This window comes from Abramis brama, assembly GCF_963993115.1.
Source record: "Abramis brama genome assembly, chromosome: 13".
Taxonomy (NCBI): domain Eukaryota; kingdom Metazoa; phylum Chordata; class Actinopteri; order Cypriniformes; family Leuciscidae; genus Abramis; species Abramis brama.
The window spans coordinates 30,098,275-30,170,363 of record NC_139975.1 but is presented as its reverse complement, the minus strand read 5'-3'; the positions used below and the strand labels follow the sequence as shown (position 1 = coordinate 30,170,363).

Below are 72,089 nucleotides of genomic sequence, written 5' to 3'. Positions count from 1 at the left end.
GCATCGACCAGTGCTCCTCACAAGATTTCTGATAGAGGAGTGAAAAGAATAATCAGAAGAGTTTGTGAGCTTGCGCTACTTGTTCCGTTGCGGATAATAATGTTGCATTATCGAACGTTGTGTCGTCGTGGATATTGTAGTATTGTATTATTGCTAAATCCCCCGACCACTATGTCGGTCTGAGACAGCGAGACCTAGACAACACCGAGAGGTCCGAGACCAAGACAAGACCAAGACCAAAGACCGTCAAGGCCGTGACAAGACCGAGACCACGTAAAAGACCGGTCTCGAGACATACATCACTAGTGTCTAGGGAGTCTGAACAACCACTGGACGACATATGTACTCGTCACTATACAACGTGCCCTGAAGCGCGAATCAGCCTTTTAAATTTCAACCGCCCGTTGGGCTCATTGTGTTGTCTCATTCTTCATCGAGCAAGGATATGTGAGTATTGCGTTTAATTTACCTCAGCTAAATAAGATATGTAATTATTCAAACACAACCTTCAACTTCATTTTCTAATGTGACTAATGTAGATGATCCAAATAACAGTCATGTTCAAAGGGGTAGGAAGAAGTTAATATAACTTTTCTTGTCCTACCCCCACTTCAATGATATTTTTAGCTGCTTAAATTGTTTGCATCGCTTATATATTCAAACTAAATATAAATCAACAAAGCTCTGAAAATCACTGTTCCAGTTCATATCCATCTAGGATTCTTTTTTAAAATAAAAATTTCACTTGCAATAAGTTTTTACATAACTTTAAATCATTATTGCTGTTGTTCCACAGGATAACACCCTGAGTTGTTATACAGTGGAACTTACTATTTGTTCGAATTAATGGTTTACTAAACATTGATATTCCTCTGAAATTGTACGTGCTTTCTCTCATTTGAAAAAGCTCTTGGATATTTCTAGGCAATTGGTTATTATGTGCTCTAAAAACAATTTGAATAGTTTTGTAGTCAATCAAATCTTTAAACTTTAATATTTTGAGTTTAATGAACAATGGGTTTGTTGGTTCTCTGTATGTAGTTTTTTGTGTGATTCGAATAGCTCTTATATTCCAAGGATATGTATTTGTTTTGTAAGTGTTCCCCCATACTTCCACACAATAAGTCATGTATGGGAGTATGAAGGAGCAGTACAACATACTTAGAGAAGCCTTATTCAATAGTTATTTGGCTTTATTTAATATTGCTAATGACTTGGATATTTTGGTTTTAATATACTTTATATGAGGTTTCCAGCTTAATTTATTATCAATAACTACCCCAAGAAATTTTATTTCAGATACTCGTTCTAGTTCTATACCATTTATCATAAGTTTCAGCAAAAAGAATGGTTTCCACAATTTGTGACACTTCACATATATTATTTATATAAAGGTTAAATAATAATGGCCCCAACAATGGTCCAGATACAACATGGATAAACTAAATTCTGGGGAAAAAATGACTGAAGTTAAAGTGGCACTAATTTAATTAATTCCTTGTGGAAATCCCCTGACCTTTGTCACTCGGCCTGCAACATCTGCATTGGCAGAAGACCCTGCCAAATGGTCCATATGACAGTGGACTGCAGTAAACTGGCCTTGATGGACATTCTGTCTGTGTCTGAGGAAGGTCTCAAGGCCCTGGAGACATGTGGAAGCCATCGTGTTCCTTTAACCCCACCAGGGACTAACACATCCACTCCCAGGTCCTCTACAATGGTCTTCAGCTCCCTCATTGATTTGGGACTAAAATGATAGGTCTTCCACACCAAATGTAGCATATCATACACTTGACTGATCATTGTATTGTCCTTCTGGACCGACAACATGGCCAATTCCAATCTGTAAAGATACATCTCAATTAATTTATATATAGATACCTCTTTATAAGGAAATACACAAAAGCATACAATGTGCATTGGGGTGTCAGGTACAAGTCTTAAGCCTACCTGTGTGGCATACAGTGAAAGGGTATGATGAAATCCCCTGTGTTTTTTTGTAAAAGGGCTATAACTCCCCCTTTGCTAACAAGATTAACTGCAGCACCATCAGCCCCCAGAGCAACTGTTTTTTCAAGCCAGTCTCCACACTGATCCCCAAGCGCAGCAAATGCTTTCTTTGTGGCGGCATAGAGTCCTAATAAACAAAGAACAAATATAATGCAGGTCACTAGCCTATAGCTTGCCAGGTCAATACTTTTAATGTGATCAAGGCTTACTTAAATTTTTTTTATGATTTTTTAATAATATTTTAGGCCTATACAAATTTCTTAAGATTTCAATTTCATATATCATGCTATATTGTGGGTAGGCCTTAACATAGGGTACACTTACCTTGTGCATGACCATGCTCCACTTCACTGTGTCCAATTAGTATATTGACCGGTCTCCCTCTCCTCAAGATCCGGCTGTAGACATTCACACAATCCTTCGTGGAAATGTCTGCGTCACCGTCGATCATATGTGGAATTTGTGATGGCAACAGTCGTCTTTTTTTTTTATGTGTCGGCTATTACCCCAATAAATTGGCCACATGCAACGTCATTGCTGTACGTTGGGTTCACGTCTAATCCATTTTCCTTCATCAGAATAATTTCCGATCTAAATTTAGTGAATGGCAGCTCTTCTTTTGCGATGTTATAGGCGACGTTGAATTTTATTATCATCTCTGATTGTTCAGAGGACCTGATAGCTGCTGTCTGCCACTGAAATGCAGCCCGGGAGAGGGGCCACTTTAGTCACACACTTTTGGCATTAAATGTGTTTTTTTTTAATATTGTGCTTTTTCAGTGTTTTGATTCAAAACGTTGTTGATCCGCTTACAAATGCACTGTTCCCTGCCATGCTCTGGCCACATTCTTTACAATAAATGCAGTGCATTACGTTCTCTATCTTATTAAACCTTATTAAACCTTAACCAGGGAAACTGGTCTAACCAGTCTTTACGAAATGTATGTTTTTCCCTTTTTATTTTGAGTCTCTAGCTCAGGCTCGGTAGGCTCTACCTCCGTCTCTGAGTCGGATGCCAACTCCGACGAAGGACCAGGGCTTGGCATCTTACCAGGGACTGGGGAGACTGGTGGCTTAAGTAGCTCCATGTCTGGGCTGTTGTCGGAGCATTGGCCGGGAGAGTGTTGGGGGGAACAGGCCTACTTTTCTTAAAGAAAAAACTCTCAATGGGTCTATTTCTTTTCATTGTTCATTGTTCATTGTCTGTTTTCTTGTGTTTATTTTGCTGATGCTGATTGCCGTAACTGATTCTCTGGTGCTCAGGTCGCAATTTCAATCACAGCAAGGAGCAGTGTAAGCCTACAGGAATATCTGGACCACAGCCAATCAGAGGCAAAGACCAGCCCCATCTCTGTCTCTGATTGGTTTAGACCACGATATGATCCAACCATGAGTGTGAGTTCCATCAAAGGAGAACAAACTCTTTGTTTCGTGGAGAGGCAGCGGATGCGAGGACGTTAGGTGCACCGGTGCCACCTAGGAAAAATTTTAGTCGCACCCTTACAAACTTTGGTCGTATGTGCGCACAAATTGGCCGCACTCTAGAGCCCTGGATATGATGATAGTTTTTCTCAAATCAAGCTAAAATGTTGCTGAAGTGACTCTCAGAGTGGCTGTGTAGATTAAGTTCATGCATTTATGTCCTCATATAGGCTGAAAACATCGCGAGCGTCATGCGTGCCTCAGTGTGTGTGAGTGTGTGGTAAATGAAACCATGCATCTGAAACCATGCGTTCATTCACACAGAGAACATGCATGATTCCTATTTAAATTGAATGCTGTCTTTAATGCGGTTTAATATTCACAGACACTAATCTACAGTATATCACGATTTTATTTAAGTTTACTGACCTACTTTTCATCCAAGATCTGAAAAATTCCGCGTTATACAGTAAATTCCGTTTTTATGCCTGGATTCCGTGATTCCGTCCGTGTTTTCTGCATTGCAGGAATATAAGTAATATGCAAATTATTGCAGCAAATTGCTACTAATAAGAACTGGAAATAGCACTGCAGATGTTAGGCATCCAATCAGAGAAACCAGGCAGCAGGGCTGACTCCGCCCCCTGTTTAGACATTTACCTGCATAGAGTTCCTGTTGACTGTAAATGGTTAAGGCCAAACTAACACTAACAAAGCTAATCATGGTTCATCTGGTATAACCTGGAAGAGAGACAAATGAACAAGAACAGTTAGCCTAATTTACAGAGGAATCGGTGAGTTGAATGTTTATTTTGATAAATGTGGTTAACTGTGTCTATGTACTGCATTAATGTGAGACTAAACAGTAAAGCAATGCGTTTCACTATGTGTAATGTGTGATTACAATGTTAATTGTTGTTCATAAATTTGCTGAATGATGCTAATGTAAAGAGAATTCACTAAAGACATTGCCCTGTTGTGTGCAGGCCAGTTTTTGCATGGATGTGTTTTGAAGTTGGATTTTCGTACTGTGGACTGCGTTCTTTGGCGTGGATACATCGAGTCGGGTGACGAGTGAAGGAAATATGGTGAGCCACCCATAAAAAGAACGAACTTGGATCTACTTTTCTCATTTTCCATTGGATTTGCGTCATTCCTGCAGTTCGTTCATCTGTAGGAGTTCTTCTCTTTTGAACTTAAGGATTGAGGTAGTTTTTTCCTTTTGGAACTAACACATTCCAAGAACTAAAGTCCAATTTATACTTCTGCGTTGAACTCACGCCATAGCTATGTCGAAGGCTGTGTGTAGCACGCGTACCCTTCGGCGTACCCTGATGTGCACCTCTCCAAAAATGTAACAAAGCGTCAATTCTATGCGGACCGGAAGCGCTGTGATTGGTCTACCCCTACCGCGGGTTCACATGCTCCCTCTTGCATGTGTAATTGCACGTCAACGCGAACAACGACGCAAAACCAATGCTCATATAAATGAAAATAAATGAAAACCAATGCTTAGGCTACAGTGTAGAGGCTCCAGCGTAGGTCCAATGCAGAAGTATAAATCAGCCTTAAGGGGGGAAATTCGAATTCTTTGTTGGACTGAAATCTTTAAACTGAAAATAATTCTGATTGGCCCATTGATCTGGTTTATCACAATTTCTGAGTGATCGAAATTAATTCACATTTTGAAGCCTTGAGCTGACCCTGTTAGCGTGGGTTATTCACACAAATTTTGCAAAGCAGGTGTTACACGTACTCTAAGACGATACCGGACAAGGCAACTAAGGAAACACAGGGCTTAAATACATGGAGAGGGTAATCAAACTGAACAGAAACAGGTGTGAGGGACTGTATATGGTCAATAGGCAAAAGAAACTGCCAGTGAGCTCTGTGTTCATACAATCAAATGCAGATAAATGTCCTGTCCACATCACATCTCTGCTATGGGTGCCTCATAACACCAATAACAAATAACATATGGCTGAACAGGCCCATAAAAGTGATTGAGTGCTGTGGAGATGTGGCTATCTGGCTGAAAGCATCTCTCTCAGTCGGGGATTATACATTTATTCAGTCTTGTCTAAAATTCCCCAAAGCAAAGCTGAAACACTGTGGATTGATGCTATGGTGGCTATTAGCATTTTCTGCACAGCTTGAGACTGCAGGACTTTGTGTCAGCTAGTGGTACAGCAAAGCTTCAGTCTATGTTTGAAATAACATTCTCGCATTTCTGGAGAATGTAGCATGCATGTATAATCAGGCATGAAAACAGGTCAGGGGTAAAAAAGGTGAGAAGGATGCGGCATAATTTTGTGCTTTTTAATGTTAAATTCATCAATCTGGTACAAATTAAACAAAGAAAAATCCAAAACTCTTGTAACTACATTACTACTACAATAATAGTTATAATATTAATCCCATGATAGTAATAGCCATATATTGTAAAACAAATGCACTGAAAAATAAAGGAAACTTTCATAATTAGTTTTGTACTAATTTCTATACTTGAAAGAGTATATTTCTATACTTCACATTAAAGATGTGATTGGGCTAGCCCAGTGTCAATCAAGAAAAGAACCAATGGGCCGCTGATCTACGTGTTTCATCGGGTGTCAGAAAAAAGAAAAAAAAAACTAGCGCTGACTTTTTTTGACCAATGCATTACACACTAATTAGGCACTGTCTAACCCAGCGCCACCAAATAACCAAAACAAAACGTATGGGCCGCTGATGTACGAGTTTTATGGGCTGTTAAGACAAAAAAACAAAACAAAAAAGTATGAGATGTATCGGCCCAAAAAGCAGTCGGCCCACCGGGAATCTCCCGGTAGTCCCGATGGCATTAGCCTACATGCCTGGACGTCACACAAAACAAAATCCTACCTGTAGCCTTTCACCATCCACTTATTTAGCTGCTGTCGCATCAGTTGACATTGACATGCCATCTCATTTCCCCTCTTTCTTTTTCTATTTTTAGCCCCCGACAGCTTTTTTGCGTCAGGAACTGTTACTCGTTCCTGTTCGTCAGAGCTCATGGCGCCCGCCCATTATCCCGCCCACTTCTGTGTCAAAATGTAATGACATCGGCAACATCGCTGTCTGTATCTGACAGAACAGTTAACAGCTGTAAGCTAACTTACCTCAGGCTTGCTTTCCGACGTGCGGTTCTTTGTTCGGCAGTGTGTCCAGTTGTCAGACTCGCGGTGTAAAAGACTTTGAAAACATTTCTGCCTGGCCAATACCATCCCCGCTCAATCTTTTGATCGAGATTTACTTAAAAGTATAGTTAAGTATACTTGGCTTGTAGTTGTGTTTAATCTTTATATTGAGTAGCCTATTAAATACTTTTTTACATGGTTGTACTGTCTTATAAACTTTGTTTGAAAATATTAATTTATAAAGAAAACACAATGTTCATCGCTTTGCTTCTGCGTTTGTGCAAGAAAATGATCTATATTTAAAACTTTATAAACTAAAATAACTAACTTCCGGCAGACGGGCGTACGCATCATTTTACGGCGAAAGAGTGACCCTTGACCTGACGCGTGACGAACGCGGAAGCGCAGAGGATTGAGCAAAACAAAACACTGAACACGAATTAGAAGTCTAAAACGAGAATTTTTAGAGATAAATGTCAGAGGATTTCAATATAAGAGAAGAGGAGCTTGAGTTTGTTGCCCAGCCCTATTTGTTTGAACCGTGAGAGGCGTCAAAGCTTACGCTACTCCTACATCCACGTCATCACGTCAGGGGTTACTCTTTTGGCTTAAGTCGACTGGCATAGGCTGTCTGTTACTGCCGGAAGCTAGTTATTTTAGTTGATAAAGTTTTAAATATGGATATTTTTCGTACAAAAACCCATCGCTTTGCTTCAGAAGGCCTTTATTAACCCCCTGCAGTCATATGGATTACTTTTATGATGGATGGATGCACTTTTTTGGACATCAGGAATGCCATTCACTACTGCTATGAAGCTTGAAAGAGCCAGGATATTTTTTAATATAACTCCAATTGTGTTTACCTGAAAGAAGATCATAATCATAAACCTACAGTAGGATGGTTTGAGGGTGAGTAAATCATGGGATAATTTTCATTTTTGGGGAAACTATCTCTTTTGGGTGAACTATACTTTTAAGGACTTTGTATGAACCCTCTCGAAGCCTTCTAGATCTTTACCAATAGACCAAACTGTCCCTAGGCTGCAACTGGACACAAGCTGGTATAATGTTCCTCTGCTCACTGTGGTGTTGTGCTGGCATATGGAACACATCATTTTTTAAAAGAGGATAGACATGTATGCTGGAGTGTAAATCTCTGGCAGGCCTGGGACCATCAGAGATGCTGGATTATCTCTGCAATCTTCTGGAGTGAGTGGCTACTCTCTTAAACACACACACACACACACACACACGCGTGAATGACTGTGTCCAGGCTCTAATCCACTGCTGCATATAAACACAGACTTCAAATCCAAACCATATTGATGAAATGATAGCAATCATTTAAAAATGCATCATCCAATTACATTTATTTCTGCACTTATTACTCTTGCATTTCTTTAAAGTTTCCCCCCACAGTTTGGTTAAATTATGATAATTATATAAAAGGAAAAAACAGAACATGGACAATTCAGTTTGAGAGAAGCCTGTAAAGTGATCACATATTCTGTAGGTTTTCAGAAATAAAAAATGTATTTTGGTGAATTACATTTTTCAGAAACTTATACTGGCCTGAATAATCAGCAGTTGACCATAGGCTGCTTTCACACTGTGAGCCTTAGTGCTCAATTAAGATTTATTGCTCAGATCCGATTTTTTTTGTTTTGCTGTTCAACATTGTTGTTTTAAATGTGGCTAATATCAGATTCCAGTCAAACAGATCATGGTCCTGAACTGACCCGCAAGCGCAAAAGAACGATAAAAGGACGTCACGCAGCACACTCATCACAAGTTAACACGAAGGACATTAAAGTAAGTGATTACGTGTGTATTTATTGTGTGATCTAATGCGGAAGCCAGCGACTTTATGCACAGGAAATATAAAATTAAAAAAAGAGGATGCGACAGAGTTTTTAAACATTTATGATATGAGCCCTCGTGTTTTGCTTGTATATAGAGCTGTCATTTACTTATGAGCTCTGACACATCACTGTCCTTCTCTGACTAGCTTTTGCACCTGTCTTGATAACTTTGGGTATGTAAAATCTTTGAAGTGACTCCCATGAGCGCAGAATTGAGACGAATGTTGCTCTAGACTAGGCATGTGCCGGTATCAAATTTTCATGCTGCGATTAATTGATTGAGCTTTTATCACGGTATACGGTATTATCACGATATTTTAATTGCTCAAGAGAAACGGATGTATTGGGGGAGGGATGTAGAAAAAAAAACAACTTGCATCACAATAGGTGTAATTGTGATTGTCAAAACATTTGGTAACTAAACAGAATTTTACACAATTTTCACAATTTCAATTCAGTTCTTGGGATTTGATTTCAATCTTGATTCAATATTGACTCTTTGGATAAATATTAGGTAGGCTATAGTAGATAGCCTACATGTTAATTTTTCTCAAGAAAAAATATATCTCACATAATGCTGTAAACATACAGAGAGCCCTGTCAGCTGGTATTATTAAAGGTTAAAAATTAACAAATTAAATTAAATATAATTTGGTTTTCATTATAATAACAATTATGACACAAGTAAAAATATAATACAAATGTAATATAGTGCACATATTTAGCAAAATACTCCTCTATAGCTATTTTTTCTAGTCAACTAACGACGTGTTGGTCATTAAATGGCTTTCCTGAGGTAAATGTAACGTTCTGTGACATAATTGTTCACCTGCAGTTTTATTGACCTCTTTCCGTGGTTGAAAAACACTGATTGATCAATATTATGTATGAGGCATAAATACTTTTCGGTAAGTTGTACTGTATCTTTAAATAAAAAGTAACAGATGATCGGTTTACTTGAACTGAGGCGCTACAGCGATCGGTCACGTCACATTTACAAGCGCCAAAACGGTATTTATTGTCTGAATTTCGTAATAAAATGGACACAGAACCTGAGAGCTGAGAATTGTTTTCATATCAAAAGTAACCTGCTCTGTCTAGTCTGTCGGGTGTCAGTGTCCTCTTTGCTCCGTGATTTTTGTGTAAAGTTTTGTATAAAGCATGTGAAAAGTGTAAATTGCGTGAGTCTCACACTGAATGCGTAGAGTTGGCAGCCCTGCTTTTAGAAGGGGGATAAATCGTCGGCAGTCCTCCTTCCGCCGTGCTTCTCCATGTGAGGATTCATTACATTAGACTAGAGTGCACACTGCACTGCATGCACACAGTGCTTCATGTGGGGATTGTTTACATCAGAGTGCGCACGTGTTTCGCGCAGCATATACGCAGTGTTTGTTTAAGCGGTTTGATGGAAAATACGCTAATGCGCATTCTATAAATATAAATTCTGATCTATTATTTTTCACAGTATTTTGAAGTGTCCGCGATAACAATATCGTGCATATTCATTACCGCGATTTATTGCATTACCGAATACCGGCACATGTCTACTCTAGACTAGAGTGACATGAAAGTCACATGAATTCTGATATGACTGTTCAGACTGAGGCCGCATTGCAAAACATCTGACCTGGATCGGGTTTAGGACCAGTGCTCGAAGTGGGGCGGTACTCACCGGTACGCAGTACCGGCACTTCTGCATTTTACTCCAAAGCGTACCTGCACGTTTTCTTGCGTACCGCTACTTCTCGCATGTAGCCGGTACTCTACCACTGACAAAAAAAGCGTCAGTGTCACGCCCATTTCACATATATACTCCGTTTGCAATGCGTATGCGGTGCTTATTTTTTTTCCGCACCCATATTAACAGGTTAGAGCTTTCACACTGCACGCGGATGCGGTCCGGCAATGCGTTCCAGGAGCAGTGCATATACAGCAGTCCAACGATCGTTTCCACACCGAGTCTATTTTTGCTGTGCTGCACGCGCTGAATTAAAGTGACAGCGCGTGGTTCGTGGTCAAAATTAACACAGAATATGACATTATATATAATTTGTATTATTTAAAATTACCTTTAACATTTAAAAACAGACGTTTTCAAATTCCAAAGCTTGCAGAAGGTTCCTAATGGCAATACTGACTTAGGCTACAGCTTTCCTGGTAGCCTTGAGTGAATTAACTTGTCTAAGAAAATGATTCATAAAACGTTTATCTGTTGAGCCTATGTTTACTTTCGTCATTGACACAGACGAAAATGAAAAGACTAAGTTCAGCTTTAGGAGGGGAAGAAATAGTCCAGGATAAGAAGACTGAGAGAAAAAGAAATATGAAGATGAGGAGAGAGCAGGTATTGACAAATAATCTAATGACAAGGTTTTAAAGATAGCCTATTTCTTAGTTCTTTCTGAGTTCTTTCAGACTCAGGCTTGAGTCTGGTTGTACGGGGCACAGGAAATTGTTAATCCGGCCCTGGGTGAAGGCGGTGACAGTAAGGCAAGAGAGTACCGGCACCTTTTTCCCCCCACTTCAAGCACTGTTTAGGACCACATATGGAAGTGGCCCAAATCAGAAATGAAAAGATCAGATTCCACGTGGTTTGTGCCGTTCACACCAGCCACATCTCCATTACAGATTTGCGCAAAACTTTTGCCTTATTTTCTAAAGATCGAATAGAAACTATTGCGAAATGACGCGTTTCCATTAACCGATGTTATGCGTCTAAAACGTATTTTTTTCATCTTGTGAAAAGTCATTCCAAAAATCATGGCAAAAGCCCATACAAAATTGAGAGGATTTATTGCGTGAGGAAGGGCATTCGCTGTGAAAGCTTGGGCAAATAACAGAAGAGTTTTGAAATGAATATTTTCAGGAAGTGTTTTCCTCAAACTCTGCATTCTGGTTGACTTTCTCAGGATCTGTTGGTCCAGTGCTTACAGGCACAGGAACATACACAGGCATTATTCATTATTATACCTGACTAAAGCAAATGGTATAATGTCCTTTCTAGACAAACCATTTATCCTATTTTAGGGTCTAAGGACCTCTGTACAGAGTCCACGTTAAATAGTGGCAAATAACTAACAATGAACAATGAAAACTATAAGATGAAGAACATTGGGGAACATAAAGGAAAAGAAACATGAGAAGATTGTGCTAGTATGAATATTTAGAAAACATGTTGTAAATTGTCGAATGTCAAAAAATTCTAAATGGTCTTTTCTTTTAATTTTCTTGTGAAATGTAACGTATTTTGCAGAGATTCACCAGAAATACAAAGTTGATTATTAATATACGTATTAATATTTAAAAAATAAAAACTATTGAAAGCATTTCAGTTTTTATCATGTTCAAACTCTTGATAGTTGAAGATCTTTCTATCTGGCATTATTTGAACATTATTTGTTTAGTAACAAGCTATAATTTCTAGACAAATACCTTTACCTTGTTGCTGCTCAAATATTGTTTATGCCTGACACATGAAAAAACAAGATATTGCAGCCGAGGTGGTCTAAAGAAAGTCTAGTCCACCTGGAATCAGGTTGAGTCCCGACTGCTGCTGTGGGCTGATTTTTCCTCTAGCTTTCTATGTGGGTGTGTGACACTACTGAGATTGATCATCTCAAGAACACTTTGTCCACCCACTTGCCAGGTTTATAGCTTACATTTGTTTCTTGCTAGACAGACAAATGTGTCGAGGGGGGAAAAATTACTTCAGGACAAAACTTGTGCATCAGAAAACAATTCCTGTGGCTTTTCAGACGAGTGTTTTGGCTTTGCTTTTATCTAAAGATTTATAATGAAAAGGCATTTTTAAACGCTTGTGGTGAGCCTTATGATTTGTTTGGATCATTGTTTTTCCAGACCACCTCCTTTTGTGGACTGTTCTTCCCTCTATCAATAATACAGTGGCTCTGCCTGGGAAGAAGCTAAATGTGGCTCACACCAGGGCTTTGAACAGAAGGTCAAGCTCTTGAGGGGGTACTAATTAAATCCACCCTCCTGCCCACTCACTAACACCCTCCTGCAAACGCTGCGTTCATTAGTCCTCTGAGCCCAGCAGTGCCCTCACCTCTCTAACCTCCACAAATAAACACACTTCCCTGGTGTCGCAGCATCCCTGCTTTTAACACCACAAAAATTGAGGGTGGCCACAGCTGGGCAAAACCGTAAGATATTCATTGCACAACTTTTCTTTTAAAGATTTCTTGAAAAAATAGTTGAAACTATAGTTGAAATAGTTTCAGAAAATTCTAATATAAGACCTACATATACCTTTAGGTAGCAACAATCCTCTGAAACAATTCCAATGCCTATGGTAACATCTTAACTGGAAAATTACCATAAAATTATCATTTAAACAGCTTTACTGTTCAAAAAATAATTTCAACAATAACAAGAAGCTTTATTAAATAATTAACCTCACATTTCAGCCTAATACATGATCAAGTCAGTCTATGTAAAAAAGAGGTAATCTAACTAAACATATCAACATACATATCGTTCAGAAAACTCGTATCTCCATATTTCTTTCATTTTTTCCCCATAATCATTACTATTGGTCACCCTTACGCGTCTGTCTGTGGGTTTTGCAAATATTTAACCAATGAAAAGTATTAAAAAGAGCGTGTGACTAAACCTTGTAACTCCATTGGATCCTCAAAACTGTCAGTCAAACCTCATAACTCCACCCGCCTCTACAGTGAATGAAGTGCTGAACACCGTCTTTGCTGGTTTGCAATGCAAATAAAGAACTGTTTGTTTAAATAAGTACAGCATTTTTCTTTACTCAAGAAACACTATATATATGAATGTACAACATTCTCTGTTCAAAAACCTTGTAAATCCTTTTGACACATGCAAGTGTCTGACTATACATACAGCCACAAAATCAACTGCATGGAGGAGCTCCGGGAGGATAAAAGCAGGAGCGACGACAGTGAAGGACGAAAGAGGATCAGGCCTGGACATTTATGTTGTGTTTTGTTTATATTTGTGCAGCAGTCGTCCGTGAGGGGCTGCCACCTTTGCTTTCGTTGTGTTGTTTGTTTATTTTGGGATTTAAAGTGTGTTAAACGTTTGCCGGTTCCCGCCTCCTTCTTCCCTGAACCTTTAACATTGCTACAGGGTACTTCACCACAGGCAAAATGGGATTTCTTAAACTTGGCTGCCTATACAGTAGGAAGGCGAAATTTTTTTTTGTAATCGCTGCTACCTGACTAGTGAAAACGGAGAAATAAGGCTGTTGTCTTTCCGTTTGCCAAATAGGAAGGAGAACACCCATAATACCACCTTGCTTTAGAAGGAAATACTTCTTAGCAAACTTTAAGTCAAAATACCTCCCAGATAATTTGCTATAGCTTGTCAAATTTGCCCCTTTTTGGGTGTGAGCAAAAATGTGCCCTTTTTGTGTGTTTCCCTTTAAATGCAAATGAGCTGCTTTTCCCCGCCTCTGTTCAGAAAATGGCCGATCCTTTACACAAGCTTTGAGTAGGGGGAGGCTGCAGACCTGGAGCCAGTAGATACACGGCCCAGGCAGTTTTACGCCCATGTTGTTCCTAATGCGTCCAGTAGGGGGAGGCTGTACAGTTAGCGACACAAATTGAGGTATGTTAAATAATCTGCTAAAGTTATTGTTGTTTAGCAATGATGCAACATTTATTATTTATAATTAGCTAAGGGTATATATCAATTCATTTCTATATGTCAATGGATGGGTCTATAATTTATTTCGAGAGACAAAAAAGTTCTGGACGGTCAGGACAGTTTGATGTTCTGTCTGGCTCAAACTTAGCTAACCACGTGTAGGTTTAGCTGTCCCTAGTCTTCTCTACTCACTTTCAAAATTAATTTTCTTTTTAATTTTCTTTTGTTGTTTGTCTTTAGCTTGCAAGATGGCCTCTTCTGGTAAGACCGTGTTTACTCCTTGCATTAAAACACACTCCACATGGTTTCTGGGGCAACATTACAGTAGATATTTGAAATATGTGAACTTTGTGTTGTTGTTGTTGTTTTACAGTCTATAGTGTGAACACACAAAAGACACATTTATAATAGGCATATATGTATGCATGTATGTAAATCTCTCTCTCCAAGTAAAGAGTTGAACTGCACACACACTCAAATAATTGTATTATTTCCTACGTCATACATGATAAAACCCACATTAAAAACTTTGGTCCCATATGGTTTGAATGTAGATGAGATGATCTAATTATCTATCTTAATTTACATTTTTTAGCTTACTGATCTGGACTAAAATTTATGTGCACTTAATGTGGGTTTAATCATACTCTGTCTTTACCAAGTTCTCTTTAACTTGCATCTCATAAAGGTGTGTGTTTGCTTTAGCTACTGAAGGAAATGAAAAATGTATCTCTCTCTAAACTTGTATAAACTATAAACACCCATCTCTATTTTTAAACTGCATTCCAAACCAATAGCTTGTCTAGTAAATAAACGACTTACAGAGACATATGCTGCGTTCCAAACCGCATACTTCCCTACTATTTAGTATGGGAAAAAGAGTAGGCGAGCGAAAAAGTATGTACGAATCCAAAAGAGTAGGCGAGAATTACCTGGGTGACGTACTAATTATCGCGAGATTCGGACTTAAGTGCGTTCGAATATGCCTACTTTCCTACTATATAGTAGGCGAAAACAGTACGTGAAGGAAGCAGTACATTCGAAACATCAGTATTCATAAAAGAGTAGGCGAGAAGTTCCCGGATGGTTTACTGCTTTCGGCCAGATTTTGGAGTGCTCAACCGATGGATACTCTTCTATCCCAGGAGGCCACGCGAGAGGATACGTCATTATCAAACATCGCAGAGATCGGCGACGCGGGTGCTTTCAAATGTGAGTAAACATAGTTCCTTTTGTTAAAATTGCATGTGTTGAACTACTGTAGAGTAAACTGTTGAATTGTTGAAGGTGTAAAGACGTTACACAGTAAAGTATAGTTGTGATTTTGCTGTAAAAACACGTTTTATTATGTATAACGTTAGCTAACAGGGGAGCTCCAGTAAAGACACGTAAGTTACGTCTCTAAAGTGGATTTACATAAACCATATACATCTTAAAGACGCTTATTTTAAATGTCTATTTACATCTGACAGGAAAATCTTGAAATATCACAACATGAAATAGACATCTGAGTGATGAATGTGTGCTATTATGTAGAACAAATCTATAAAGTAACTAACGTTAAACATAAGTTATCTATTTTATTTGTCCATTAGTAGTTGATAAATTGAGGAACATTTATGTTGGATAAAAAGTTAAAACAACCTCAACATGTAAATGTAGTGTTGAGTTCATAAATCACAGAGGTAACGTGGATCTTGTCTGGATGTTACAGGGTCAGATGAACAGATGTGTGTTTATCCGGTGCAGAGTGGCTCATGAAGGCTTTGAGTGAGTATACTACAGAAATGAATAACAACTATTTAAATCTTAAGTTGTAGTTTATTTTAATTATTGTAATTTCAAACAGAGCTATTACAGCACCTTTCTGATTCTTGATTTCTGTGCATTTGCTGCAGATCTTTTGTGGTGGAGTAGGACCTGCAAGGGAAGATGATGGCGGCATTTGTGGAAAAAAAGCGTTTTTGTCTTCTAAATAATACTGAAATCAAATGACATTGTGCGGTTAAAATTACTGCTTTTGTGTTATGTTTGTGCATTTTGTAGGATCTGAAATGTCAGCAGGCTGGTGTGAGCACTGAGGATGAGGAGCCCAGAGATGAATCCTGGAAACGGTGCCATGGATGAGACCCTCCATCACTCCACCTGCCCTTATGAGACCCTCCATCACTCCACCTGCTCTTATTGCCTCAGATTGTGAAGCACAGCACATCACGCAACAACCTCCGGCACGAGGGAACGGCTCACCTCGGGCGGTCAGCTGAGTCATCAGAATAAAGCCGCAGAATGGGAACCGCTGTGTTGAGATGCAGAAGGATGTGGGGTTCAGCGCCTGTAGCCTACATACATGATTGTAGTTTGAATAAAGCTTTGTTTCATGTGTTGACTTATGCATTTGTTTATTGTGTGATGGTGACTTTCATTCATTCTTTTACTAATTTATTAATATTTCTCATTGTTGTCAGTAAATAAAATATAATTATTTAATTAATGTTTTATTTAATTGTTTGAAAGAAAATGTAGATATGTTCATTATATACACATCTAGAATGTATTAAATCATGCATAGCTATGTCATATGATATACATTACATTTTGTTTGTTTTATTGAAATCATTTTCAGTAAAAAGTAATATAATTAAGCATTGGTCAGCATTTATCGTTGTTATTATTGTATGTTTTGGGGTGGGATAGCAATGCAATTCATTCTGGGATAATATTCATTTTTAATATTAATGATACTTAAATTTTTCGAGTACAAAATCAACAGTTTTCTCCAAAGGCGAATCTTCGCACAGCTGCCCTTTGTGCAGACATTACAAACGCTGAGGAAAACCATTCTAGGTAGGGCTGTCGAGTTACTGATGTTATGAGGTATATATATATATATATATATATATATATATATATATATTATGGGTTTGCATACATATATGCGATTTTTTACACAGGATAAAGAACCTACAAGGTTGAATATCTTAATATATATTCTTAAATAATTCATTATAATACATTTAAAAAAAAAAAAAGCTTTTTTTTTTTTGTTATTTATAGGCCTGAGGGATGAAACGAGAGTTAAATTTGTAAGAATTGATAAATTAGGAAATTCCAGACAGTCTGTTTTGGGGGTGGCCAGGCCCTGAGAGGACAAAAGGACCTCTCTGGAGATTACCATTTGAATTGGCCCTCGTGCACCATTGAGACGAAAGTCTCACCTCCGAGTCAACCTAATCTACATCTCCTTCCCTCTCTCCTCACCCCCCTCTCTCATACTCAGATGATCACCTGGTTTCTCCCAAGAAAATGTATAGCTTAATGTAAATGATTATCACAGAGTATTTTCATGTTTGGTATCATTTAAAATGTCACAGTGCGACTGGTACAAATGTCTTATTTCCAGAATAAGTAAAACACAAGGTAATAAGGTTACAAGGAGGGGTTGGTCTCTCAAGCAAATGGTCACGCACCCCCAAGAGGTGCTACAGTGTACCTCTGAATGCAAATTTATATTGTTAGCACATGGTTCCAGGTGAAAAGGTTTGTCTATTTAAGGAAGTGCAGCAGGGAGATCGGGGCCTTTTCTGTACCTCAGATTGGTCCGTGAGGTTGAGAGTGAGAGCTCTCAGCCTCATGTATTGCTTAAATGTTGGGTATGCATCTCTTTTCTTTATTCCAGAGAATTTGATGTTTTGTATCGATTATCTTTGAATTGATTATGAAATTGGCATGATACATTTACCTGACATAATAAATTGTTACATGTGATTATTCTAACTGATCTTGACGTTGTTCATTTAATGGTTAAAAGGAATAGTCAAACATTCACTCACTTTTAGTGAGGCACAGATATTATTAAAACCTTTCATTTATGGAGTCAGATGAATTAACGAGAGAATACATAACTAAATGTATTGTAAATTTAACCAACCAATACTTTGCACGAGTAAGGACAGAACACGTGATAACCTTCCCTGTGTATTGGCGGACCGGCATATTGGACCAATTTCACGGGCCTTACAAATTCAACAAGAAAAAGAGGAATACATAAAGCAGTAAGCCACTTTGGCTTGTGGATGAAAATGTTTGGATATTAAATAAAATAAAATTAACAACATATTCAAGAGATGACAATTTTGGGATTTCGTAATAAAAATAAATAATATCGTTAAGGATAAAACGGTGGGTCACATTAGTAGGGTTAAATATAAGAACTTAAATCAACCCTAAATGTATTCACAAAATAAATGGGCAGCAGTTTCTTCAAGAAGAACACAAAATGAGCAAGTTTAATCAATATCAAGATATTTACAGATAGATGAATTAAACGTGTCCGTTCGAATCTTTTAAGTTGTTGCGCGTGTGATAACGCGTCGTAGGTCACATGATAACGTCAACATGGCAGATGTCCGGTTCGCATTCATACTCAACGAGATCTGGCTATAAAGTACCTACTCTTTTAGCGCTCGTTAAGTAAGTACTTATTGAAATTAAAGCTGCAGTTGGTAACTTCTGTAAAAATGTATTTTTTACATATTTGTTAAAACTGTCATTATGTCCTGACAGTAGAATATGAGACAGATAATCTGTGAAAAAATCAAGCTCCCCAGGCTCCTCCTAGTGGTCCTATTGCCATTTGCAGAAATACACCGCTCCCGGTAAGAAACAACCAATCAGAGCCAGGAGGAGTGTCTTAGCAGTGTCAATCATGCTCGTGTACCGCTGATCACCCCCCTCTCTCGCACAGCACGCACCGTCGTTCAAAATCAAGATAGCCGGTGTGGCGCGCAGCTGTGCTAATGGCGGACAAACAACCAAAACTGCCAATTTCTCGAGTGGCACCTGCTCATGCAACAAAGACAGGTAAACGGAAAAAGACCGATGACGATAAACAAGCCCGTCGGAGCCCATTGATTCAGTGTCAAAACTCTAGCCGCATAGCATACAGATAAAATGTCACGCACTGTGCAAAGCAACAATAGAAACCTGCTTATTCACTGGCTTGTCATGTTGCTGAAATAAATAATGTACTAGCAAACTTTATTTAGCATTACACATCGCTAGAATAATTACTTACATACTGTAACGTTACCATTATATTATCTTGCTAGCTATTTATAACTTATAGAAAGAGTGCAACGTTATTAAGTTACATCACATGTATTGCAAAATACGTAATGATTTGAGGACCAAGTTTGTAGTCAAAGTATGGGCAGGCCATAGTCAATGTAAAGCATATTGTTGATGTTTTATCCCTACCAGTGAATGTGCGATAACTGTTTATCCGCCGTCATCAGTGGCCCTGCATGTTTACTAGCCTGCGCGTTCACGGCAGGCTCCGTTGTGGGGGAGGAGTTGTGGAGGGAGGGCTGTAGCGCAGCAGAGAGTGAGGGGGAGTGACTTGTAAGCTGTGCTTGTTCGAATTTTCAGGCTAAGTCAACGTTTTCTAAAAGCTCCCTACTGCAGCTTTAAGTACCTACTCATTGAGTATGCGGTTTGGAACGCAGCCACTCTGTCACGGTCACCAGCTAAGCCACCACCTCCTCATTACATTTCCCATCATCCTCCCTGGCCCTCACCTGCATGCACTTCCCATACTAATCACCTGCACCTGTTATTTATCAGCCATGGACTACTTAGGCACACACCTCAGTCACACATTGTCTGTTCTCCCAAGCGGATGCTAGACTGACACTTGTAACGCTACTTACCTATCGACAACGCCTCTTCCAAAGATTCCTATACCTTCTCCAGCGTTCCACAATCTCCACTCTATCTCCCTAGTCGTACTCCTTCATCTCCGTGCGTTTCCCTGTCACCGTGGTTTCCTTCAACTCATCGACAACTGAGGTGTGTGCCTACCATCCATTCCTTTTGTTCATTCCCCACTCAGCTATACTCTCATCCTCCATATCATCGCTCTTTGCTCTGTTTCATCCTGATACCTGCCTGTTGTGACTCACTCTCTGCTGCATCAATAAACTTGTTTAACTGTTCTCCCATTGTACTCTCTGAGTCCATCATCAGTGGCCAAAAGAAATCAAACTGGCTTGACACTTTTTCCAAGTGTTCCACCAAGTCAGTGCCTGTGCCGTTGCACATTGAAGATCAGGAGCAAATTGATGCAATCCACACTCCCCTGACATCAATTCTGGACAGCACACCCACAGTGACAAGTTCAAGTTCACCATGGATGTCCTTTTTAATTTGTTTATTTTTTTTAATTAAAAAATTTAAAGCACTTTGACAGGAGGATAAAAAAAGTTAAAGAAGAGTGGCAAGTCATAGGGGAGTCATCTACGGGAGTCATCCTAATTCATAAATGGTGTTAATAAATAACTTTCTTGTGAACAGTTATATCTTCTCTTTCTTCTAAATGGCCCTTGGAATTTTAGAAAAGGGATCAATTGTGTTGATCACTGTAGGACACTGTTTTGTAGCTGTATGACGACCAGTAGTGAATAGTACAGTAGATATTTCATTGAGGATCCATATGATTACACGGTATGTCTAATAGTCTAAATATGGTTAATATCTAAATGTAACTTTATATAGATTCACAACAACATATTTCACTCAGTCTCCTGTATATAAAACCTACGGTGAAGATAACTATTCTACAGTAGGCCTAGGTCATATATCATTACTTTGTCCATCTGATCCAACTATGTGTATTAATTTTTCAGTTCACAAGAACAAATAGTCTTCTGTATGCTGAGTGAAGCCCAACTTAGCAGATATTTTAATCCGTAGTGCAGATCATTCCACTGTCTACACTGTAACGTTTATATTTAAATGAACAAAAAACACTAAATTAGTCAAAGTCTATGGACAGGATGGTTATTACAGTTTTTCTCGATTGCTTAAACACATTTCTTGAAACTAGGCCTGGTATTATCAGAACAGTAAACACAAATCTATAATGTCTCACCCAGTTCCCCAAACTTCCTATTTTCAGGTCAAAATGAAGCTCTAGACTCAAAACCATTCACTCTTGCTGAAAAAACAAACTTTGCCCTCAGACATCACACACAAGCCCTCACACACACTACAACATAGTCTTACACACTGGTGCAATAAATTCAAAAAAACATTTCCAACATCCAACCCCCACAAACATTTTCACATGATGAACACAAAATACACAACCAATGGATACATTGTCACATTTTTATTCATTCATGTCCTACACAGTACAACACACACACACAAAATCATTCTGCCTCAGCATCCCGGCATCCCGTCTGGGTCAGGCCAGAAAATCTCGTCCACATCACAGGCTATTTTGGCCCTAGCCAGGCAGAGGGGTAAAATCCTCTTGCATGCCTGTTCCCCGCTGGCACGCATCAACTGAAATATTTGGCAGGCTTCTTCCATTTCATCGACTCTGTTACTTACTGTAACTGTAACACATTTTACAGTTGCTCTTGGTCGAGGGCCCACGGACCTGAACCGATGTGTACGCTGCCCACACACACAGATTTACAAAATGGAAGCATTCAGAAAACTCTATCTGTATGTGAGGCAATTTGATGCATTTCTTTTTATTACAGTAGTTAAAAATACAGTAGAGAGCAGTCTGAAGTACATCTACCTGGTTTTCTCCCGGAAGGATCTTATGATCGAGGCAACTCAAATTTGGCCTTCCTCGTAGCCCAGCCTCCCTCATAGTCACACCATGGACAAAGACATGGGCAACTAGAGTGGCACGAATTTCATCCGAGACTGTCTCCTTGCCCTGGCCCTTCACTGTAATGTGTAAGTTTTGAGTGTTGATTTAATGATATTACTTCGCCGTATATTCTTCTCCCCCTACTGGACGCATCAGGAACTACAGGGGCGTAAAACTGCCTGGGCCGTATATCTACTGGCTCCAGTCAGCCTCCCCATATAGCGAGCTTTGGATACTCGGCAATAACAAACGTGAATTTCACTCATCCAAAATCTCAGAAATAACCACCAGTAGGGAGTGCAGCCTTACAGAGAGACTCAGGAAGAGGTTCAACTTTTAGACGCACCTGGACGTTTCTGAAAGGTTAGTACATTTATAGGCTATAGTTGTTGTGAAGTTACATTGATTCATCTAATTTTCATCGACTTGCATGTACCGTCGTTTAACTTTTTACACAAGTTGACACAGTTCCCAGAGATCTTTATAAGACAGCTGTGACATTTTTTTTGGTCAAATAATGTTCAGTGCTCTTCTGTGCAGTAACGACAGAACGGTTTGCATGCTGTGCTCGAACTTTTGCCATTGCGTTAGAACTGGTTACACTGTTGTAGCTTGCCAAAAAATGAAATGGCGGCGCCGTGGGTGGAAACGTGCATTTTAAGGGGCAGTAATATTATAATAAGATCCCCTTCCTACGTCAGAAGGGGAGCGAAATCTGATCAGCTTATTTTTTTACATGCTTGCAGAGAAAGGCTCACCACAACAAAGTTACTGGGTTATCACTTTTCACGTTTTCTCAGTTGGTAGATGCACCGGGGACTCAATAATAGCACTTAAACATGGAAAAAGTCAGATTTTCATGATATGTCCCCTTTAAAGGGTTAAAGGAGTAAACATTTATCAGGAGTTCATCAGTCATCAGTTTCCAGTGAGGATCCAGTGCGTTGTAGGCAGTGGCTAATGGCTTCACAGAATTGTAGATACAGAGAGAACGCCGTGCAACAACACTTGTTTTAACATTTCAAACTGGATGACCACAAAGTGTTTTAGGCATTTTGTATCAGCCGGCATAAAAAAAATTTGGAATTTCTTGGTTCAGCTAAAGGGGCGGTCACACTACACTTTTCGTTCCATTGACTTCCATTCATTTGCATGCCAAAGTTTCTCGTTTCGCCTTGTTCCAAAGTTCATGTTTGGAGAACTCTGCGAACTCGCATCACGTGAGGCCGTGTGACCAGTAAAGATCGATACGTCAACTCTTGGCTGAATTAAAAGAATGATATTTTTTACAGTAAAGTCAGGTAGATTGTATATTTTTACATTTTGAATGTATTGCTATTTGTCATGTTGAATTCATGTTCATAAAAAAAGAGCGTGACCTGACATCATTTTACGACCGTTGCAGTGTCTGAAGAAATTTTGCGTGCTCAAAGTCTGTGACCGTGTAGATATTGCACAATATTACTGTATTACAATATTACTGTTTTACTGCATAAGAGACCTCTTTCCCAAACATTTGACTGATAGTGTGTATAATTGGTCTGAACAAAATCGGCAGACAGCTGAATGAAAATGCAAATTCACTCTCGTACTCATGGAATTGCAGAAATACAGGGGTGATGCATTCCCTAGTGTTTGGTTAAAACTTGTCAAACACAGTGTTCACAAAAACCCCTGCAACCCTGTTGGTGAATGATCTCAGCTGCTGCAGATTTTTAGACAGGACACGCTAAAGTCAAAGCAATTCTGCCTCTCACTGCTGCCAGACATTCATCTTTACAAACACAATACTGTGAGCTATTCAACCCGAGTAGCAACACAAGGAAAACAAGTCATTTCAATAACCTTAGTGGGTGTAAATCAGTGTTCAGCTTTCCTAAAGCAATCTATTCCTGAGTAGCTTTAAATATCCATAAAAACCTCCATCTGCTAAGATTTCTGAAATCAAAATGAAACTGCTGGCACACTTAGCATTAAAGCCATTGCCACAGGCAGGTATATTCAGCATTAATTGCTTTCAGTGTGGACACATTTGTTCAGGTGTTATTCTGGTGGCTGCGTGGGTAGATCACTTACAGAATCTATTTTAGTGACGGAGAACATGAGCAAAGCCTTCTGTATAATTACTGTCGTCTCGGCTGATGACATGCAGATCTCATGGAGCGACGGGGTTTCGTCCACTGAGGGGAAAATTAGAGAGAGATCCTTCAAGAAAACACTGAATTAAACAAACACAGCTTAGTCATTTACACATCATAACGTTACTCTTCTAGAAATTAATCTAATTCATCACCACGTTATACATTGACATCAATTGATTAAATCATATGAAATTCCTCTGCATCTGCTAATACACTGACCTGTTTACATTTGGGAGGCCCGACTTGTCAAATAATAATGAATCAGAAAGAGAATTGATGGGATAGTTCACACAAATGTGAAAATTCTGTCATCATATACTCACCCTCATGTCATTCCACACCTACGGACCGGCTCCTAGACTAGAGGGAGATGGTGGAGGTAAAAAGAATTAGATGGGAGGAATAATGACATTAAATATTTATTTTTTTATTTTTTTTGCATTCGCTTGCCAAAAGTATTAGTCTCCCTAGTCTCCCTTGCTTGTTTCCGCCACATAATTTCAGTTCAGTTCAAGTTCTTTATTCATTCATGATGTTATTACAGACACAATAATAATCACATCAACAACAAAATATAATTGCGACTTTTTATCTCAACATTGCGAGATATAAAGTCAGAATTGAGTGATATGAAGTTGCAATTGCGTGTTATAAAGTCAGAATTGCGAGAAATAAACTTGCAATTCTGACTTTTTTTCTCGCAATTCTGACTTTTTTTCTCGCAATTCTATTTATATTTTAATTTTTTATTATTCTATTTTAATTTATATCAATTGCGACTTTATATCACTTATAACTCGCAATTGCGACTTTATATCACGCAGTTCTGAGATTAAAAAGTCAGAATTGTGAGATAAAATGTTGCAATTACCTTTTTTATTTTTTATTCTGTGGTGGAAACAAGGATCCATACTTCAGAGAAACATTGTTTGCAAAACTTTTGTGATGGAAATAATATGAGGTGGAAGGAAAAACTAAATGTCAGAGCTTTTGAGAGAACACAAAAGTTTTGCGAGAGAACCCAATGTAGGGGTTAGAATGCAATGGTTCCCTAATTCTGTATAGTTTCTGCCTGTTCATATTCACGCAAAGGCCAAGAAACAGTGCATAAGTGAGAGGAAATCTGTCATAAATTAAGAATATGTTCAGAAGACACAAAAGAGGGTCTATCATGTCAGTGTCTGGTGAAGTTTGGGATGGCTGCCCAGATGCTGAGGTCTTACTACACATGCACTATTAAATGCATCCCATTATGCTCTACTCCCACCGGACAACGCCACACAAGACGGCAAAGCCATGCAGTCAGTGATATGGTCCGCACTTCCCACACTGCACAACAAGAATAAACTATCATTAATGATCCCAGCCACGTGAGCAATTACAATTCAATTACAGTTCAGTTAATTCAATTCAATTACAATTCTTATCATTCTATGTCTGTGATTCGGTCGGGACTAACATCTGTGTTCATTACAGAGGTGAGAGTGTGTTTAAAGTAAGGCATCATAGAAGGTCATGTGATGTGGACATGGTTGTGTGTATTTTTAATGAAATTGATATAATTTAATTTATTATAAAACCTTTTATTAAATAAAAACAAAGACTTAAAAAATGCAATGTGGAAACACACATTTCTCTGACGTCCTTCGGGCAAATCTGTATAATTGCAATTTGTTACTGTTTCTTCTGGAACACACATCACAGTAAACCACATTAGATGGGATAAAAGCCCCAAGCATGGAAATATTTGATTTTACTTGGGCTCATCTGGATGTAATAGTCAAGTAAAGTCACCTTTATAGTGCTTAATACAGATTGTTTCAAAGCAATAAACAGGAAAATATCAGAATCAATTATGCAAATTTGAAAAATGATCAAATATGAGACAAGTTCAAATTCTGCTGTAAAGCAACTCCACAGAAGACAATTGTGTCGTTATTCATCTCAATTACCTGGTTATTCAGTTCAGTAACAGTGTTCATGCTGCAAAATTTGTCAGTTATGAAATGAAGCAGAATTAGTTGTAAAGCAGCACTGCAGAAGACCGAATATGTCAGAATTCATAAAATGGCATAAATCATTAAACACATGAGTAGTTATCTGTCACATATACAAAAATAATAAGCAAAGTAAGCTCTCTCCATCCCCAGCACTACTCCACTGAACACTGGCCTCAACAAACAGACAAACAAACAAACAAACAAGAGATTCTGATATACCAGTTTGGTTAGAATGAGGTAAACAATATTTATAAAAATGTAAAGAATATTTGCAGTGGGCAAATATCTGCATTAAGCCTAAAAACATATGAAAACCATGATATGCAAAAAGGGCTTAATGGAGGATTTAACTTTAAGCTCTGTAGAAGGTTCTGTAATCTGTTTCGCCATTTGGATTATTATTCAGTGCAATGGTTGGAGTGAATTAAAGTGAAACTTAAAGCGATATTTCACCCAAAAATGGAAAATGCAGTCATAATTTACTCACCCTCAATTTGAAGATTGTCGGGAGCCAAACAGAAAGTCATACAGGTTTGGATCACGGGCATGAGGGTGAGTAAACGATGACATCATTTTTGAATGACCTACTGTATCCCTTTAAGTGAACAGACAGGCCAGAGAACCAGAGAATTTAGCTGTCTCATAGGTTTACGTTTTAAATCGAGCAGTGGAGTGGAATTTGCACTCTCAACATGATGACAAGCTTAGTGATGGCGTCAGGATAGCACTAATAAGATTAAGAGGATGAACATGGACTTTGGGAGGAAACAAGGCAGAAAGCATGGGGTCAGAATCACTGGGGTTTCAATGGGAATCACAGGTTTACCCGCTTCCTAAACAGCCTTTACACCTGTGATCAATTGTGATTATGGGGAGCGTCAAATGCTGTAGGGATGACATATGTTTGTAGGCCAAAACCTGTAAAAAAAAGTAGCATTTTAGCATGTCCAGTTCAATCCCAGAAAGCAATAGCTGTCATTTCACCGTCTAGGTTAACTATAGGCTCGATATAGTTCAGCTATGAGTAACCCACTTCTAGACAAAATAACCTTGAATTTGGTTACGTCATTTCTTGCCAAAATAACTGCTATTATGAATATGCCATTCCATCGTGTAAGCAAAGTAAACAGTGATTGCAAGGTGTTTGGTTTCATTTCTTCACTCATTTCATTTCTTTGTTATATAATTGATGACTAGTCTATTCTTGGGCTATGGTTTAGAAGTCTATTAAATTTTCACTGACAGCCCAAATTTTGCCTTGTTTTAGCCTAGACGTCAGGGCTGTGTTTGGACGGCAATTAGACATCTTTTAAACGCAAAATTGCTTGCTGGGATCATACAGAAGTCTAGTTTTAGTTAAAAGCCTGAAAAAAGCTCTAGATATTTTCATGTTTTAATCTACAACATAAAATACAGTAAAACCCCTTTGTAATTTATTACAGATTTTACTTGTCTTGAAAATGATAGTTGCTAACAAGTGGCTAATTCGCATAAAATAAACATGGTAGGAAAGCACATCTCCCAAATGTATAAATGTTAATTTTCTAATTTGCTGAATGTCCACTAGTTAATAACACCCCATAGACTTCCTTGAGCTCATTCTAATGAAAAGGCAAATAACCGGAATAAACCGTAGGACAGTCATATCCTAGCCTCAACTTCCTCACTAACATTACTTTCTAGGCCCCTGATAGTCTGTTGGTGTTCTGGACTAAGAGGTCGAGTGCTCAGAAAACAGGCTTCTTCCGCAGTCCTACTGAGCGAACACTGGGCGCTGGTCTTCAGCGGCGTTCATCACAATCAGCTCCCATGCTGGTGACACACACAGGGGACGGTACGCTTGTGCTGGCGAACTAATTGCTCCCTTCCAGACCCACACTGTGCTCAGCTGAGGCAAGAAAAAAACAGCAGTGCTTATCACCATAATGAAGAACAGCTGCTCTCAGTCAGAACAAGAACAAAAGGCTTGCAAATGATAGAGGCAGACAGGCAAAGGCTGCATACAAATATGCTTACTTGTGTAGCAGGTGAAAAACAGTATGTGAAAAGAGTAGCACGTTTAATGAATTCATAGTAGTCCTTAAACAGTGGGCGAAAAGTACCCGGATGACCTACCACTACTACTGCGATTCTGACAACATGGTGGATGTCGTATGTCTGGATTTCATTCATATACACATTCATACTATATAGAATGCACTTTTCAACAGTCGCGGATTCAAAAGAAGGACCTACTCAGAGAGTATGCCATTTTGGAAACAGCCATAGACATGCAAGCATCTTCCATCAATATCTCTCTGTAATGCTCTGCACTTTAGATTTTGTGGTTGCTTTTAAATGTCTTATTTTACACTTGAGAACATGTGCTAGAGAGTGTATCACCAAATCAACAAAAAATATAAAGAAATAAAGTTAAAATAACAAATGTATCAATAATAGTGTATCATCATACATCATTTATTCTCATTATAACAGAGGAAAAAAATTTAAATACTCCTTAATTTTATGGTCATACAGATAAGGGTAAGACATCATTTGAAACTGTAAAGGGGTGTTTTTTATTTGTGTACACTCATAATAAAACAAAACATTTCCGTGAAGTTAGTGGAGCGTGTCACAAAAATGAATTGCAACTCAGCGTATAGGCTACAAGCAAGCTCTTGCGTCCCATCTGAACTCTTGTTTTGGGTTGGTGCGTTGTTAGTCTCTTCTTCTTTTGCTCTTTTTCATGTTGTGGCAGTTAGCAAACAGCATTGCAGTGACGTGTACGCCCTCTTCTGGATTGTAGTGTGGATCGCCTGTGACAGACTGAATTTGTCGTCTAACTGTATGCACCGCAAAACACCATGTAGACCCCCACATTACAACTGAACAAAAAGAATGATTATAGGGGTTGAGTGAAGAGCCCCATGAATTTTAACTACAATATTCCTTTGAACCAGTCCGACATTAGGGTTTGCATTAGACTTCAAAGCTTTAACAATATTCTTATTAACCTTTGTTCCAAAACCGAATCAGCTACTAGACTTGAGTATCGTAGGCCAACAACAGCACAGCATGTTGACCAGGTGACACACAGTATATGCAGGAGGCCTTGCAGTAATTCATAAACATCTCACACTCATTCAAAACCCTCAGAAATGTACAATCTCTGCTGTTTCATTGGTGTCTTTAGACACTTTGCATGAAGAAATCACACCCTCTGTTGGTATCCAAAGCTTTGTTCACACTGGACACAATTACCATTTGTTTTTCTCCTCTCTCATTTTGCTAGTAGTTAAATTTGAGGTTTTGAGGTTTATCTGCACAGCTCTTTATTATAGCTGGCCTCTGTTAAACTGACCACCCCTAAACCAAACTCCCATGCAAGTAACAGCAATAATGTAACCCCTCCAGTTCTACTGGCACAGCTCCAAGCGGGACTCAAACCAATGTTTCCGGCATGGGAGGCATGCACACTAACAAGAATGACAGTCGCTATTTTTCGAGGCCAGTTGCACAGCTCTTATTGGCTGGCCTGTTGCATTATGCAAGTTTCAAAATGTGTCAAACCACTCTTTATAAAGCAGCAAATGTATGTTCATGGTTACAAGATGTGCAATGTAATGTCTTCAACAGTTCTACAGTTTTTCTTTCAAGTCAACTACACTCATGGAAGAAAAACAGAAAATCAGAAAGAAAAAGTTAAGACATGCAAAGGCAACACCATAGTACCCTAACACTGTAACACAAGTCTGCTCAACAAAACCACATGCAATGCTGTACAATATTGTTTGCATGCTTGTTGTAAAAAGCTCTTCCATCAAGAGTGGTCAGGTCTACACAGCTGATTGACAAAAAAAAATCATCTGTACAGTTTAAGTATGACAGTGTGCTTGCTTTAGCAGAGGAAGAATTGTTAAAGTGTGGACTGGAATGTGAGCTGACTTCTCCAGCTGCTCTCTTGTGCACTAAATTAGTAGGAGGTCTAATATATTTAAGCTAACTGCTGGCCCAGCAAGTTAACAGTCAGTCTAAATTGCAATGTACCGTTCCTTGCTGAGAGAGCAGTGCATTTGCAAATGAGTTTAACACTTTCCAGTCACCCAGCTAACACCCAGAAGAAACATTCATACAGCGTGAAATCATAATTTCTTTAATGTCTGGGCTAGCTAAAGGGCTAACTGACCCATTGCTGAGCCCTGTTCCCTCCGTTTACTGTGCCTTTTACTAAATATCCCACAGGAAAGAACTGGAGGTTTAGGAGATTCCAGATGTGGACTAGAATCAGTTGTAATGTTGCTAAGCATCTTTTATCCGCCCTTTCTCATTAAATAAATTGTTAAATAATGCAATAACATGATTAAAAACGGAAGAGACTGGGAATCAGAATTGAGGCAAATCCTTCTCACAATCAACTGAAAAAAGAGAAGCCTGATTTGAAAGAGATGATGATAACATTAGTAAAACATTAGGGTAAGTGAACAGAACAACACACTCGGATAATATCAGCTGTGCAGTTACTATCACATCTGCTAGGACCACAATCGTACAAAGTTGCAAAGAACAAATGCTAACAAAATGTAAAGTTAGTAAGCTAATTTAAAGTGCTGTTTAGTTTAACTGAGCTGTGAATTTACTTGATATATGTGACCCTGGACACACAAAACCAGTCTCATGGGTAATTTTTTTTTGTATTTATATTTATACATCATCTGAAAGCTGAATAAATAAGCTTTCCATTGATGTATGGTTTGTTAGGATAGGATTATTTTTGGCTGATATGCAACTATTTGAAAATCTGGAATCTGAGGGTGCAAAATAAAATCTTGAAATCGCCTTTAAAGTTGTTCATTTATGTTTGCGATTGTGCTGCATTCACTCACAAAAATAAATGCTTTATATATTTATGGTAGGAAATTTACTAAATATCTTCATGGAACATGATCTTTACTTAATATCCTAATGATTTTTGGCTTAAAAGAAAAATCGATAATTTTGACCCAAACAATGTGTTGTTGGCTATTGCTACACATATACCCATGTGACTTGTGGCTGGTTTTGTGGTCCAGGGTTTGTGGTTTTTGTTTTGTTTTCTGTCATCTGTCATCAAGGGGCCTTTTCTGGACCAAAGCTCAAGTTGGTCATCCCACTTGTTTAAGAGAGTAGTTGCTTAAGTATGCTCATGTTAATCCGTTAATTGGTCACCTAGGTTGACTGAAAACTCTGCTACAACTTATGGAAATTGCATACTGCCCAAGTTTAAGGTCTGGCTCATGAAAGTACTGTAAGGAGTCACGACTTGTCAAAAGTACAAATCGTCATTTTCAAAACTGTCAGGTTACTTGCAATCAACACCAGTGGTGGAACCTGGGTGCATGCTGGGTGTGGATCTGATGGGCACTTTCCCCAAAAGCTCTAAACAAAATGAGCATATTTTATCTGGTCGAGTAATGCTTGAAGTGGGTGGAACTACTGCATATCATCCTCCAACTAACCTCACAGAATGGATCAACAGGGCTTTAAAAACCATGATCACCTCATTTGTGGGGAAACAACCATTGGCATGGGGATAAATGGTTATCTGAATTCAAGTTTGCCATCAACACAGCCTGGCAGGGCAGCGCTGGCTACACCGAAATAGTATTGGGTCTTAGGTTGAGAGGTCCTCTGAAGACAGTCTTACTCAGACCACCCACTCCTGATAGTCCTGCATATGACATTGTGGAGAGACAACAAGGCATGTTCCACCTAGTCAAGGAGAATGTGGAGAGAGCTCAGTAAAAAACAGAAACATTACTACAACTTAAGAAGAAAACAGACAGTGTTCTTCCAACAATGGGATTTTGCCTGGTTTTGTACTCAGCCCTTGTCAAAAGATGAGGATGCAGTCATGGCAAAACTATTTTCTAAATGGAAAGGTCCTCCCAAAGTTATGCCTAGACCCTTTTCTTGGCCAAGGACCACCCAAGAGGACGTTTGACTGACATGTAATGCAACCAATCATAGATTGTTTTGTTCCGCGTCATGTCCCTTCAATAACAGATCGGCGTGCATCTAATAAATTATTCATTCAAGAATGTTGTGCAAGTTTACTGCAACAATGGAGCCGCCAACTTCACATACTTTTGAAAATCCAGCGTTTAGTTGATCCTGGTAAGCACTCATTGACACAGTTGTAAACACAACGGCTTTCTTCTTCCACGAGGGGTTTTGGCGTCACGACATTTGTTTCCAGACGGACCGTTAAAGAATGCAACACACGTGTGAGATTGCGACTTCGAAACTCCTGAAGTGTTTCCAGAAAAGTGTGCCATATGCATCAAACGTTCAGCCAACGTGGGCGTGACGTCTGAGGCTGAGATTAATTGCTACCCAACAGTTAAAGCCCGGGACACACCAAGTCAACGTCAAAGGACTAGCGGTGACAAAAGCTGACTGTGTTGTCGTCTTGTGTTGGCTACATCTCTGACAAAAAGCTGTACTTGTACACACCAAATCGACTAAAGGCGACTGTCAACTAGTATGTGTGTTCTGCGCCTGTGTGTAAGTAAATATCTGTCCATATCAGCAGGAATCAATAGTCTATTTTCATCATTCAAAAAGGAAAACCAAAACTAAGACTGCAAATATACAAACCATAAACAAAGCAGAGCTTGCTTGCCATTTTGAATATCATTCACGCTGATCACTTTCTTCATTCCAGTCGGCACGTTATTATGAAAATGTTTGTGCATTCGAATGCTCAGGTAAGATGACGTAGAATTATAACAGCCTTCTGTCTGTACAATCTGGACTTCTTTGCTCGCTTTCAATACTTTCGCTTTTATTCGCTTATGCTCTGACTCATTCGCTAAGCTTAACAGCCAATCAGAGTTTTCTCTCTCACAGACGGCCTGACGCCGATTCAACATGCTGAATTGGCCCCAAAAACCCTAAGCCCCCCTTACCTTACCTTGGAGATTGATGTCGCTGTCTAAATTGAGCTCAGAAGAGTGGAGGAATCAGCAGAACGACTCTCTATAGCGAGAGGACATCAAACTACAAGACAGCCTATCACAGTGGCTCACAGAGAGCCGGTACACTTGATGCCACTGTCAAGACAGAGCTCAGGTTGGCGAAGGCCTCAGCAGAACAACTCTCTATAGTGAGAGAAGGCCGACCATACTCAACCTCAAAGACAGTTTACCAAGGCAGCCTCACAGAGGGCAGACAAACTTGATGTTACTTTCTAGATAGAGCTCAGGTGAGTGGAGGCCTCAGCAGAACGACTCTCTATAGTGAGAGAAGGCCGACCATACTCAACCTTAAAGACAGCTTATCACAGTGGCTCACAGAGAGCCGACACACTTGATATCACTGTCCAGATGGATCTCAGGAGAGCAGAGGCCTTAGCAGAATGACTCTCTAGAGCGAGAGGAGGCCAAACTGCACTCAACCTTAAAGGCACTTTACCAAAGCGGCCCACAAAGAGCCGACACACTTGATGTCACTGTCTAGGTAGAGCTCATGAGACTGGATGCCTCAGCAAAATGCTCTAATTTAAAGGCTCATAAAGGAGCTGCCTGCTTAAACCCCATCCTCTGGGAGAGGCAGCTGCAACCTCAGAGAACATAAGGGAGCTACCTGCTTAAAGGACCTGTCCTCAAAGGGACATGGTGGAGACATGGTGGCTGATGACACCCGGGGGACGACTGATGTAGATGAAGCTGTTGGAAGTGGAATTCTGGGTGCAGATGGAGAGCAGATGGAACTGAGTGACACCGAGGGTTCTGGAGACCAAGGCGGAGCCGCAGTGACAAGTGTATGAGGTGGAGCCAGAGTGCCTGAGGACTGAGGTGAAGCCGGTGTGACTGAGGACTGAGGTGAAGCCGGTGTGACTGAGGACCAGGACGGAGCAGGAGGGAAGGTGGAGCCCACTGAAGCCGAAGAGGTGGATAGACGGATAGCAGCGGATGGCTCGTAAGTCCGTGGCGCAGGCAGGGTGACGACTGACCAAGTGGAGCTGGAGGGACAAGGGAGCCTGGTAGAGCTGTAAGGACTCAGGAAGCCTCCTAACTCCTCGATCCTTGACTCCTCGCGGTGCAATTAGAGAATTGAGATGTCCTTTCAAGATGGCTGAGCTCGATCGGTTTCCGGGTCATAGGATGGAGGACGGAGGAGCGAGGAGACGAGGAGGGATATTGAGAAGCACCCAGTGTTATCTGGTGTAGCCGAGGGAGGGAAGGTGGAGCCGACAGGTCGACGGAAGAATGACTGGTGGGAAACTAGAAAGGAAACAGGTAACTGAAGAAAGACAAACTAAGAGTCCACAAAAATCAAACTAAACAGAGCATAACCGTGACAGCCTGATGTAATTTAGATAATGGGCTATTCACTACATTGCTTTGTTCAGTGTAACTTAATTATTTTATGTATGAACAATTTTTGCTCTGTGTTTATGTGCAAATAAAATTCATAGTGCTTATTTACTTAGAAAGCATCCTCCCTTATTTAAGTTTAAATTATCTATCTATCTATCTATCTATCTATCTATATATATAACTAGTTTTGTTTTAAAAAATATGAGATGGTTATAGTATGCACCAATGAGGAACTAAAGTACTCTGGAAGAAAAAGCCAAATAAGAAATCAATGAAAGTCTTTACCGTTTCTTTAAGATGCATAACGGATGTCTCCGTTAAATACGCACTAGCTGTTCATCTCATACACACGCCATCCATATGCATGAGCATGGAGCTGAAACGAGTGATGGCAATGAGGAAGAACGAGAGAGAAGACCGGCGTAGCAGGCCAGCCATCATGCAACTACAATGATCGGTGAAGCGCTGATCTGTTGTTCCAAAATGGCCACGGCACCACGGCATAAAATTAGATAAATCAGAGCTTAATATAAACCTACCTGTCCCATACAGACACAATGCAGAAAGGGAAGAGGAGGAGCAAGCACAGGAAATTATCAGAACTTGTGCAGTCAGAATAATAAAGGGGAAGATGCACGCACAGAAAAGCACATCAGGTATACATTTGAACATTTTGTGTAATTCTAAATATGATTCGTTTAGGCTATTATTGTTATGTTTTGCCCCAGGATGAAGAAATATAACACATTGTTTATTAATCAAAGTAAAGAAACACAAACACAGTGTGTAAAATTGTGGTCGGGGTTTCCCTCCATTCCCTCGTATTCCTCCAAAAGTCCCACGGCAATACACGGTGGTGCCGGCTCACATACCTGGTCAGACTCACATTGGGGCTCGGGCCCCGGGGCGATGGTAGGCTCTGTCCTTGTCTCAGGCTCTGGCTCGTTCATTGTGGCAGGCGTGATCTCCCAGTCTGTGGTGGGCTCTGACTTAAAGGTACAGTATGCGAGATTGACAGCTAGCGGTTGAATTGGGTACTGTAGTCCAAATTCGACATTTCGGAGATAGTTTCCCCCACCCCCTCCTCCTCAGACTCAACGATCACGCGCGTTGCCAGATTGAGGACACGCAACAGGAACGAGCGCAACTGACAATGGAATGCGAGGACTTACACACGCATTCATGAGTTGATTTATGATAAGTTTAAATCTGATTTTAATATGCTCCCGTTCATAGAGATTTTTTGATGGGTGCGGAGGCTTTTTAGGTCGGGTAGAATCTGTGATCTGCTGTGATATGCTGATCAATATGCTGTGATTTCCGCCAACTGGCAACCTGTGGTGGCGAAAAATTAGGTAAATTGGCAACGTGCGAGATCACACAGACCAAAACAAAACAGACATTCCAACACGGGACGCACATTTCAAAGTAAAATAACTGGCTGAAGCATTGTTTTTCAGAGAAACGAGTATGTGAACTCAGCATGTTTCCTAAATATCTGCAAACATATAAGAACAGTCAAAAACCTTTAATGCACCTTAAAGCACCTTTAATGTCCATGCATCGGGGTGATGGCTGGCTGGGCTCTGGATTCAGCTCCATGAGGTCCACTGGAGGATTTTAGGCAGGCAGGGTTGGGACAAGTATAGAACTAGTGGCTTCCTCCTTAACAACTAGTGGAGAATCAGCCACACACAGTGCATACTCGATATATTCAAATAATGAGCAGTTGTCGTTCCCAATCATTAAGCCTGCTCCAGAAGTGCACCTTTAAAGTGCACTCGTCCCAAAACCTGAGTGCACAGTTCCAGCAAATCATCCACAAAATCCTCCAGTGGCCGTCCTTTTTATAAGGCCTAGAGTTGTTCCTCTGATTTTCTTTTAGTAGTCCGGTATTCTGTTAAGTTTTGCCCCAGGATGAAGAATATAGATGACGTAATTCAAATAGAAACGTTGTTTATCATCCAATACCTATGACTCTGGTAATCCAAGAGTGAAGAAACACAAACGACACAGCGTTTAAAGCACAACAACACCAGACAATGAACAGAAGGGGAAGAGGAACTTAAACACACAATTATAATGAACTCAAAGACTAACAGGTGTGATTGTTAATGAATATTTGTGGTCACAAAAGACTGGCAGGAACAAAGGAACACAGGAAACGGGTAAATAGGCAGACAGTGTGAAAACGAAACTGAAACAGAAACTTCATGTGAAAATAATAGTTAACTTTCCATACCTGTTACACTGGCAACACATTCACTTTTATTTTTACACTTATAACTGGAATGTTGTACGGCAATTTGCTGTTGACAGACTGAAGTGGGAACATTTAAGTTTAAACATTAGTTGATAATAATGGGAACTGCTCTAGTTTGTTGTTGTTGTTTTTAATTTTGTGTGTGTTGTGTCACACTTGCAGTGTACAGTGCTACAGAAAGGAAGAGAACAGAGTTTATTCAGATACTCAGATTTCTCAGGACAGCTGTCTGTCTGGTCTGAGTCACAACTAGATCACAGGCTAAACAAGTTCACTGATGAGACTCAACCCTTCAGTCTGGACTGCGATGTGAAAACAACAGACAACTGCAAAATATTAATGAGGAAACAAGTTTGAGGTGAAATCTTGTGAAACCATTCCCAGCCTTCACAGATGCCTGGCTAAATGCTGTGGTTGTGTTTAAGAAGAATCATCTCTCACTCATGCAGTGTGTCACATTTCTGTCCTTTTATAACTCGGTTGGTTCACTTAGTTCAGACACTGAATTATCACTGTGTGTTAAAGCCAGGATATATGTTATACGCACTGCAATTACCATCACATACTTACATATAGGCATAACTTATTTTAAAGGTGCGTCACATTAGTGAAATTTCAGTGACATTATGCATGCAAAAAAATCCATTGTCAAAAGCATAGTGATGTATAAAGCACAGCTCGCACATTCACACCAAGCAGCTTTCTGTCATGTGACTAACTTGACTCAAGCGACATGCATTGCAACGTGGCTGCGTTGGCAACTTTTCGTCCTCACGTGAAAATCCCATTTGCACTGATTCCTATTGGGATGACTAGATTTTGTCCATGAAATTTCATACATGTGACCCCACCTTGAATGATGTTAAAGGGTCAAAGTTACAAGAGCTGTGTGCCAAATGATACTATACACTATGCAGTCTGATAGCCCCTCCCCTCCAGTGTGTCAGCTGAGGTCATGCCAAGTGTCCAACATTACACACTTTGTTTTTTCGAGTAATTAAGTGCGTCATCTGGGAATTCAAAGGGCACTTTTTCTTTTTGGAGTTTTAATGTGAAAACAGTAATCACATATTATAGTAGTGCACAAACTGGAACACGCCTAGGGTCGGTTATTAGGGCACATTCACACAGCAACATAATACGCTTGTCAGTCCTGTTAAACTGTTTTTTGTTATAAGCAATATGAGCTGCTGTGTGTTCAGAAGTTTGATGAAGGCCTGTAGAATTCCCCAAACAATTAAATAACTATAGATGGAAAATAATAATTGGTAGGCCTTATAATCCCTTTAAAATGTGAAAAACAACTATTCTGAATTTATACACTGTAAAAAATATTGTTGCAATTAGTTATCACAATTCACAACTTAAAATATTTGCGTTAGAATAACTTTCCCAGATTTTCCTTGAGATAGGCTAACTCAAATATTCAAGTTGTCACTTACTTCACATTTTAAGTTGACTAAACGTAACAATTTAAGGCAGCATGAACACTTTAAAAAACAAAATTTAGAACAAAATGAATAACCTGCAATGTAACAATAAAAGGATATCAAATTAATGTGTAATCAAGAAAAAATAAATAGACAAAATTACAAAACTAAAGATGAATGATGTTTGAGAGGTAACGCTTCTTATTCCTACAAATATAACAATAGTGATAAAATAATTTTAAATACAATTTAATAAAATGAATATAATGCGCCTTTGAACTACAGAGAAATGGTGCTTTAACGGGAGCAACACCATGAACACGGACGCTTTGTGTATAGGCTAAATCTGCATTAAATTCTTATTTAGGTCTTATTCATTTATTGAAGAGAAAATGGTATGAATTATGACTTTATTCAGTAGTGAGACAATTTTCCATTCTGAAAATGCGTAATGGCTTCAGTGCCATCTAGTGGAAACCATGCCATTAAAATACTTGTTAAAATATAAAACATGCAGCATTTAAAAACTGCACTAGAGTTAAAAAATATTGCAATTCCATTGTATGAGTACATGCTACATTAAAGTATTTAATAGTAATAATAATTTTACATTTAAATCTACTTCTCAAATTAAACGAATAAAAACACAGCACCCTTTTTATTTTATTTTTTGCAGCTGAAAAGTGAAAATATCACAGGAAAAATTATATCATGTTGACATATGAAGCATTTAGGTTGCAACCACAAAGCAATGCCACTGACTCTGGCCTGCCACATGTTCTTGTGTAAAAGTTTGCATTTGTGTTGCTTGCAGCACGTCTTGATATCTTTCAGCTTTGTTGTGGCCTGTGCACACAGCAGCGGCGGCGGCAGCGGAAACCGTCTTAAGTGAGAACATGTGCTGCACTTTATCATGTCAGCAGCAATACACCCCTGATCTCAGCCTCAGGAAGGGTGTCCAAGTGTGCCTCTGCATTACCCAGAACACTGAGCGCACGAATCACAGCAGGCGAGACAATGAATCTCAAAGAAAGGCAAGTCAATTGTACGTAAAAATTTATTCAGCATAATTTAAAATAATTTCACGGTTAGTTCATTTACACAAATTTATTTTGGTTACAAAAAGGCAATTTTGACAAAATTGAGTTCCCAGTGTATAAATGTAGTACCACATACCAGAGACACACACAGACCGTGTGCAGCGTGAAGCTCATGACAGCATGCTGCGCTGAAATGATGAAACAGAGACAATCCCTCGTCATCCACCACTGCACACGCCGCCACACCTAACAGTGAGAGCAAGGTTTGCATTTCCCTTACAGATTTCATCTCGGCAACAACACAGCGATGCTTACATCGAGTTCGGCAACACTCACTCTAAATCAAAATAAGGAATGATTAGTTGAGACGCTCATCGTGTCAGGTGCGACTCAAACGTTAACGTACACGAGTCCAGTTATTCCACTAAAAATCTTTGTATCCAAAAGGCACTCTTTGGCCATGTTGGGCGGACAAGTAAGAAAAAGCGAAAAGTTCAAAATTTAAAAATGCTAGGCAATTTAAAAATCACTTATAAAACATTGGCTGTCTAACTTTTTAAAAGTGAATCACAGGTTTCCACAAAGTCGGTCATTCAATGATGTCAGTTTTGCAAAATGTTTAACCACGGCTTCCAGTTATTAATCACATATCAGCACATGCAAAGGTCTTTCACACATTATAACGCCGTAATGCCTGCAGTTCACCGACTGCCTGCTACCGTTATTAGAAACTGTGCTGAGATGAACGAAAAGACACTTTTATGACAATAACACTGAAAATAGTCAGTATGTGAGATGAGGATATTGAAATACAGAGGCCAGTGTCGTTCGGTAACATGACAAGACAACTTCTGGCCTCTTATTGAACATGCAACCTCAAATAAAAATAACTCCATGGCTGATAATAACAATAAAATGCCTAACCCGAAACAATCATCTTTGATTGAAACATTTATGATCAGTTCTGAGTGCTTGTTGTGTTTGTACTGTGAACCGGCGGATCACGCATGCCTGCTGCTCAGTCTTTGGGCTTGGAAGATAAATCAGTGTTTTTGTCACACAGTGCAGCGAGAGCGAGCCGTTCGCTGGGTCTGAGGAATGAGGCGTTGACTAAACCAAGCGACGACGACTCCTGTGAAGCGTCAGATAGCGAGGCAGGCTGAAAACTAAGAATCAAGCGGCAGATCGAACTCAAGGCTCAGTACGGCATGCGGAGGAACCTGATCTCTGCTGAAGAGATATGGGCTGCTATCTTGACAACAGTACTAATATAATACTTGTTTAGCAGCAGGATGAAGCCCTTTAAAGAGGCACATAAGGCACAATTCTCAGGATCATGGGTTAATCTCAAAAACACCATTAAGGGTCATATTTAATCCCAAAATCACAAGTAGAAAAATAAGAAATTATCTTTTGCAGTAAAATTTTTGGACCACTAAGAAGTTTTGCATTTGTTAAATATAACTGGAAATGTACAGCATTACAGTATTTGTTGTACCATCTTAAAGGAGGAGTTTCATTCTTGCATTACAGGAAAGGACTTCAGGATATCTAATAAAAATCTGAATGCTTCTAAAAAAAAAAGGTTTCATTTCATTATGGAAATTATTGTAATTTTGGAGTAAAATATATCCTGCAGTTTTCTATATGAAATTCATCATCGCATCAGCGCAACCCAAACAATCCTCTCTTCTTTTTTACAACCTGTCCAAATATTGCTTTTGTGATGACTGAACAGGTACGGATAAAAAATATATATATTTTTAAAAAATATCTAAGGCACATCAAATATTTGGCTGGGAAATACTTCCTGCAAAGGGACTATAAACGTAAAGTCTGATGTGTCTTCATCATATTGCACATTTATCGGAAGGCACAGGACAGCGCGGGTCAGGAGCGTAATAAGGCCACAATCCCGATCTACACACATGATCATGTATCTTTCATTGAGTGGCAATAAACTGTTATTAATCTTCAGAACAATAGGTAAGCGACTGCAACAGACTGCATTTACAAGGAATGTGAAGTGAACGTGTCAGCGAAATTCAAAATCAGTGAGCCAGAGGAAGTCCTTTAAGAGCTAGAGAAGAGGCCGAGATGGGAAGAGGAGGATACAAACACCAGGATCACAGCGTGTTTATGAGTTCATGTCCGACTATAAGAGCACGCACCTCTTGTTATTCTTTTTGGTGGTGGGGTAGAGCACTGCGCGGACGGCCTCCACGAACACCTCCCGCACGCCCTCCTGCAGGAGCGCAGAGCACTCCATGTACTTCACGGCCCCGATCTGCTTGGCCAGAGCGCCGCCCTGCTGGTTGGTGGTGGGAGCGAGCCCTTGCTCCTTCAGCTTCTTAACCGTCTCCGTATCCGAGCGCAGATCCCTCTTGGTGCCCACCAGGAGGATGGGCACGCTGGGACAGTGGTGAGACACCTCCGGGTGCCACTTGTGGCGAACGTTGGCGAACGATGAAGGGCTCCCGATGGAGTAGCAAATGATGAAGACGTTGGTTTGCGGGTATGAGAGCGTGCGCAGACGGTCGTACTCCTCCTGCCCCGCCGTGTCCCAGAGGTTGAGGCTGACCGTACGCCCGTCCACGCTCATCTGAGCGCTGTAGTTGTCGAACACAGTGGGGATGTACTCCTCGGGAAAGGCGTTTGTCGTGTAAGAAATGAGGAGGCATGTCTTGCCCACCGCCCCGTCTCCCACCACAACACACTTAATGGTCTGCATTCTGCGTCCACACGGGCAGCGGCACCTAAGAGCAAGTCAAGGAGGAGGCGTTAAAGGGGTCATCGGACGCACAATTCACTTTTATATGGCGTTTGCATATAAATGTGTCTTTGCAGTGTGTGGACACAACCACCATACGATGAAGAAAATCCATTCGCTCCTTTTTTTTTTTATAATCAAAAAGCCTAAACACTCAATAATCAAGCCGTTTGGATTTTCAAAACATGCTCCGCCCACGACCACTGACGGACTGTCCCGTATTAGCATATTTCCCATATTAGCATATTTCCCCGTCCGCCATATGTATACTGTCCGCCAAGGCAAAACTTTGCATGTCTTGCGTTGACACCCCTCATGGGTGAGCAGCTGCTCATTATCATTTAAAGAGACGTGCACCGAAACGGGTCCCTGTGAACAGAGCTGTTTTTGAGGAGGTAAAATGTGAAAATAGGGCTACACGATTATGACCAAAATCATAATTGTCGATTATTCCCTTGAAATTGTAATTGTGATTATTAGTTGAATGATGTTTTGGAGCGCTGAATAAGACTGGCAACTTGGTAGCAGCAATAACATTATAAAAAGAGAGACATTAAGCAAATATGTTTCTGACAGCTGGCCTCATGTTGTGTTTCAGTCATGTTGACTCAGACAGTGACAAAAAATTGCTTCTAAATATCTTGCTATGCTTTGTTATTACCAAATACTGGATTCATCCTTTTTATCAGCTTGTTTTCTTTCAATTAGCAGAGGTTTTGAAGATTTATTTTTGGATGTGACTGATAGTAAGCCTCAGAGCTCAGATCAATGAGGCCTACTATCAGTCTGATCCAAAAAGAAATACAAAACCTGTCCTAACTGAAAAGAAAACAAGTTGGAATGCATCACATATTTGGTAATAAAGCATAATGAGAGATGAAGACGCAATTTTTAAAAGGCCTGTCTTTTTTGACCGGGAACACCAAATTAGGTAAAGGATTTTCAGTACAGCACAAGGATTAAAAAACACATTAAATTATTATTATTTTACAATATGAATAAACCACGTAACTGTGGTATCACCTGGAAACAACAAAATGAGATTTTTGTAAAAATCTGTAATTCAGTTTTAACTTTTGTGCATGTAGGCCTAATCATGCTTTATCATGAATAATTGATAGAAATCAAGGAATTGAGATCAATATTGAGAAAAACGAATAGACCTTGTGTTTCATATCACAGTCAAAACATCCTGAAGAAGTTTACAGGATCTCCACTGCTAGCATAATTTGAAACTGATATCAAAGCATCTTGATTCAATCAAAACAATACATTATGAATCCAATAGAAATCCTGTCAGATTTCATTCAGTTCAGGATTTTTTGGGAAGAGTAATTTTTTTTGGGATCACTAAATCCCCTTGAAACCAGCAAACTTAATTAACAGACTCAAACTCTCAGGTTAGTAAAGTGGCATCAGGTCTCTAGAGCTGACAGACACACTGTTATTGCGGAAGCGGCTAATGCTAACCGTTAGATTAGCTATCGAAAAGTTAGTAAGTCAATTAAAAAGTCTCATATTCAAGTTTTTTTTAAACTAACACACCAGCACATGTTGTTAACGATGTGTTAATACTAGAAAAGTGAACCCTTCCTTCATTTTGAAAACAGTTTCTACAGACTGTGACATTGCTTAGCTGCTGTTAGCAGTGACTGTCTCAACTCACAGCCACACTTCACACGACGATAAAGTACAACTATCCCGCTATAATATTATTGATAATGATGATTAGTTTACTGTACATTGTAATAACCGTTCTTGTCATTATTACGGGTATCTTCATTTTTTATTATTACTTTAGTTTTACTGCTGTACGTTAGTGTAATGACGCTTTGACAATATATGTAAAACAATCACGCCCCGAACGCACTTTTCAATATGAAAATAATAATAATATTAATATTAATAATAAAAATAATAATAAAGATGGCTGTTGCAGTTTTGACGCGTATGAACGCAGTTCAATCACTTCAGTATCAGATTTGACATGGGAGTTCCTGCGCGCGCCCAATGACAAGAAGTATTTCCTGTATTTTTCTCACATCCATGACATATGTTTTACCATACAACTAAATACCAGAACTAACACGAGTCTTCATTTAAGCACTAACACGATAACACAACTTATTAAATGACTTTGAAGAAGTTCTCACCGCCTCAGAGATCCTCGCGCGCCTGTCCGATAGCGTTCAAACTCGCGTTCGCGTGAACTCGCACACTGTGATCTTACGGAAGCTGCGGCGAAACACAGTGTCAAAATAAAAGCCAAGAACTCGTTTAATTCTCTTGAACCTTTGTTATGAAAAGTAGCTCGGATTTAATTTGTGTACTTGAAGCTTAATGGGTAAAATATTTGTAAATCATTATTAGTCTTCAAACTTTTTTCAGGACAAAGTCCTCTGGCCCCTTCTTAAAACTGAGTCTGAATTTTGATTTAGTTGCCACAGCTGATGTGAAGCTGCTACATTAGAACACTGATCAGCCAATCACATGACCTGGACAAATGCATCATTAATGGTCACATGGATCATGGAGTGTTGAGGCTCGTTTAAATGGATGGGAGACTGAAACATGAGTTCTTCTACAGTATGTTCATATTAATCAACATCACAAACCAGAGTGCTGGTGTTGTGAATATCAGCACAGCTGTGATGCGGCAATAGCCACGAGGCCACAGCTCACTGCCATGAAGTTTCTTACACAACAGTTTCAACCATAGACTGTAAAAGGTTTCAACACGATTTTAATAGAGAGTAGTTGAAAAACTATGTATCATTCACAGACAAATAAAGCGATACAAACAGTCAAATATTTTGATACGCACTTAAAAAAAAATGCCACACAATCACAGGCTAAAGGCATTCATGCCAATCACATTGAAGTACTAAAGAGAGCCAAGTAATAATGTACAATTTATTTAACTGTAAATAAAGATTTTATCTATTTAGTTTTAATGCTTATGCATACTCGTCTGTCACCCCTTAAATGATATGTACAATGAAAACAAGTGTTCCATAAGTACTTAAAACGTGCTATATATACAATTTTATTATTATGAAAGTAATATATATTTTTTGTCTTTATTTTTTATTTTTTTTTATTTTTTAGAGTTAAAATGATTATATTACATGGAAAAATGCTGTTAAATCATTGAAATATTAACTTAAAATCTTAGGAGTACTTCAAGAAATATTTTTCACATTTAAAAAATATATTTAATGGTGGTGTTTTGCCATATACTCAACATGCAACAATAGGGAACCACGTAATGTATATTGTAGTCTATAGTGTAATTTCATTTCAAATCATTGCATAAACGTCATCTTAAATAATACTTATATTAGTTATGCGTTTATCGTCCTATTTCTAAAAACACAGGCTTTTCATAGAATCTTAAATTACATTTAAAGTGGTCTGACCCATGAATCCCTAATACATTACTGATGTGCATCACCACAAAAAAAGAAAGAAAAGAAAGAGAAGAAACTCATTACATAACCAGGGTTCCGCTCTTTTGTTCCAGGACTTTTCCTGGACATTTTCACTTTCACTATGGCAGAAAGGATCACACCCTAAAGTAATATGTTCATCTCTCCTTAAGTCTTCAAGACATAAACAAATTTAAATACCATAGCAAAAAATATTTTAAATATATATTTAACTTGAAAATAAAAAATAAAATAAAAAATTAAATGTCAATGCATTATTATTACACCTTCTTAAACTTGTGGTGTCCCCGGGTCAAAAATGACCAGCCAACAAAAAATATCATAAATCTCTCGTCATGTTATATTATCACCAAACATTGGATTAAATCTTTTTCAACTTGCTTTCTTTTTATTAGGACAGGTTTTGTATTTATTTTTTAAACTGACTGATTGGAAGCCTAATTGATCTGAGCTACATTTAAGTATTTGTGGATCACTTTGTCAATTTTCAATAAAATATTTTATTGAATCACCTATAAACCATTTTAAGATTGCAGTATCGACTAAGTAACATAACATAAGTTAACAGTAACATAAGTTAACTACTGCAGGGGCCAGCATGATCTGTCAAAATGCTTCTCTCATGTGTCAACTCTTTCAGGGAGTGATAAATGCTTTTCCGTGGGAACACTTCATTTTGATTGACTGCCCACAATTTACCTGAAAAACACACAAATACGAGTTCAAACACAACGTTTTATTATAAAAGACTGCATTGGAATATTACTTTCTTTAAACCCATTAAATCATCATTTTAAACATTTAACATTTTCAACAGACATCAGCCTTTGTACAGAGCTTCTATGGTTACAGATTCTTCTTCTTTAATGAACCAGAAAGTCATGTGTAGAATAATAGAGTAGACGGGCTTGTGTGTGTGTGTGTTACATCGTGCTGTTACGAGACCGACAAACAGAAAGGAAGAACGCAAGCCCTCAGTTCAGAGCTCGGCTTCCCTCAAGTAAATCACAATCGTCCATAACAGCAACACATAACACTGATTTAAATAAAGGAAAAACTGCTCAAATCACGGGAAAATGTGGATTAGATATTCAATTCACCTCGGCTATCTTTAACCGAGCTCTTGACAAATCAGCACAGATCTGTCCATCAATCCCTCTTGAATAGCATCCGTCACGGAAGGACAGAGTCATATTGTGCGCTCTTATATAAACCTGCTGGTATGATCAGCAAATTTAACAAGAAAAATATATGACAGATTGAAAAATCAATTCCACACCAGCTATTCTATTATTGAGTTTCATCATTCATAGTTTCATTCACTCCAAACTAACCAGCTCAAGCTTGAAATATACGAATCAGCAATTTCCAAGCAGAACTGATGGACAGAACAGATATTCTTGTATTTAAATAGAAAACATTGATGTCTTGAAGTCCTGATTTTATAAACACTCATTGCCGATATAGACATCCTAAAGCCGATCAGACACACATTCAGCCTCGTTTATCTCCGACACGAACCAATGTTTTTTTTTTGAAAAATACTATTCTGAACACAAAGATATATCTTTAAAGACGTCACAACACAAAACACTGCGCCCAGTGGCTGGAATGCATGTCTAAAGGCTGAAGGCTCACGTCTATGATGAGCATGTCTATCTATCATCAGGCTGACCTTTAAATCCAACATGGCAAATCAAACACTTCATTGCACATTTTGCTTCAAGATTGATGCAGATTATTTTCAGCAGACACAAATGAATCGGAGCTTCTAGACATTAAGGGAGGTGGATGAGGAGAATTGGTAATATTGTTTTGTAGAGTTGACTGTCAAAAACACAGTATATGTGAGAAGATCTTGCGTACGCTGCTCAGAGAAACACATTCAGTCCCACAGTGAACTCCAGGGTCACGGGCTTTACTGCTGGCCCTCCTTCTTCTCTCCGGCGTCTCCTCCTGAGCTCGAGCCGCTGCTGCCTTCTCTCTCTGACGCCATCTGACAAACACACACACACACACACATATTCAGGAGATGAGGAAATACTTCAGACATACCCGGAAATACCTCAGGTGTAAAAAAGGTACTTTCAGGTAAAGTTCAGAGAATGATGATACATGCTGTGTTTTTACCAGATTAAATCACTATTAATAGTCTATACGCTTCAGGGGGGATTTTTAATTGTTAAGTTAATTTAATCATAAAATGACTATTGCTTTGATTGTTTGCAAGTGCAGTAACTAATAATGTTACATGTTTGTTTCTTGGAAATGTACATTTGACAGTAAAGCACTGAGCTGGAGTTGAGATGCAGATACAATTAACTTAACATGTAAAAACCTTTTTTTTTTTTTTTGGTCATCACATTAAAAATAACATGTAAATTGGACAATATTTAGAGCTTTGAAGTGCTGGAAAAAGTGTGAAGCACTTTACTATTAATGTAAAAACATTTGACCATGTCTGCCACAATACCAGTTACAGTTAGCGTTTCTAAACTGGTGGACTGAAAAGCCTTCTATATCTTGTTTGTTCATGGCACAATGTTTCTCCTGTTTCCACATCAGCGCTGTTTGATCAGATATGGTTTATAACAGAGAATTCTGTGCTGAATTTTAACGCTTCTCAGTGGCTTCCCCAGCGCTGTGTAGAGATCGGCCTGTGAGTAAACATCATTGCTCCGAGCTGATAAACGGTCCGCACAGGCTCAAACCAGTAGCGCGGTTTCGTTCGATACGCAACAGACATGGCAGCTCTTATCAGCTGGACCACGTGGCGGTCGCAGTCTGGAGCCCTGTACTTTATTATTATAACAACTGTAAAGGCCCATTCACACAAAGAACAATAACTATAAAGATAACTACCGGTATATACTTGGTCACCCTTTATATTAGGTGTCTTTAACTAAGAAGACTACTAACCGTACTAACATTTAAATTAATAATTTGATACAATGCATTATAATTACCTGCATGTAATTACATCTGTAAATAATTTCTGTAATTACATGTATAGCTACACCGTTGACCCTGCCCTTGTTGTTAACCCAACCTTAACATCAGACCTTCCCCGTATCACTCCTCAATACCAGCAAAAGCGTCTTACAACACAACATCAGCACAACAAGTACACTGTACTTATTCCTGATGCAAGTACATATTATATAGAGTGAACCCATATTTAGTAGTGGTGTAACAGTTCAAATTATTCATGGTTCGGATCACGGTTTTGGCATGTTGTCAATTGTGTGTGAATTTGTTCGTTCAAGCGAAAGACAAAGTGAAAAGTAAATTTAGCATTTGCACTCTGTCTGAGACCAGGCTTTCTGTGTGTGTGTGTGTGTGTGTGTGTGCGTGTGCGTGTGCGTGTGTATTAAACTTCTCACACAGTGCTCGCTACTTCTCTTGAGTCTTCTTGTGCTTTAATATTTAAATGGGTAAGGCTTAAAAACACATGCAAATGATAAACTTTCGTGCCGATGCAGCACTGGCCGGATCGGGACTGTCCCGAGCGCCAACCCCGGGCCATTGGGCAGTGCTTTTGTTTGAGCCTGTCAGCGCTTTCTTCATTGTTTTGAGTCTGTCTGAATTGGCACTGACTGTCAGTTGGGTTTAGGTCTCACCTGCGCTCGGGTGATGATGCTGTGAAGACTGGTCATATCAGACATGATGCCTTGAGCATATGGCACTCGCATCGAACAAAGTTTACAAAGGGTGACTGTTGTCCATGTTTTTTTGACCCTCGCTGTTGTCACGTATTGGGAAGCCAGATTAGTCTCCTTCACTTGCTATGCTAAACTGCGACACACCAGACTAACATACTAACAGTACACGGCCCTTAGAGAGTATCCATCGACAGATTCATAGGGGAACTCTGTCTGTCTCATATTAGAGATTCATGCCGAACCGTGGGTGGATAATGGTTTGGTTCCTTTTCTTTTTTTTTAACAAAGAGCCGTCACAGACCTAATATTTAGCGCCCACACCAACGCACAATATCATTATGTTTATAATAACAGCGCACCACAGATTTGTATTCTGCTGGTTTAAATGCTCAAGTTCTTTGAAGCAGGACGGATTCTGATTGGCTGTCAATGCTTTTATTGTCCATCAGCTGGAAAAACTTGTTCTGAAAGTGACTCCAACGATGTGGTTTCTCTGTGCTGTTATAGTTGTAATATGGTGTGCTATTCTTTTACATTCAGAAGGATTTTTAAAACTTTAGATAGATAGATAAGATAGATATAATCATCCTTGGTGTGAACAGGCCTTAGGGCTCTTTCAAAATAGTCCACTGACTGACAAAAGCTTGTCAGGTTAACAAGTCATAAGGCAAAATATGAGCAAGTCAAATGAGTTTATCAGAAAATATAAAGTAAAAAAGGTAAAGGGTCACGTGATTGACTGTACCTTCTTATACGCCATCTCAAAGAGTTTGAGTGATGCTTGCTGCAGGTTTGTGGCTGCTTGCTTGATGTTCTCTCCCGTCTCCGCGTCCTTCCGTGACAGAAGCTCTTTTACTTTAACAATCTCTTCCTTCAGTTTGTTACACTGCAGGAACAGATCACAAAACGTTTATACAACGCCTCTGAACAATACAGGAGTTTCAGCACTTCAGACTGATAATAAGTAGCAGCAGAAGTAGAAGTGTCGGACCTCATCGGCTGGCAGCTGATCCTTAAACTCCTCCATCTTTGACTCGGTGTCGTGAACGATCCCCTCGGCCATGTTCACCGCTTCCACACGATCCTTTGAATCGAAATCAAAAGATGTTGCAACAGCTTTTAAGGCGCCACAAATAAGACCACGCTCAAAACGGTTTCAAATAAAGACAAACATGTTGAAAACGAGCTGTGATTTTGAAGCATTAGGAAATCGGACACTACCTTCCGCCTCCTGTCCTCCTCTGCGTACTTCTCTGCATTCTTGATCATGTTTTCTATGTCGTCTTTGCTGAGGCCACCGGACGACTGGATGACAACTGAATGAAGCGCATGCAAAAAATAAGCAGAAGCAAGATTAATGTTTTTCATTAAGACTCAAATTCTACATGTGATGGTTTTCACAACGTGTTTTACTTCTGTAATTTTCAAACTGAGCGGTTGAACTCGATTGAAAGTGGACGTTGCATGCTAGAAAAGAGTTGATCTGAATGTGGGGTTACAGTGGACTGCCAATGACTCGTGTATTTAAAAAAAAAAAAAAGTTTCAAAGAGACTGTTATTGACTATTATTTCTGTGACCTTTACTACATTAAAGGAGAAGTTCACTTTCAAAAAAACTTTTGCTGATAATTTACTCACCCCCATGTCATCCAAGATGTCCATGTCTTTCTTTCTTCAGTCGCAAAGAAATTAAGGTTTTTGATGAAAACATTCCAGGATTTCCCCCCATGTAATGGATTCTATTGGGACCCAAACGGTAGAAGGTCCAAATGACAGTTTAAGTGCAGCTTCAAAGGGCTTTAAACGATACCAGACGATGAATAAGGGTCTTATCTAGCGAAACGATCGGTCATTTCCAAAATAAATAAAAAAGTTTAAGTTTTATAAGCACAAACGCTCGCCTTGCTCTGTTCTGTGATGCGCGTTGAAGACGTCACGTAATACGCAATTACGTTGAAAAGGTCACGCTTGACGTGTTTACAAATGTGCGGAAGGAGGACCATATACACATTTTCAAATGTATTTGTGTCAGTTTATCGTTTAAAATGCCCATTTCGTGTGCGTATCCTGGGTGTTTTAATATTAAAAAGCCAAAAAGAACATTTTCTTCAGGACAGAAATTTTTCAAGCGTGACCTTTTCAACGTAATTGCGTATTACGTGACGTCACGAACGCGCATCACAGAACAGAGCAAGGCGAACATTTGTGCTTATAAAACTTAAACTTTTTTATTTATTTTGGAAATGACCGATCGTTTCGCTAGATAAGACCCTTATTCATCGTCTGGTATCGTTTAAAGCCCTTTGAAGCTGCACTTAAACTGTCATTTGGACCTTCTACCGTTTGGGTCCCAATAGAATCCATTACATGGGGGGAAATCCTGGAATGTTTTCATCAAAAACCTTAATTTCTTTGCGACTGAAGAAAGAAAGACATGGACATCTTGGATGACATGGGGGTGAGTAAATTATCAGCAAAAGTTTTTTTGAAAGTGAACTTCTCCTTTAACTTGAACTGCATTACTACAGGTTGCATTACCTACAACAGTGGCGTAACACAATGAGTAAATACCAGCTGTTTGAGAACTGGTTAACATGAACCAATAGCCTCCATAAGAAAGTTATTATATTTTGATGAACAACTGAGAATGGTTTTCCTTTGAAGCTGATTTTGGTCTAGACTCACTCTGCTGTTCTCGGCCGGTGCCCTTGTCTTTAGCGGAGACGTGCACAATCCCGTTAGCATCGATATCGAAGGTGACTTCAATCTGTGGGACGCCACGAGGAGCAGGAGGGATGCCGACCTGTTCAGAACACAGAAATACAACATTTGAGTCGTAAATGGATATGAAATGTAAATCTGCATCTCAGTATTTCGCCCCAGAGCACATACCAGGGTGAACTGTCCCAGAATCTTGTTGTCTGCAGCCATCTCTCGCTCTCCCTGACAAACCTTGATCTCCACTTGAGTCTGTCCATCAGCAGCCGTAGAGAACACCTGAGAGGAGACAGATCACCAACGTCAACACATGCGTGATTCATACCTTACATAGGGCTGAGCAATACATAGCTTAAAGATTTATCATAGACCTCCTTTTAGGCCCTGAAATGGCTGATTTAAATTAGAGTAACCTTCATTTCCACTACTGGTCATTACAACTTCAAAAATGTAAAAAAAAAAAAAAAAAAAAAAAAAAAAAAAAGAAACATTGAAAATGTTTAATGCAAAAATTTAAACAGTAAAAAGAATAAAATAATAATAATTATCGAACTGACTAATATAGAAATGTCTTTTGACTTTCTCTCACAAAGTTACATTTAATCAATATTTCTTATTGGTATTATCAATATGATCATAATAAACAGCATTTTCTGCCTAGATACACTACCGGTCAAAAGTTTTGAAAACATTAAGGTTAATATATTTTAAAGTGTAATTTATTCCTGTGATCAAAGTTGAATTTTAAGCATCATTACTCCAGTCTTCAGTGTCACATGATCCTTCAGAAATCATTCTAATATGATGATTTGCTGCTCAAGAAACATTTACTATACTTAATGTTAAACAGTTGTGCTGCTTAATATTTTTGTGGAAACATTTCTTTTTTTTGATGAATAGAAAATTATAAATATAATAAATAATTATAAATATAACTTTTCATATACATTTATTAATTTCATAAATGTGACCCTGGATCACAAAACCAGTCATAAGTCGCACGGGTATATCTGTCAAAATGATACATTTGTCTTTTATGCCAAAAATCATTAGGATATTAAGTAAAGATCATGTTCCATGAAGATATTTTGTAAATTTCCTACCGTAAATCTATAAAACATTTATTTTTGTGAGTGAATGCAGCACAATCGCCAACATAAATGGACAACTTTAAAGGAGATTTTCTCAATATTTAGATTTTTTTGCACCCTCAGATTCCAGATTTTCTAATAGTTGTATCTCGACCAAATATCGTCATATCCTAACACACCATACATCAATGAAGAACTTATTTATTCTCAATTCAAATATGCATTTCAATTTAAAAAAAAAATACCCTTGCGACTGGTTTTGTGGTTCAGTGTCACAAATGTCTTTTCCATTTAATGGGCCTTTGCCATTCAAAAGCTTGGGGGTAAGTAAGAAAAAAAAGAAATCAATACTTTTATTTAGCAGTGTATCATGATTTCCACACAAAGAAAATAAGCAGCTAAAACTGTTTTCAACATTGATAATAATAAGAAATGCTTTCTGAAGGATCATGTGACACTGAAGACTGGAGTAATGATGCTGAACATTCAGCTTTGATTACAGGAATAGCAAAGTTTTGGTGGAACAGACTTTCAATGAAGGAACAGAAATCTCCCAGGTTTGATTAAAATTATGAATTTGGAACGACATGAGTTTGGATACGCCACAGAAAGACAAGCTGTCGAATCAGAGCTTTGAATCTTTATATCGACAGAGACAGTTTCAGTAAAATGATAATGAAAGCCACGTCTGATACTGAGTGACGCTGTGAAAACACTGTGAATCTCTGTTAAACACAAAAACACAGTGCATTCATGTATTTGTAATTCTGACAAACAGACTTTGTTTGTGGGAAGAAAAAACATAAGCAAAGCACATAACAAAATGTAAATTTCAAATCACAAAACACTATTGCTTTTTCCATCCCGTGTATGAACCTACCTGGCTTTTCTTGGTAGGAATGGTTGTGTTTCTGTTGATGAGTTTGGTGAAGACGCCTCCCAGAGTCTCGATCCCGAGAGACAGAGGAGTCACGTCCAGCAAGAGCACGTCCGTCACGTCCCCGGCCAGAACTCCTCCCTGGATGGCAGCGCCGATAGCCACGGCTTCATCTGGGTTCACGGACTTACTGGGAGCCCGACCAAACAGATCCTGGACCGTCTGCTGGACCTGAGAACAGAGCGAATCGTCAAGTCAGCTTCATTTATATAGCGCTTTTAACAATATAGATCGTTTCAAAGCAGCTTTACAGAGATAATAGGAAAGTAAAGTAATAGAGATTGTTTTGGCTTTACAGCAGTTCTATAATAAAGTTATTGTCCAGCTAAAGTTAGTTTTGACTGATTGATTCACTTCCGTTGCAAAGATCATTAGTTATTAACTAAGGGGCCGCTAACACGACACCGCTCTAACAGAAAACCCCTAACGCACTCCGGCCTGCTCATTTGCACACATTCAGATTGTTTTATTTAGTGCCATGTCAGCATTCAAGGCTACTTTCATGGCAAAAATTCAATTAAAAAAAATATGTAATACAAATATGATATAAATACAATAAAAACCAAACAAACAAAAACAGCAAGTCCTCATCCACACAACAACAGTGCCTGGCGGCTCGAGAACGCAAACCTTGAAACTGGAAAAAAATCTCTGCGCAAACTTCAAAAACGCGAACCTGTGAAAACGCTGACGGCGTGCACAAGTGTATTACGTGTTTAGTCTATAGGCATGAGCGTTTGAATACATATGTGCGCAGGCGTGTAGTCTTTCTTTACAAACTGACCTCAACAAACTACTTGTCTGGCCTTAATTTATAATACAGAATTTTTAATCGCCTCCGTGTAGCCATGTGAACTGGAATTACTTTGACAACGTTTTATCTGTGTATAATAGCAAAGAAGCCGCTTCATTTGAGGCTTTCCTGGGAGAGCGGTTCAGTTCTGGTTCAGTTCTGACCTTTGGCATTCGGCTCATTCCCCCGACCAGCAGCACTTCTCCGATGTCACTCTTGGAGACTTCGGCATCTTGCATGGCCTTCTGGCAGGGAGCCACTGTCCTGCGGATGAGATCTGCCACGATGCTTTCGAACTGAGAGCGCGTGAGCTTCATGTTCAAGTGTTTCGGGCCAGAGGCGTCCATCGTCAGGTACGGCAGGTTGATGTCAGTCTGTGTGCAGAAACATTAACAATCAACCTGACTTCATTAAAAAACCTCACACAAATGTATCATAACATGCTTGTTATTTATTTTTTTAAGTATGCATGCATGTATGTTGGACTGATATGTTGCCAATATGTTGGCATGGCTTGGTGAAATAACAGAAATAGCTGTTCCTCTTCTCCCAATTTCATAATAATCTGTTTCCTAAAAATACAGACTATTCACCAATCATCTTCCCATCAGCACTCAAATTACGCTTGGCACCTTTAGATGTGTTGTTAGTTTGACATGTTCAACAGCCATGCAAAAACACCAAAAACAAACACTTTGGTTTGAGTGCTTTAGTGGAAGGGAAGATTATTGGTAATTACAGACTTAAGGCGAAGCACTGCTACTTGGGCGGAGTGATTGAAGCCCTGTGGTGAGGAGCAGAGAGTTCGCAGAATTGGAGTAAATCACTCCGCAGAAGTAGCAGTGCTTCGCCTTCTGAGAATATAGTTCCCAGTATGTATATGGTTTGAAGATGGCTGTGTCTCATGTGACCTTGTTATTCGTACACGCTGTGACTATACAAATCACAACGTAAATAGGAAAATGTTGGCGTTATTTTGTCACTTATTGGGAGCAGTACGCTAGCTGGAGCCATTTACCTCCAGTCTTTGTGCTAAGCTAGGCTAGCGGTGGGTGCGTCAGACAGAGTTATGGCACGCACGGAGATGAGAAGGGTATGTATGGACTTATCTAACTCTGGGGGATACGGTGAATAAGCTAAAGTCCCAAAAAGTCGGTGTGTTCCTTTAACCATTAATTATAGCCATTAAACATTACAGTGTAATTGAAAGCTATATATATATATATATATATATATATATATATATTTTTTTTTTTTTTTTTTTTTTTACATTTATTATGCTTCAAATTCTAATTTAAGTGAATTTCAAATAAATCCTCACATAAACCCATAATAAATGTAATTTTACCAGTGCCCTTCCTGTCTAACATTTAAATAACAATATACAGAAATTGAATAAAGTTATCAAACAGTCTGCACGGCGTAAATTCTAGATTAAATATAGACGAATTAAAGCTACAAAAGTTCTTTAGTCAAGAGCAGTGAGTGTTTTTCACTGTTACCTTTGTTCTTTGATTAACATCAATGACAGAGAGAATTTGTGGCTGCTGTCGCTTTAAGAGCAGCCTCTGCTGACAGAGATGCGGATCTCACACACGTCTCATTCTCTCACAACTCTTTACTTTCATTTAAGACTTTATTTAACTCAAGACGGCTCTTATGTTATGAGGATCCTCGACAAAACAGACATTTTGGCAAAATTGTGTGTGTTACTGTTCGGTCAAGCCAAGTTCAAGTTCAAAGCATTTGCATGAATAAGAGCGGGATCATATAATGTAAAGCTAGCCAAACGATGAAAAAAAAAATGTACAGATGCTGCGATAATTACGTTAAATGTTTTAATGCGTTAAACTGTCTTCCAGCCACTTCTGCTGGAATTTGCACTTTCCCATTTTTCTGGTTTAGTTTTATTCCTGTTGTTCCTGCTGTTCAAAATGAGCCGCGTCATCTCCGCATCACGGCAATTTTGCTCCAGCCTGAAGTAATTACCAAACTGGTTCCACGTGTTTATCACACTAACGTACATATTTTGCGACAGCAAATAAAAATTATTAATTATGGAGGCTATATTCAAATAAATTGATAATATACAATTTTCTTCAAAACTATATCTATACATTTTAATGCCTGTAGGATTAAAATTTAATGCTTTAATGCTATTTAAGGCTTTAATTTTCTCAAAATCCATTTAATGACTTTTAATGCTTTTTAATGCCCCGCGGAAACCCTGGTGTTATAATTTGAATAATAATGACAAAAATGAATAAATCACTGTATGATTATTGGGTTAAATCATGTCTTTGATCACATGACCGCTCTTAGCACTCACACACTCACCTGCAGAGAGGAAGACAGTTCACACTTGGCTTTCTCCGCAGCCTCTCTCACCCTCTGTAGAGCCATGTTGTCTTTCGTCAGATCCACTCCAGACTGCAACAAGACCACACACACACACACATTAACAAGCAGCACGAACTCTCCTCAACAACACTTTACCTGGATGCTGAAAATCCTGCATTAGGTACTACTTTCCTAATGCAAACAGTGACCCATTTATACAATACAGAACGCTTTAAAAGCAGCTTTACAGTGATAACAGGAAAATAATGATTCAGCGATGCAGAGAGAATACAATTCTGCTGGAAAGCAGCTCTGAAAAGACAATAGTAAACAGTCATTCAGTTGAAATCAGCTGTTGATTCAGTTCAATAACTGAGTAAATTTCAATTATGAAATAAGTTCAATTGATCTATAAAGCAGGTCTGCAGAAAACAGTGATGTCATCATCCAGCTCTCATTCGAAAATGTCACTGCAGTCAAGTCAATAATATTGCTGAATATTAAAGCAGGGCTCAGTAGTTTCGGGATTTCGCTTTTTGCTCGCAGGTTTCTCCCTAGAGCTCCCCCCACAGCTTCGGAATAGATATTTGACAACACTGTTGTAAAAACTCGTTGGTGATTCTCAGACACCAGAGGCTAGTAGATCAACGACATCAAAGCAGATGGGACATTCTTTAAAAGCGTCTTCTTCATTCGGGTTCGAACAGCGTGAGGGAGCGCAATAATGACAGCATTTTAGCAGATTTCTTTTGGCCGTAAAGCAATTGTTTACATCGCGAGACCTGATATCACGCGAGACTTCCTGACGCGGCGGCCGGCGGCTCAAAGTTGCAAGTGCGGATTTTCCGCTCGCGGGCACCAGGGGGGTGCGAAACGACCACCATTCAACCCGAAATAAGTAATATAACCATTCCAATGACTCCGAAGCTGTTCAGTTAAGGTAAAAAAGTTACTTAGATCACCTTTAAGTGTCCCCAACTAAGAGGCGACAGAACCCAAACCAAATAAAGTGTCCGTTTTCAAGAGTTATTATGGTAATTCTTCTGACTTGTTGTACAGTTAGAGATGGCGAGGACAAACATACCGCACATGAATTAAACAGATGCGTATACAAACGAGACTATACGTGATGTAGTGCCCGTTACAGCAGTCAGTCAGTGTGGAGAGATAAGAGAAAGTGCTTATGTGTGCTCTCCGCCTCACTCAGCCCCATGCTACTCTGTGGTGTTTTCTGATCCACAGATATGCACGTTAGTAGTTTATATACAGAGAATTACATGCGTTTACAGTTTGACCTTCAATAACTGCACTGCATCTTCATGCTGTTGCCTAATAATTGGTGGTTTGCATTACAAGTTACAACAAAACACCAAGTACATCTAGTACACACACGTATGCATAGGTGTGTGTGTGTTCATCTATACCAGTGGTTCCCAACCTTTTTTTGTCCGAGACCCCCTTTTCCCCAAGAAAATATTTTAGGGCCCCCCTTCACATTTAATGATATTATTGCTCTTGTAAGCTTGCAGCAAGGATGACAAAATATTCAAACAAACGGTATGTTTACTATAACCAGATATGTTTATGCACAAATAATAGCCTATAATATTGAAAATACAATAACAAAAACATCATTGTAATTTAAAAACGTAAGCCTAGGCCTAGGCCTAGTAGCCTATAAAGTGTCCCTATTTGAAATGCAATAACAAAAATATTCACACTGGTGTGTAGGTAAAAAAAAGAAAAAAAAAAGAATATAGGCTATTACTAAATGACTGCTGTCTGGGACCTCAATACTTGCATGTTATTTGTGAGGCTTTATCAATGTGAGGCTTTATTTTTGATGCTTTTGCCGCAATAGCGAGCGATAATAAACTTGCGTTTATTAACAGAATAATGCGTCTTTCGGAAGAACATTGTAGCCGGAACTACTTCTCTCGGTGTACATCTATGACAGTCACGCAGGTACTGGGCTACTCCGCAGCGGCAGCGATCCGAACCAGTGTAAAATAGCCCCAATGTAAACACTTATTATAGGTGTACCATAGTGGTTCAGGATAAGACAAAAACACGGATTGGAAAATGGATTCATGATGAGCTCGCTCATATAAATTTTGTAAATTTTTTACAGAAAAAAAAGTTAAGAATTTTATTTAATGCTCATTGCTCAAAACTTTTCAAAATATGACGCGACCCCCCACAGAGCTCGCTGAGGCCCCCTTGTGGGCTGCAACCCCCCTGTTGGGAACCGATGATCTATACTGATGATTTCTCACTGGTCGTTTACTGGTTGCCATTACATTACAATGATCTTAGATAGTAAAACAGCACCATTCATAACGGTTTCTAATTTAATTTTTGTATTTTACACAATGTAAATTGTCTGAAAAATTTAGTGTGTTACATTTTAATACAGCATACTAACTTGTAAATGTATGGGCAAAAAAGGTGATCGTTAACAGCCTTTAAATGTCCCGATGGGTGCAACACTACTCAAACACACGCACAGACACACATACACACACCTCTCTCTTGAACTCCTTCACTATATGTCTGAGAAGGTGCTGATCAAAATCTTCTCCACCCAGGAACGTGTCTCCATTGGTGGATTTCACCTCAAAAACACCCTTCTGGATCTCCAAGACAGAGATATCAAACGTCCCGCCACCAAGATCATACACAGCAATTCTGGAACAAAGACAGAAATAGTTTCCTTTTGAATGAAGTCATTAGTAACAAGCCTCCAGGTAATGCATCCGTGCATTTGGTCTTTGTTTGTTTGACTTTATTGTCTGTTCAGATTTCCTGGACAGAAATTCATCTTTCATGCTGGCATAAAAAATAATAATAAAAAAATACATCAGACAACACTGTACAACTACATTATATACCACATAATAACACGAGGAACAGACATTTGTCCCTATCAAAAGCATGCATAAAACAGATGAATACAATATATATCTGCATAAATACACACACACACCTATGCATACACTCGTACATACACCTATAGTAACTACCTCAATTAAAGATTTGATTAATAATCCTGCTGCTGTCTGTGGCAATAATGATAATCAAACAACAAAAGACAGAGAAAATCACTCATTTTCATGCTTTTGCCTGAATAACTTTAGTTGGACTGGGCACTGACACAAAATTCACAATTTGATTTCGATTCACAAGCTTGTGATTAGATTCGTAACGGATTAATTTGGATATACATCAGGTAAAGTATGTCAATTTTCCCAAGAAAAAAAAAACTCTTTCTGAACTAATGCTGTAAACTATACATGGACCCCCAGTTGGTACATTACTGTAATATTAAAGGTTAAAATTAACAACATTTAAATTAAGCAAATGTAGTTGTCATCACTTTTTAATGACAATTATACTTGTACTCACAATTTTCTTTTTGAAAAACATTAATAAGGAGGCTGTCATACAGTCCCTTGTTTTCATTCAAATATACATTAAATATTAAAGAACATGTTAATTCAATTCTATTGCATATTTCTGGCAAAATGTTCCTCCAGAGTTCCTCTCTCTAGTAAAGAGTGAGAAGCGATCGGTTTACGTGCCGCTTTAACTGAGGCGCTACGGCGATCTCTCCCGACACATTAAAAAGTGCCAAAACAGGATTTAATTTCATAAAACTGATAGAATTTGAAAGCTTAGACTTTGTTTCATATCAAAAGTAACAAAGCTTTTTGCAATTATTGTATGGCAGGTGCGCTACAAATAACGTTTGTTCACAAATCAACCTACAAACTATCAGTTGATGAAATTTAAGAATCAATATCAGTTCATCAAAATGTGAAGATTAAAATTGAAAAATTTATATTTTCAACCCAGCCCTGAACTTTAGCAGCTTTAACAAGAATTGCTATACATTTAATTTATACACTAAAGACTATGCAGTGCTTTATTTTTTACAATTTATTTTAATTTCTGAATTTCTTACTTGCTACCGTTTAATAGACCAGCTGTACCTGAAAAATTAAAGCACTGTTTTTTTTTTTTTTATATTATTGGACTGGTATCTGAATCTGTATTGGACATGAATAAGTGGTATGGAGTACTCCCTACAAATGTTGGTATATAAAGATAAAATAAATTAAGCACATCCGATACTTACATTTTGTCTTGAGTCTTGTCCAGTCCGTAGGCTAGAGCAGCAGCAGTCGGCTCATTGATCACACGCAGCACATTCAAACCTGCAATCTGTCCCGCGTCCTTGGTCGCCTGTAACAAACACACCAGATTTTAAAGACAGCAATGCATCTGATGAACCAAAGCTGTTCACAACATGAGCACTCACGTCAGTGGCCGATAACAGAATGCTTCTAAAATGTAAGACTGAAACAAGCATTTTCTGTAAAATGCTTTGAAACAATATGTATTGTGAAATGCACTGTCATCAACTCTGTCATTACTCACCCTCAAGTTGTTCCAAACCTGTATGAGTTTCTTTCTTCTGTTGAACACAAAGGAAGATATTTTGAAGAACGTCAGTAATCATACAGTTCATGGGCCCCATTGACTTCAATAGTATGGAGAAAAAATATTATGGAAATCAATGGAGCCCATAAACAGTTCGGTTACTGACATTCTTCAGAATATCTTCTTTTGTGTTCAACAGAAGAAAGAAACTCATCCAGGTTTGGAACAACATAAAGGTGAAGAAAAGATGGCATAATTTCCATTTCTGGGTGAACTATCCCTTTAAGTCAATCTAGTAGAGTGTAGAAAGCAGAAGGTGTGGTGAAAGGCAGTTCACCTGTCTCTGGGAGTCGTTGAAGTAAGCTGGGACTGTAATAACAGCGTTCTTCGCCGCATGGCCCAAGTAGCTCTCTGAGAAAGAAGAGGAGGAACAGTGGTTTGATGGAGCTTAAACTTAATGGTCTTAAACTGCTGTTCTTCAGTCGGATGGACTCACCTGCGGTCTCCTTCATCTTCATCAGGATGAAGGCTCCGGCCTGACTGGGCGAGTACAGTTTGCCGTGGGCTTCCAGCCAGGCGTCTCCGTTAGAGGCACGCACGATCTTATAGGGCACATTTTTCCTGTCAATCACAGCAAAGTTTATCACTTATTTAAAAGAAAAACAAACACTACATAAGGATGTTAATGGATTAATTCCAGGTTAATGATTTAATCGATTAAGCTCAGATTAATTTCAGCACAGATGCGTTCAGTGATCGTGCGAGCAGAGGGTAAAGACACTGCCTATAAAATCCTCCGAAGCTAGAGTGGATTTCACGTCTGCTGCACAAACACACAACCTTGGCTTACTCCAAAACGGTAAAATGCAGGCTCAACGCCATGAGTGTTGGAGCATTTCCTTGTAAGTAAATATTATGAACACCATAATTGTATTTTAAAGTGTACACGATGAAACAAGACATCGTCTTTATTTGCAGTGATGTTATTTCTAATAAGCTCTTCTCTGTGTTTGAATGAGCGCTGTGTGTGAAGTGTCAGAGGTGAGCGCTCTCAGTGTGTCTTTGAGCATTTCTGCTTGTGTTCAGATGAGCAGATTTAGCAGGAGGAGAAACAGAGCACTTCACGCAAGGAACAGTTTCTGTGTGTCCCCAGTGTCTGTCAACCACGGCGCTCACGGTGAGCGAGAAGCACAGAAAATAACGAGACGCGGCGCAACATATACGTCTACCCCGCTGCTCTTTCCCAAATATGTTTGGTACCGTTCATGCCAATATATGTAATCATTAATGTTAGCGTTAACGATTAATCGATAAATTGATCGTTAATATTTAATGAAATTATTAATATTCCTGAAAATGTACATCCCTAGTACATTATATTTCAAATATTTTGGTAATCGAGTAATCTGTCGATTATTTTGACGATTAATCGGATAACAGTGCAACACCTCACAATAAAACACAAAGCACATCAGACTTCCCAAAATAGATGTTATTAGAAACCCAAACAAACAGAAACTGAGTTTGTGCAGAGCAGCATTTACTGTGAATTATGGCTGCCCCCGACTAGTAGTCGTTCATTTAAGCCATTAGTCGACTAATCGTAGGGTTTATATTAATTTAATTACTTAAATATGTACTGAGGAGAATACTAAACCATAATGAGCGTTTAAAATATATAGGTGTAATATAGCCTATTCCGCACTCGGGCGCACACATAAAACTTGCCGCAAAGCACCGGCAAAAGTAATGATTATGAATGAGTTGGAAAAATAACAAGGGAGACATTTTAATTTATTTAAAATAATTAATTAATAAACTAGTGTTTTCCGAGTCAGTGATTCTGACGCGACACAGTATTTTAAGTATTTATTTTCGTTTTGGATTGGTCTGTTTAAAAGTAGACATTTCAAGCTTTCCGTTTTTTTCTGCGACTAACCGACTAATAAAATTGGTCAACTAAGCCTCTTCTAGCCGACTAACATTTAGTTTTAATGTCGTGCAGCAGTTAGAAAACGGTGTAATAATGTGGTTCTCGTCCTTGGAACGCAACACTTCTGAAAGTTTGGCAAATGATCGACACGGGTAAATTGCAATCAAGGATTTATTTTTATTTTTTTATAAATCGAGCACTCAAACTTTGAGGAATCGTGACAGCCCTAATTACAAGTTTGCTAGTATAATAGCACACATGTAAATATGTATGTATATGTACAATATGTATGTATAACATACATATATGTTGGTGTGAGTGCATGTATGGACATCAAGTTTGAAGTTAAATGCCTTACAAATCTTTCTGGACTTCAGCGTCATCATAGCGCCGTCCAATCAGACGTTTAGTGGCGTAGAGAGTGTTGTTGGGGTTGGTGACAGCTTGACGTTTGGCCGGCATTCCCACGAGCCGCTCTCCTTCAGATGTGAAGGCCACCACTGACGGGGTCGTCCTCGCACCCTCTGCGTTTTCCAGGACCTGTTACGGTGATGCGTTTTAGTTCAACAGCATTTTGATTCAATGTCAATGTCAGGCAGACAGTAGTAGAGGTGACTGACCCATCCTCGTCACTGAAGATTCATTCAGATTTGTTCTTGTTCTCAATAGGGGCTTTACATTATTTCAAATGTGCATTTCATAGTAATTCACATGGTTTCTGCAGGTTTTATGAAGGTAAATTTCAGAATTTTAAGACCTTTTTTAAAACAAAATATTGAAGAGAACCTCTTGTACCTTCTTACAGTAAATTTGGCCTTAATTTGTGCAAGGATGAATTGAAGACCTTTTTAAGACTTGCAGAAACCCTAATTCATTGGGATCTTTCTTCCACCCCCATAATACTGTCAGTAAAGCATTCATTCAATCAATAAAATGCTTAAAATATTTATTCAAAAACACTGCTGTACTGCCCAATGCAAATTATTTCATGAGCTTTGTGCATTTTAAACAAAGACATGCAAGTACATGACAGTTCAGTATATCACTGATTCTTGAGTCCTGGGACAAAACCATTTAAACTTTTTTTTTTTATTTAAGTTTGTGTATTAGGGAATTATTCTGGATTAATCTTTTCAACATGTTCAGGGGCAGTGACCAAGTCTTGCCTTGCCTATCAATATGGGCCAACAGCATCAGAAAGAAAAAGTACTTCAGTTATTATGGGTTGAGATCATATCAAATTAATTTCAAAACAGAAATGCCGTCATTTTAAAAACTACAGGCAGGTTAATTTGTGTGTCCCACATCTCAAGAATGGACACAATGGTGATAGTTGAACCTACACCCTTTTGGTTTCCAGCCCTAATCTGTAACCACTAAATTAACACATCATGGCCTGGTTTCACAAACAGGGCTTAGATTAAGCCAGGATTAGACCTTAGTTCACTTAGGGCCTTTAAGTGGCTTTTATAAACGTGCCTTAAAACTAAAAAAAACACATTACTGGTGCATCTTGAGACAAAACAATGGCACTGACATATTTTAAGATCTGTTTCTTTCAGTTAAAACAGCTCAAACATGCATTTTAGTCTGAGACTCGTCTTAAACCTCGTCTGTGAAACCAGGAGCATTCGTTCTGGCTTACCTTGGCTTGTTTTCCCTCCATCACAGCCACGCAGGAGTTTGTGGTTCCCAGATCAATCCCGATGACAGCGCCCCGGATCGCCTCGGATCTGAAAAAGCACCCGGCAGCTCAGACACTCGTTCAGGGACCTTCAACATCTATGACACAACAGCTAATATGATACTCACGCATATTGACGTCTGGCTGAAGTCTGGAGAGTTTGTTGAGTCAATCCATTCCAACAAGCCTAACAAAGAGGAGACAAAAAAATGGAAGCTTCACTAGAATATAAAAACTATAATTCAAAATAGAAGGGAAATGACTATATGAGTACAGTTAGTGCCAAAAGACAGACATATACAGAATTACTCAATTTGACAGGTCTGTCTGACCATGTGGTCATGTTGAAACAAAGAGAATCACGTGGATTACAGCACTTTCACATAATGCCAATATTACTTCAAACACTCAGTATGTGTTAATTATGAACAACAAGTGATTTATCAGTGAAACAGCCAGATGAAGGAAAGCTCATGTCGTAACCCGAGGTGGGATGCTTCAGGGACACTTCATGAAGGTCATTCAAACACACTCTTCCTCAACTCCACAGACACCAAATGGATGACCTCCACTGCTGTTTACACACTTTTAACTGTCTAGATGATTTAACGGATAATAATTCATCATGTCTCTAAAACAAAACACTTACATAACGCTGGAACGTGGTTGAATCACATGAACATTTGGGTTTTTTATCTTAATTCAAGAGGGAAATTGTTAGTTTAAAGCTTGCCTTCCCACTGTTGTCTGTCTTTAACAGATTTTATATGATGAGTAAGTTAAGGCTACAAACACTTGATTACTAATCACTTCAGGCAAATGTCAACGGATCCTGTAACCAAACCTAACGTTACATCACTGCAAACTTCTACTATATAAAAATCATGTCGGCTCGATATAAAGAGACTGAATCAAATACCCACTGAGAAATCAATCTGACTGACAGCACATTTTAAGGGCACTCAGTAGTAGTGAAGAACTCACTCACCTTCTTGATGAGACCAGACACACTGCTGGAGGTTTTCTGAGAGCACGACATGTTTCTCGCTGCTGTTCTCGCCGCAGACAACATCTTTGAGCACTTAATAGCTAATATAAATGAACGTTGAGTAACGGGTCTTTGCAAAAGCCACTGAATGTCAAATAAATGAGCTCTGACGGGTCACTCTCAGGCCCTGTGCTTCGGTAACGCTTGTGATGAAGTCTCACTGACGTTCTTCTAGAATTATCCAACACCACATGGCGATCAGAAGGACCTCATAGCAGGCCACGGAGCGCCTGAACAGAATACGACATTCTGCTATAAACTAAAATAGCACTTTTGCTTAATGCAATTATCCAGTGTGTGTTATATGCTGTTGTTGTCAGAAATGATATTAATCTGAGCCAAAAATATGATTAAAATTTTTTTTAATAGCAAAATACACAAGGCACATATGTGGACATCAAAAGCTGCAATCCTGAAGGTCAAACCAGAAACCACAATCTTTCGTAGTCATTACATCATGTAGCATTTTCATTACTTCTATATCATTATTATTATTTTATTATTATTATTACATTATGCCAGGCCTCTCACAAACTGACAAACATTATATTTGGGTATTTTTATTTATACACTAAAAAAAAAAATGTCTGAAAATATCTGTTTTATTATTAATTTTATTCTTTTCTTAAGTAAATTTGGGCTCTTCATGTAAAATTTTAATGTATTGGCCCTTTCTTTTTTTATTATTATAATTTGTATGTGATATTTTTAATTGTTATTTATGGTTATACCACTTTATGCTAGTGTTATTGTTCTCTGCGATAAAACAATTATTATTAGTTTATTATAGTTAATTGCAAATTGCTATTTTGCTAATATGTTTGGTTTGTATAATTATGTACTGAAAATACCATTGTCATTATTATATTGGACAAGTTTCACATTCATTGGAGCAAAACTAAGCACTTATTTTCGGTTAGCTTATTATAAAAAATAAAAAAAAACCTGGAAATTACATAGATACTGTTTTGAGGCCCTTTATGATTTTTATAAGATTTTATTTTGTTTGTTTTAGACTAAAACGACTAGAAGACATCAGGTGTCAGCAGGTTTCTAAAGAAACCTCAGACAAAACCTCAGAAAAGTCATGCTATCCTGCAGTACAGACAGTGTTTTGCACTTGATTTGATCATATGCATAGATGTATGGGAATGACACGTGACACAATTCTACGAGGAGACAAAGTTTAGCCACCTTGCAAAGCCATCTAGCCTAATTCATTTCCTTCTTAGTTTCTCTCCTCTATTTCTGTCCAGGCATCAGAACCATATGTCTTCATGACACTGGGTCCACACAACATTCAGAGCTTGACTTTCTACATCCAGCATTATCACTGGAGGACCTTAAACATATCAATTCTCTCACACTTCATCTATATTAGAAGCTGAAATGAAATGCAGATTCAGTCTCTGACAGCAGGTGGCGCTCATGGAAAAGCAGAAATACTATGTGACCCCTGAACACAAGCATCTTTCTGCCTCCGTTCTGACACTCTTTTGTGTCACAATTGTAACGAAAGGAATAAAAGAGGTCAGGGTATTTACAACAGCCCTACACATTTGTTTGCATTCGCTATGGTGTTTGTCAAACAATATCAAATACTTAAAGAAGCCATTTTTTAACATTTGTTTATGAGTAGACTAGTCTATTATCACATTTTAATCTGGACTAAAACGTGCCAGCCAATAAAAGATATCTAGATATTGGTTGCAAATGTTCTTATTTATTAGTTGTATTCTTTTACTTTTGCATCATGCATCTTTTCATTTTTATTGTGAATTGTTTTATTGTTTTTAAATGTTCAATGTTCTTTTTTGTTATTTGAAAAAAGTGGGTTAACTTCTTATTTAGATGAGAGCACTCAAGTTTGCTTACCTTTTTTATTGCAATTCAGTGTCATAATTAAAGGTTCAGCAATTATTGTGATATGAAAAACTGATGCTGTCACATGTCCTTTTAACTTGTTTGTTTGAGATATATTTGTGTTATTTATATACCTCTCAGTATTGTGTATTGCTCTCCTTGAGACTGAGGGACATGCTGAATGCTCAGGTTCAGGTGGACGGGCCTGTAGTGCTGGACAAAGCTGTTGAATGGCTCTTCGCTCTGCTTTACATTCCCTGACCTCAACAATGTTTTCAGAAATGAACACGAGCTTTTTCTGCAGGTATAATTAAAATGCAATTCAGCTAAAGCTCACCCTGAGTGTATACTAGGCTCTCTGTGAAACTGAACAGCAAAGATGAGACTCGAACCCATGCGTTGAGTAAAATGGTTTAGCACTCCATCCCCTTAACCACTCAGCCACTCTCCTGCCCATGGTGTTTTTTCACAGCTACTTTTAGTATGATGACATTATAGTTGGCAGCAAAGGGCTTTGCCAGGCGCGCTTGGCTCTCTTGAACACTAAAGACATCAAACGACAAAGATGGGATTCAAACACACGCGTGCAGAGCAAAATGGATTAGCAGTCCATCGCCTTAACCACTCAGCCACCTCGTCATGCCTCTTTTCCCAAAAGGTTGGGCTGATGAGAGAGGTAACCCTCTCTCATCAGTCCTTCGACTGACCTGCAAGGAGCATTGGGTTCTATGGGTTAGGAGACTCACAACCGTGTTGATAGAGGGAGATGTGCTTATGTTTCTTTTGTGTGCTGCTTCTGCTTTGTTGGAAAGAACCTAGAGAGAACGCCTGGGTCATGAAAAAGGCAGCATAGCTTGCATTGGACCTTTCTCAGAAGATGTTTGCAGTGTCCTTACACTCTTCATTATCCTACCCAACCTCGTAGAAAGCTTGTCGAATCGATCCCGAACTCAAACATGTTCTTGGAGTTTGAGCTTTATGAAGCAATATCATAGTCTATGAGGCTCATCCGAGACGTGATCTTTGCTGATTGAAAACTTTACCCAATACCCCGCTGGGATGACTTGTAATACAGTCAGCCTTGGCAATTTTTGTTGGTCTCTTAAGAGGCTTTGTGACTTGTTGGAAAAAGGACTTGTGCTTTTGTTTCTTTTACGTGCTGCTTTCGCTGTGGTGGCGAAAGCATGAGCTTGAAGAAGGCTGGTGTAGCCATGATTTGGACCTTCCTTTAGAACGTGTTTTTGTATTTCTAATGGTCATATCCATGCTCCAGCGGGCTTCTTATATTGATCCAATGTTTTCAGAAATGAACGTGAGCTTTTTCTGCAGCTATAATTAAAATGCAATTCAGCTAAAGCTCACCCTGAGCCGCTGACCTGTATACTAGGCTCTCAGTGAAACTGAACACCAAAGATGGGACTCGAACCCATGTGTATAGAGCAGTCCATCGCCTTAACCACTCAGCCACTCTCCTTCCAGTGGTATTTTTCCGCAGCTATTTTTAGTATGATGACGTTAGAGTCGGCAGCAAGGTACTTTGAACGGCTTTGCCAGGTGCACTTGGCTCTCTCGAAAAACCAAAGACATCAAACGACAAGGAAGAGATTCGAACCCATGCGTGCAGAGCACAATGGATTAGCTGTCCATCGCCTTGACCACTCGGCCACCTCACCACGCCGCTTCAGCTGTCGGAAGTGGAATTTTGGTGCTGTTCAACCGCGGAGATAAAGTTCACCATAATGTGTTGTAAAAGGTTGGGCTGGTGAGAGAGGTAACCCTTCGACTGACCTGCAAGGAGCATTGGGTTCTATGGGTTAGGAGACTCACAACCGTGTTGATAGAGGGAGATGTGCTTATGTTTCTTTTGTGTGCTGCTTCTGCTTTGTTGGAAAGAACCTAGAGAGAACACCTGAGTCAAGAAAAAGGCAGCATAGCTTGCATTGGACCTCTCTCAGAAGATGTTTGCAGTGTCCTTACACTCTTCATTATCCTACCCAACCTCGTAGAAAGCTTGTCGAATCGATCCCGAACTCAAACATGTTCTTGGAGTTTGAGCTTTATGACTCCACCCCTTTGCTACCAGGATACCCATAATTCTCTCCCAACAAAATTTCGAAAGCAGCGCACTTTTTGTTCTTTGCGTGAAGAGAGAACAATGAATAAACCTTTTTGGTGCATATCACTTGCCTGTTTCGTAGACACACCATGCAGCCGTCAGTGCCAAAAGGCTGATTACATGGCAGTTTAAAGACTGATACCACCCTGTCCTTCCATGTCCAGATAAAAGCACAGGAGACGACGCTACCTTTGCTGGAATTTTTTCGCAGAGGCAATATCATAGTCTATGAGGCTCATCCGAGACGTGATCTTTGCTGATTGAAAACTTTACCCAATACCCCGCTGGGATGACTTGTAATACAGTCAACCTTGGCAATTTTTGCCGGTCTCTTAGGAGGCTTTGTGACTTGTTGGAAAAATGACTTGTGCTTTTTTTTCGCTGTGATGGCGAAAGCGTGAGTTTGAAGAAGGCTGGTGTAGATAAGATTTGGACCTTCCTTTAGAACGTGTTTTTGTATTTCTAATGGTCATATCCATGCACCAGGGGGCTTCTTCTATTGATCCTGACCTCAACAATGTTTTCAGAAATGAGCATGAGCTTTTTCTGCACCTATAATTAAAATGCAATTCAGCTAAAGCTCACCCTGAGCCGAATACTAGGCTCTCTGTGAAACTTAACACCAAGGATGGGACTTGAACCCATGGGCGCAGAGCACAAAAGATTAACAGTCCATCGCCTTAACCACTCAGCCACTCTCCTTCCAGTGGTATTTTTCCGCAGCTATTTTTAGTATGATGACGTTATGGTTGGCAGCAAAGGGATTTGCAGGGGCGCTTGGCTCTCTTGAACACTAAAGACAACAAACGACGAGGATGGGATTCGAACCCACGCGTGCAGAGCACAATGGATTAGCAGTCCATCGCCTTAACCACTCGGCCACCTCGTCACTCTCCTGCATGTCTGGGCAAAGCTGGGTAAGGATGCTTTGGCAAATTTTGTCAGTTTTTTAGGAGGCTTTGTGACTTGTTGGAAAAAGGACTTGTGCTTTTGCTTCTTTTACGTGCTGCTTTCGCTGTGGTGGCGAAAGCATGAGCTTGAAGAAGGCTGGTGTAGCCATGATTTGGACCTTCCTTTAGAACGTGTTTTTGTATTTCTAATGGTCATATCCATGCTCCAGCGGGCTTCTTATATTGATCCAATGTTTTCAGAAATGAACGTGAGCTTTTTCTGCAGCTATAATTAAAATTCAATTCAGCTAAAGCTCACCCTGAGTGTATACTAGGCTCTCAGTGAAACTGAACACCAAAGATGGGACTCAAACCCATGTGCATAGAGCACAACGGATTAGCTGTCCATCACCTTAACCACTCAGCCACTCTCCTTCCAGTGGTATTTTTAAGTAGCTATTTTTAATATGATGACATTATAGTTGGCAGCAAAGGGCTTTGCAAGGCGCGCTTGAACACTAAAGACATCAAACGACGAGGATGGGATTCGAACCCACGCGTGCAGAGCACAATGGATTAGCAGTCCATCGCCTTAACCACTCGGCCACCTCATCACACCTGTTAACCTGTGGTTTGATGCTGTTCAACCGCGGAGATAAAGTTCACCATAATGTATTGTAAAAGGTTGGGCTGATGAGAGAGGTAACCCTTCGACTGACCTGCAAGGAGCATTGGGTTCTATGGGTTAGGAGACTCACAACCGTGTTGATAGAGGGAGATGTGCTTATGTTTCTTTTGTGTGCTGCTTCTGCTTTGTTGGAAATAACCTAGAGAGAACGCCTGGGTCAAGAAAAAGGCAGCATAGCTTGCATTGGACCTCTCTCAGAATATGTTTGCAGTGTCCTTGCACTCTTCATTATCCTACCCAACCTCGTAGAAGGCTCGTCGTATCGATCCCGAACTCAAACATGTTCTTGGAGTTTGAGCTTTATGACTCCACCCCTTTGCTACCAGGATACCCATAATTCTCTCCCAACAAAATTTCGAAAGCAGCTCACTTTTTGTTATTTGAGTGAAGAGAGAACAATGAATAAACCTTTTTGTGCATATCTCTCGCCTGTTTCGTAGATACACCATGCAGCCGTCAGTGCCAAAAGGCTGATTACGTGGCACTTTAAAGCTTGATACCACCCTGTCGTTCCATGTCCATATAAAAGCACAGGAGACGTCGATACCTACGCCGGCATTCTTTCGCAGAGGCAATATTATAGTCTATGAGGTTCATCTGAGACGTGATCTTTGCTGATTGAAAACTTTACCCAATACCCCGCTGGGTTGACTTGAAATACAGTCAGCCTTGGCAATTTTTGTCAGT

The 72,089-nt window shown here is 39.2% G+C and overlaps 2 protein-coding genes across 2 annotated transcripts; both read right to left on the bottom strand.

The window, feature by feature from the left end:
* Nucleotides 1-38,976: 38,976 nt before the first annotated feature.
* On the bottom strand, nucleotides 38,977-43,998 carry rhogd (ras homolog gene family, member Gd). Its single transcript, XM_084133502.1, has 2 exons — nucleotides 43,901-43,998; nucleotides 38,977-41,733 (listed from the first exon to the last, which is right to left on the bottom strand). Exon 2 carries the CDS (start codon nucleotides 41,706-41,708, stop codon nucleotides 41,133-41,135), a length of 576 nt encoding a protein of 191 aa, XP_083989628.1. The 5' UTR covers nucleotides 41,709-41,733; nucleotides 43,901-43,998; the 3' UTR covers nucleotides 38,977-41,132.
* A 1,913-nt stretch (nucleotides 43,999-45,911) lies between these two features.
* hspa9 (heat shock protein 9) lies at nucleotides 45,912-66,056 on the bottom strand. The gene is made up of 17 exons (XM_084133736.1): nucleotides 65,786-66,056; nucleotides 64,926-64,984; nucleotides 64,759-64,846; nucleotides 63,472-63,653; nucleotides 61,677-61,801; nucleotides 61,518-61,591; nucleotides 60,876-60,982; nucleotides 59,263-59,425; nucleotides 56,735-56,827; nucleotides 54,562-54,771; nucleotides 53,548-53,775; nucleotides 51,751-51,855; nucleotides 51,544-51,661; nucleotides 50,080-50,174; nucleotides 49,850-49,942; nucleotides 49,604-49,744; nucleotides 45,912-47,192 (listed from the first exon to the last, which is right to left on the bottom strand). The coding sequence occupies exons 1-17, from the start codon at nucleotides 65,867-65,869 to the stop codon at nucleotides 47,115-47,117; spliced, it is 2,043 nt and encodes a 680-aa protein (XP_083989862.1). The 5' UTR covers nucleotides 65,870-66,056; the 3' UTR covers nucleotides 45,912-47,114.
* Between the last annotated feature and the right edge of the window lie 6,033 nt (nucleotides 66,057-72,089).

Excerpts from the sequence above, each read along its gene's own strand:
- rhogd (XM_084133502.1), bottom strand. The coding sequence starts at position 41,708 with ATGCAGACCATTAAGTGTGTTGTGGTGGGAGACGGGGCGGTGGGCAAG.
- hspa9 (XM_084133736.1), bottom strand. The coding sequence starts at position 65,869 with ATGTTGTCTGCGGCGAGAACAGCAGCGAGAAACATGTCGTGCTCTCAG. Across the intron at positions 51,856-53,547 it reads TTCCTACCAAGAAAAGCCAG|GTGTTCTCTACGGCTGCTGA; the intron begins GTAGGTTCATAC and ends GTCTCCTCTCAG. Across the intron at positions 47,193-49,603 it reads TTGAGATGGCGTATAAGAAG|ATGGCGTCAGAGAGAGAAGG; the intron begins GTACAGTCAATC and ends TGTGTTTGTCAG.